The 72,089-nt window shown below is 43.6% G+C and overlaps 1 protein-coding gene across 2 annotated transcripts; it reads right to left on the bottom strand.

The window, feature by feature from the left end:
• Positions 1–28,747: 28,747 nt before the first annotated feature.
• Positions 28,748–56,145, bottom strand: LOC115122476 (cytochrome P450 3A27-like). Of its 2 annotated transcripts, none has more exons than XM_065002220.1 (13): positions 55,849–56,145; positions 55,450–55,543; positions 55,084–55,136; positions 54,080–54,179; positions 52,907–53,020; positions 44,942–45,030; positions 41,593–41,741; positions 41,118–41,245; positions 40,782–40,860; positions 40,487–40,647; positions 39,875–40,101; positions 39,298–39,460; positions 28,748–30,710 (listed from the first exon to the last, which is right to left on the bottom strand). In XM_065002220.1, exons 1-13 carry the CDS (start codon positions 55,968–55,970, stop codon positions 30,666–30,668), a joined length of 1,524 nt encoding a protein of 507 aa, XP_064858292.1. In that variant the 5' UTR covers positions 55,971–56,145; the 3' UTR covers positions 28,748–30,665. The 2 variants fall into 2 exon arrangements, with proteins under 2 accessions (XP_064858292.1, XP_064858291.1); XM_065002219.1 differs by lacking the exon at positions 28,748–30,710 and adding an exon at positions 31,787–32,262 and having other exon boundaries at positions 55,849–56,144.
• Between the last annotated feature and the right edge of the window lie 15,944 nt (positions 56,146–72,089).

The raw sequence follows: 72,089 nt of genomic DNA on the forward strand, positions 1-72,089 counted from the left end.
GAGTATACAGTAATGACTTTTGACCTTAACTTGCAGAAGTTCTGAGATCGCTGTGTGTTGTTCGTTCAAAGTCTACAAAGCCATCGTGCAGGTTTTGTGAGCCCCCATCTACTTTAGCGGGTGTTATCTGCATTCGCTATGAACGCCAGACTTTTTAGTGGCTCTCTACGAGCAGACAAATACACAGGGAAAAAAAAATCTAGCTTGTGGATAATTGTGATGTTTATGATAGGAGGGTTTGCCATGGCAGAGCCAGAGGAACACTTTTTACACATGTCACTTTTGGCTGCATCGATTTCTAGCAATCAAAGTTCTCTCATCTCTCTGTAGATCATTCACCATCAGCTCGCCCTGCTCACCTCTCACACAATCTCCCTTCTCTCTCCCTCTGCTCACCTCTCTCTCCCCTCTCTCTCTCTCTCTCTCTCTCTCTCTCTGAACCCTAACGTTTCACCTTACACCTCTGAGTCTTGATTGTAATACAAACACACACATATACATACAGTATTCACTTTCCCTTGACTTATTCCACATGATGTGTTTAAAACTGTCTAATTTACATAAGTATTCACACCCTTGAATCAAAACATGTTAGAATCACCATTGGCAGTGATTACAGAGTCTTTCTGGGTAACTCTCTAAGAGCTTTGCACACCTGGATTGTACAATATTTGCCCATTATTATTTTTTGAAATTCTTCAAAGCTCTGTCAAATTTGTTGTAGATCAGCCATTTTCAAGTCTTGCCATAGATTTTCAAGCTGATTTAAATCAAAACTGTGACTCACTCAGCCACTCAGGACCATTCAATGTCTTCTTGGTAAGCAACTCCAGTGCATATTTGGCCTTGAGTTTTAGGTTGTTGTCCTGCTGAAAGGTGGATTTGTCTGATGGAAAGCAAACTGAACCAGGTTTTTGTCTAGGATTTTGCCTGTGCTTAATTCTATTCCATTTCTTTTTATCCTTAAAAAAGTCCCTAGTCCTTGCCGATGAAGCACACCCATAACATGATGCAGCCACCACCATGCTTGAACATGTGAGAGTGGTACTCAGTGCTGTGTTGTGTTGGATTTACCCCAAACATAAGGTTTTCACGACATAAAGTTAATTTCTTTGCCATATTTTTTGCATTACAACTTCAGTGCCTTGTTGCCAAACAAAATGCATATTGTGGAATATTTGCTTTTACAGTGGTATTCATATTACATTCTTCTACAGATGCACAATCGAGGGCATCCTGTCGGGCTGTATCACCGCCTGGTACGGCAACTGCTCCGCCCTCAACCGTAAGGCTCTCCAGAGGGTAGTGAGGTCTGCACAACGCATCACCGGGGGCAAACTACCTGCCCTCCAGGACACCTACACCACCCGATGTTACAGGAAGGCCATAAAGATCATCAAGGACATCAACCACCCGAGCCACTGCCTGTTCACCCCGCTATCATCCAGAAGGCGAGGTCAGTACAGGTGCATCAAAGCTGGGACCGAGAGACTGAAAAACAGCTTCTATCTCAAGGCCATCAGACTGTTAAACAGCCACCACTAACATTGAGTGGCTGCTGCCAACACACTGACATTGACACTGACCCAACTCCAGCCACTTTAATAATGGGAATTGATGGCAAATGATGTAAATATATCACTAGCCACTTTAAACAATGCTACCTTATATAATGTTACTTACCCTACATTATTAATCTCATATGCATACGTATATACTGTACTCTATATCATCGACTGCATCCTTATGTAATACATGTACCACTAGCCACTTTAACTATGCCACTTTGTTTACTTTGTCTACATACTCATCTCATATGTATATACTGTACTCGATACCATCTACTGTATGCTGCCCTGTACCATCACTCATTCATATATCCTTATGTACATATTCTTTATCCCCTTACACTGTGTATAAGACAGTTTTGGAATTGTTAGTTAGATTACTTGTTGGTTATTACTGCATTGTCGGAACTAGAAGCACAAGCATTTCGCTACACTCACACTAACATCTGCTAACCATGTGTATGTGACAAATAAATTTTGATTTGATTTGATTTCCTCTCCGGCAACTGAGTTAGGAAGGACCCCTGTGTCTTTGTAGTGACTGGGTGTATTGATACACTATCAACTGAGTCAGGAAGGACCCCTGTGTCTTTGTAGTGACTGGGTGTATTGATACACTATCAACTGAGTCAGGAAGGAGGCCATCAACAGTGTAATTAATAACTTCACCATGTTCAAAGGGTTATTCAATGTCTGCTTTTTTTGTACCTGCCCACAGGTTCCCTTCTTTGCTTTAGAAAACCCCTGTCTTTGTGGTTGAATCTGTGTTTGAAATTCACTGCTCGACTGAGGGACCTTACAGATAATTGTATGCGTGGAGTACAGAGATGAGGCTGTCATTCAACAATCATGCTAAACACGATTATTGCGCACAGAGAGGGTCCATGCAACTTATTATGTGACTAAAATCTTTACTCCTGAACTTATTTAGGCTTGGCATAACAAAGGGATTGAATACTTATTGACTCGAGACATTTTGAGCTTTTCATTTTTAAAAAAAAATTATTTTGTAAAAGTCTCAAAAAAAACAAAAACATGATTCCACGTTTGACACACTTCACTTTGTGTGAAGGTCAATGACACTAAATCTCAATACATTTTAATTTCAGGCAATAACAAAATGACAACGTAACAGCAACAAAATGACAACGTAACAGCAACAAAATGACAACGTAACAGCAACAAAATGACAACGTAACAGCGACAAAATGACAACGTAACAATAACAAAATGACAATGTAACAGCGACAAAATGACAACGTAACAATAACAAAATGCGGAAAAAGTCAAATGATGTGAATACTTTCTGAAGGCACCATATATAGTATAATATAATGTAATATGTATATATAATATAATACTCCACCATATATAGTATAATATAATGTAATATGTGTATATATAAAATATAATATAATACTCCACCATATATAGTATAATATAATGTAATATGTATATATATAAAATATAATACTCCACCATATATAGTATAATATAATATATATAATATAGTATAATATATATATAATATAGTATAATATAATATATATAATATAGTATAATATAATATATACATAATATAGTATAATATAATGTAATATGTATATATAAAATATAATATAATACTCCACCATATATAGTATAATATAATGTAATATGTATATATATAAAATATAATACTCCACCATATATAGTATAATATAATATATATAATATAGTATCATATAATATATATATAATATAGTATAATATAATGTAATATGTATATATATATAATATAATATAATACTCCACCATATATAGTATAATATAATGTAATATGTATATATATAAAATATAATACTCCACCATATATAGTATAATATAATGTAATATGTATATATATAAAATATAGTACTCCACCATATATAGTATATATAATCAAATAATATAATGTATAATATATATATATATATAATATAATACTCCACCATATATAGTATAATATAATATATATAATATAGTATAATATAATATATATATAATATAGTATAATATAATGTAATATGTATATATATATAATATAATATAATACTCCACCATATATAGTATAATATAATGTAATATGTATATATATATATAATATAATACTCCACCATATATAGTATAATATAATGTAATATGTATACATATATAATATAATACTCCACCATATATAGTATAATATAATATATATATAATATAGTATAATATAATATATATAATATAGTATAATATAATATATACATAATATAGTATAATATAATGTAATATGTATATATATAATATAATATAATACTCCACCATATATAGTATAATATAATGTAATATGTATATATATAATATAATATAATACTCCACCATATATAGTATAATATAATGTAATATGTATATATAAAATATAATATAATACTCCACCATATATAGTATAATATAATATATATATAATATAGTATAATATAATATAATACTCCACCATATATAGTATAATATAATATATATATAATATAGTATAATATAATATGTATATATATAATATAGTATAATATAATGTAATATATATATAATATAATACTCCACCATATATAGTATAATATAATATATATATAATATAGTATAATATAATATAATATGTATATATAAAATATAATATAATACTCCACCATATATAGTATAATATAATATATATATATATATATATATAATATAGTATAATATAATATGTATATATAAAATATAATATAATATAATACTCCACCATATATAGTATAATATAATGTAATATATATATAATATAATATAATACTCCACCATATATAGTATAATATAATATATATAAAATATAGTATAATATAATGTAAAATAATATAATAATATAATACTCCACTTAACAGATGCTTTGATTTTTTTTTAAGGCTATACCTGTTTGGAGTCAGTAGTTGTGGTCAAGTAGTTGTGTGGTCAGTAGTTGTGTGGTAAGTAGTTTTGTAGTTGTGGTCAGTAGTTGTGTGGTCAGTAGTTGTGTGGTCAGTAGTTGTGTAGTTGTGGTAGGTAGTTGTGTGGTCAGTAGTTGTGTGGTCAGTACTTTTATTAATTTTTTATTTTTTATTTCACCTTTATTTAACCAGGTAGGCTAGTTGAGAACAAGTTCTCATTTACAACTGCGACCTGGCCAAGATAAAGCATAGCAGTGTGAACAGACAACACAGAGTTACACATTGAGTAAACAATTAACAAGTCAATAACAAAGTAGAAAAAAAAGAGTCTATATACAATGTGTGCAAAAGGCATGAGGTAGGCGAAAAATTACAATTTTGCAGATTAACACTAGAGTGATAAATCATCAGATGGTCATGGACAGGTAGAGATATTGGTGTGCAAAAGAGCAGAAAAGTAAATAAATAAAAACTGTGGGGATGAGGTAGGTGAAAATGGGTGGGCTATTTACCAATAGATTATGTACAGCTGCAGCGATCAGTTAGCTGCTCAGATAGCTGATGTTTAAAGTTGGTGAGGGAGATAAAATTCTCCAACTTCAGCGATTTTTGCAATTCGTTCCAGTCACAGGCAGCAGAGTACTGGAACGAAAGGCGGCCGAATGAGGTGTTGGCTTTAGGGATGATCAATGAGATACACCTGCTGGAGCGCGTGCTACGGATGGGTGTTGCCAACGTGACCAGTGAGCTGAGATAAGGCGGAGCTTTGCCTAGCATGGCCTTGTAGATGACCTGGAGCCAGTGGGTCTGGCGACGAATATGTAGCGAGGGCCAGCCGACTAGAGCATACAAGTCGCAGTGGTGGGTAGTATAAGGTGCTTTAGTGACAAAACGGATGGCACTGTGATAAACTGCATCCAGTTTGCTGAGAAGAGTGTTGGAAGCAATTTTGTAGATGACATCGCCGAAGTCGAGGATCGGTAGGATAGTCAGTTTTACTAGGGTAAGCTTGGCAGCGTGAGTGAAGGAGGCTTTGTTGCGGAATAGAAAGCCGACTCTTGATTTGATTTTCGATTGGAGATGTTTGATATGGGTCTGGAAGGAGAGTTTGCAGTCTAGCCAGACACCTAGGTACTTATAGGTGTCCACATATTCAAGGTCAGAACCATCCAGTGTGGTGATGCTAGTCGGGCATGCGGGTGCAGGCAGCGATCGGTTGAAAAGCATGCATTTGGTTTTACTAGCGTTTAAGAGCAGTTGGAGGCCTCGGAAGGAGTGTTGTATGGCATTGAAGCTCGTTTGGAGGTTAGATAGCACAGTGTCCAATGACGGGCCGAAAGTGTATAGAATGGTGTCGTCTGCGTAGAGGTGGATCAGGGAATCGCCCGCAGCAAGAGCAACATCATTGATATATACAGAGAAAAGAGTCGGCCCGAGAATTGAACCCTGTGGCACCCCCATAGAGACTGCCAGAGGACCGGACAGCATGCCCTCCGATTTGACACACTGAACTCTGTCTGCAAAGTAATTGGTGAACCAGGCAAGGCAGTCATCCGAAAAACCGAGGCTACTGAGTCTGCCGATAAGAATATGGTGATTGACAGAGTCGAAAGCCTTGGCAAGGTCGATGAAGACGGCTGCACCATACTGTCTTTTATCGATGGCGGTTATGATATCGTTTAGTACCTTGAGCGTGGCTGAGGTGCACCCGTGACCGGCTCGGAAACCAGATTGGATAGCGGAGAAGGTACGGTGGGATTCGAGATGGTCAGTGACCTGTTTGTTGACTTGGCTTTCGAAGACCTTAGATAGGCAGGGCAGGATGGATATAGGTCTGTAACAGTTTGGGTCCAGGGTGTCTCCCCCTTTGAAGAGGGGGATGACTGCGGCAGCTTTCCAATTCTTGGGGATCTCAGACGATATGAAAGAGAGGTTGAACAGGCTGGTAATAGGGGTTGCGACAATGGAGGCGGATAGTTTCAGAAATAGAGGGTCCAGATTGTCAAGCCCAGCTGATTTATACGGGTCCAGGTTTTGCAGCTCTTTCAGAACATCTGCTATCTGGATTTGGGTAAAGGAGAACCTGGAGAGGCTTGAGCGAGGAGCTGCGGGGGGGCGGAGCTGTTGGCCGAGGTAGGAGTAGCCAGGCGGGAGGCATGGCCAGCCGTTGAGAAATGCTTGTTGAAGTTTTCGATAATCATGGATTTGTCGGTGGTGACCGTGTTCCCTAGCCTCAGTGCAGTGGGCAGCTGGGAGGAGGTGCTCTTGTTCTCCATGGACTTCACAGTGTCCCAGAACTTTTGGAGTTAGAGCTACAGGATGCAAATTTCTGCCTGAAGAAGCTGGCCTTTGCTTTCCTGACTGACTGCGTGTATTGGTTCCTGACTTCCCTGAACAGTTGCATATCGCGGGGACTATTCGATACTATTGCAGTCCGCCACAGGATGTTTTTGTGCTGGTCGAGGGAAGTCAGGTCTGGAGTGAACCAAGGGCTATATCTGTTCTTAGTTCTGCATTTTCTGAACGGAGCATGCTTATCTAAAATGGTGAGGAAGTTACTTTTAAAGAATGACCAGGCATCCTCAACTGATGGGATGAGGTCAATATCCTTCCAGGATACCCAGGCCAGGTCGATTAGAAAGGCCTGCTCACAGAAGTGTTTTAGGGAGCGTTTGACAGTGATGAGGGGTGGTCGTTTGACTGCGGCTCCGTGGCGGATACAGGCAATGAGGCAGTGATCGCTGAGATCCTGGTTGAAGACAGCGGAGGTGTATTTGGAGGGCCAGTTGGTCAGGATGATGTCTATGAGGGTGCCCTTGTTTACAGATTTAGGGTTGTACCTGGTGGGTTCCTTGATGATTTGTGTGAGATTGAGGGCAACTAGCTTAGATTGTAGGACTGCCGGGGTGTTAAGCATATCCCAGTTTAGGTCACCTAACAGAACAAACTCTGAAGCTAGATGGGGGCGATCAATTCACAAATGGTGTCCAGGGCACAGCTGGGAGCTGAGGGGGGTCGGTAGCAGGCGGCAACAGTGAGAGACTTATTTCTGGAGAGAGTCATTTTTAAAATTAGTAGTTCCAACTGTTTGGGTATGGACCTGGAAAGTATGACATTACTTAGAGAGGAGGCTTCTGATGATGACATGCATGAAACCAAGGCTTTTTCGATCACAGAAGTCAACAAATGAGGGTGCCTGGGGACATGCAGTAGTTGTGTAGTTGTGGTCAGTAGTTGTGTGGCCAGTAGTTGTGTGGTCAGTAGTTGTGTAGTTGTGGTCAGTAGTTGTGTGGCCAGTATTTGTGGTCAGTAGTTGTGGTCGGTAGTTGTGTGGTCAGTAGTTGTGTAGTTGTGGTCAGTAAATGTGTGTTCACTAGTTGTGGTCAGTATTTGTAGTTAAGAGTTGTGTGGTCAGTGGTTGTGTGGTCAGTAGTTTTGTGGTCTGTAATTATGTGGTCTGTAATTGTGTGGTCCGTAGTTGTGGTCAGTAGTTGTGTGTTCTGTAATTGTGTGGTCTGTAGTTGTGATTAATAGTTGTGTGGTTGTGGTCAGTAGATGTAGCCACTTTTTGTGGTCAGTAGATGTGTGGTCACTTGTTGTGGTCAGTAGTTGTGGTTAAGAGTTGTGGGGTCAGTAGTTGAGTGGTCTGTAATCGTGTGGTCAGTAGTTGTGCGGTTGAGGTCAATAGTTGTGGTTGTGGTCAGTAGTTGTGTGGTTGTGGTCAGAAGTTGTGATCAGTAGTTGTGCGACCAGTAATTTAGGTCAGCAGTTGTGTGGTTTTGGTCAGTAATTGTGGTCAGTAGTTGCGGTCAGTAGTTGTGTGGGCAGTAGTTGTGTGGCTGTGGCCAGTAGTTGTGTGGTCAATAGTTGTGTGGTCTGGAGTTGTGGTCGGTAATTGTGTGGTTGTGGCCAGTAGTTGCGGTTGCGTGGTCAGTAGCTGTGGTCTGTTGTTGTGGTCTGTGGTTGTGTGGTCAGTAGTTGTGTGGTTGTAGTCAGTAGTTGTGGTCATTAGCTGTGGTCAGTAGGTGTGGTCAGTAGCTGTGTGGTTGCAGTCGGTAGTTGTGTGATAAGTAGTTGTTGTCTTCAGGGGAATCTGGTCCTAGATCAGTGGTTAGGTTAGTATCTCAAGGGTCAAGTTAGGACTGGGTCAGGGGAATCTGGTCCTAGATTAGGGGATAGGTTAGTATCTAAATGGTATCTAAAGTATCTAAAGGGTCAAGTTAGGACTGGGTTAGGGGAATCTGGTCCTAGATCAGTGGTTAGGTTAGCATCTAATGGTTCAGGTTAGGACTGGGGCAGGGAAATATGGTCCTAGATCAGTGGATAGGTTAGTATCTAATGGTTCAGGTTAGGACTGGGGCAGGGAAATATGGTCCTAGATCAGTGGATAGGTTAGTATCTAATGTTTCAGGTTAGGACAGGGGCTATGGGATCTGGTCCTCCTAGATCAGTGGTTAGGTTAGTATCTAATGGTTCAGGTTAGGAATGGGGGCTATGGGATCTGGTCCTCGATCTGTGGTTAGGTTAGTATCTAATGGTTCAGGTTAGGAATGGGGGCTATGGGATCTGGTCCTAGATCAGTGGTTAGGTTAGGATCTAATGGTTCAGGTTAGGAATGGGGGTTATGGGATCTGGTCCTAGAACTGTGGTTAGGTTAGTATCTAATGGTTCAGGTTAGGAATGGGGGCTATGGGATCTGGTCCTAGATCAGTGGTCAGGTTAGTATCTAACGGTTGCAGTTCGAAATGGGGGCTATGGGATCTGGTCCTAGATCTGGGCTGGGGAGGGTTATGTAACAGGAGTTATCAGATGAGATTGTAGCTGACCTGACAGGAAGTCGAAAGATCACCCCAACTCAACACACTCAACACACACACACACACACACACACACACACACACACACACATACACACCCACACACGTGCACACACACATACACAACACACACACACACACACACACACATAACACACACACACACACATGCCCACACACGCATACACACACACACACACACACACACACACACACACACACACACACACACACACACACAAACACACACACACGCCCACACACACACATACAGCTGAATCAGCAGTTTCGAACCAGCTAGTTGGAAATCATGGATACAATATTAAACCTAGTCTTGGACTAAAACACACTTTCCATGGACATTACCCATAATGCAAGTTGAGTCCAGGGCCCGTATTCACAAAGCGTCTGATGGAGATTGACATCCAGTGTTATTTCATTTAATATGTTTATTTGAACAGGGACAGTATAAAATCAAATCAAATCAAAGTTTATTTGTCACGTGCGCCGAAAACAACAGGTGTAGTAGACCTTTCAACAGTGAAATGCTTACTTACAGGCTCTAACCAATAGTGCCAGAAAAGGTATTATGTGAACAATAGGTGTCGTGGACGATCGTTACAAAATATAACACTTACAAGAACTTGTGAATTCAATATAGGCTTTTAATACAAACATATCAGAAGCCTAGATGGTCCGCGGAACACACACTTTCCCAGAGCTCTGTATTTATACACACACAGTATATGAGTCCATTCCATATGTTAATGGGGTTACTTCCCTCAGTCCATCTGCCACCATTCTATCCCAATCTGTGCATCCTGCTTGTTCAGCTCGCTAACGCCCATATTTGCTTTCAGTCAAGTTATAATGGTGACAGGACCTCTTCATGTCCCAAAAAAAATACATGCCCATCTTATCCTATGGGCCCCCTTGTGTTTATCTTGGTGTGGTATTTGGTATGTCTGTCCTTATTAGGACTAGTAGACTATGTGCCTCTTCTCTTCATGTCCTAAAAATATATGTCCTATGTCTATAGTCCATCAGTTGGTCATTTGGCTGACCCCTTCCTTTGTGTGTCCCTCTGACCTTGGTATGTCCAGCTGTCCTATGCTCTCATGGCCTTACTTTGGCTTCCTGTCCTATACAATAGACAATGCATTTTACCAGAATGGCAAATCACTCTAAGTGTATCTTTCTCTTGTGGTACAGTATTAAGTTTCTCCCTATATGTACATCTGGCTCCCACATAGGTAGATAAAGAAATAAAACAACAGTAAAAAGACAGGCTATATACAGTAAAGAGGCTAAATACAGTAGAGAGGCTATATACAGTAGAGAGGCTATATACAGTAGCGAGGCTATATACAGTAGAGAGGCTAAATAGAGTAGAGAGGCTATATACAGTAGAGAGGCTAAATACAGTAGCGAGGCTATATACAGTAAAGAGGCTAAATACAGTAGAGAGGCTAAATACAGTAGAGAGGCTATATACAGTAGCGAGGCTATATACAGTAGAGAGGCTAAATAGAGTAGAGAGGCTAAATAGAGTAGAGAGGCTAAATACAGTAGAGAGGCTAAATACAGTAGAGAGGCTATATACAGTAGAGGCTATATACAGTAGAGAGGCTAAATACAGTAGCGAGGCTATATACAGTAGAGAGGCTAAATACAGTAGAGAGGCTATATACAGTAGAGAGGCTATATACAGTAGCGAGGCTATATACAGTAGAGGTTATATACAGTAGAGGCCATATACAGTAGAGGCCATATACAGTAGAGGCCATATACAGTAGAGGCTATATACAGTAGAGAGGCTATATACAGTAGAGGTTATATACAGTAGACAGGCTATATACAGTAGAGGCCATATACAGTAGAGGCCATATACAGTAGAGGCTATATACAGTAGAGAGGTTATATACAGTAGAGAGGCTATATACAGTAGACAGGCTATATACAGTGGAGGCTATATACAGTAGAGGGGCTATATAGAGTAGAGAGGCAATATACAGTAGAGAGGCTATATACAGTAGAGAGGCTATATACAGTAGAGAGGCTATATACAGTAGAGAGGCTATATACAGTAGAGAGGCTATATACAGTAGAGGCTATATACAGTAGAGGCTATATAGAGTAGTGAGATTATATACAGTAGAGGGGCGATATACAGTAGAGAGGCTATATACAGTAGAGAGGCTATATACAGTAGAGGCTATATACAGTACAGAGGCTATATACAGTAGAGGCTATATACAGTAGAGAGGCTATATACAGTAGAGGGGCTATATACAGTAGAGAGGCTAAATACAGTAGAGAGGTTATATACAGTAGAGAGGCTATATACAGTAGAGGGGCTATATACAGTAAAGAGGCTATATACAGTAGAGGCTATATACAGTAGAGAGGCTATATACAGTAGAGAGGCTATATACAGTAGAGGCTATATACAGTAGAGAGGCTATATACAGTAGTGAGTCTATATACAGTAGAGAGGCTATATACAGTAGAGAGGCTAAATACAGTAGAGAGGCTATATACAGTAGAGGGGCTATATACAGTAGAGAGGGTATATACAGTAGAGGGGCTATATACAGTAGAGAGTTTATATACAGTAGAGAGGTTATATACAGTAGCGAGGCTATATACAGTAGGGGTTATATACAGTAGAGGCTATATACAGTAGACAGGTTATATACAGTAGAGGCTATATACAGTAGAGAGGCTATATACAGTAGAGCGGCTATATACAGTAGAGAGACTATATACAGTAGAGAGGCTATATACAGTAGAGAGGATATATACAGTAGAGAGGTTATATACAGTAGAGAGGCTATATACAGTAGAGGCTATATACAGTAGAGAGGCTATATACAGTAGAGAGGCTATATAGAGTAGTGAGATTATATACAGTAGAGGGGTGATATACAGTAGAGAGGCTATATACAGTAGAGAGGCTATATACAGTAGAGGCTATATACAGTAGAGAGGCTATATACAGTAGAGGCTATATACAGTAGAGAGGCTATATACAGTAGAGGGGCTATATACAGTAGAGAGGCTAAATACAGTAGAGAGGTTATATACAGTAGAGAGGTTATATACAGTAGAGAGGCTATATACAGTAGAGGGGCTATATACAGTAGAGAGGCTAAATACAGTAGAGAGGCTAAATACAGTAGAGAGGCTATATACAGTAGAGGGGCTATATACAGTAGAGAGGCTATATACAGTAGAGGGGCTATATACAGTAGAGAGGTTATATACAGTAGAGAGGTTATATACAGTAGCGAGGCTATATACAGTAGAGGTTATATACAGTAGAGAGGCTATATACAGTAGAGGGGCTATATACAGTAGAGAGGCTAAATACAGTAGAGAGGCTAAATACAGTAGAGAGGCTAAATACAGTAGAGAGGTTATATACAGTAGAGAGGCTATATAGAGTAGAGGGGCTATATACAGTAGAGAGGCTAAATACAGTAGAGAGGCTAAATACAGTAGAGAGGCTATATACAGTAGAGGGGCTATATACAGTAGAGAGGCTATATACAGTAGAGGGGCTATATACAGTAGAGAGGTTATATACAGTAGAGAGGTTATATACAGTAGCGAGGCTATATACAGTAGAGGGGCTATATACAGTAGAGGGGCTATATACAGTAGAGGGGCTATATACAGTAGAGAGGCTATATACAGTAGAGAGGTTATATACAGTAGAGAGGTTACGTACAGTAGACAGGCTATATACAGTAGAGAGGCTATAAGACACCGGTTTGTCAGGCTGATTGAGGTAGTATATACATGTACATGTGCTTAAAGTGACTGTGCATATATGATGAACAGAGAGTAGCAGTAGCATAAAAGAGAGGTGTACTATATATAACACAAGTGTCAGAAGTGACTGTGCATATATGATGAACAGAGAGTAGCAGAGGCATAAAAGAGAGGTATACTATATATAACACAAGTGTCAGAAGTGACTGTGCATATATGATGAACAGAGAGTAGCGGTAGCATAAAAGAGAGGTGTACTATATATAACACAAGTGTCAGAAGTGGGAAGTGATGCGTTGCACCAGATTTAGCCAATAGCTCTTTTACATCTGCAGTCCTCGACATACATAGATATATGCTATGTCATGTTATGTTATGTCATGTTATGTCATGTCATGTCATGTCATGTTATGTTATTCTCTATAGATCCTGTTGGAGATGGACAACCAGGGTTATGTTCTGTTCTGTTATTCTCTATAGAACCTGTTGGAGATGGACAACCAGGGTTATGTTCTGTTCTGTTATTCTCTATAGATCCTGTTGGAGATGGACAACCAGGGTTATGTTCTGTTCTGTTATTCCCTATAGAACCTGTTGGAGATGGACAACCAGGGTTATGTTCTGTTCTGTTATTCTCTATAGATCCAGGCTATGCTGATGCCAAAACGACCAATCAAACTGAGGCTGGAGCCCCATAGCTACACCCCTAGCAACACCACTGCTGCCTTTCTGAGGAGTCCACTAACAACATGACCAAATGCAGAAGTAACCTACCCTACAGTACCCTACCCTAGAACACCCTACCCTACCCTACAGTGCCCTTCCATACCCTAGAGAACCCTACCCTACAGTAACCTACCCTACCCTAGAACACCCTACCCTACAGTACCCTACTCTACCCTAGAACACCCTACCGTACCCTAGAGGACCCTACCCTACACTAACCTACCCTACCCTACAGTAACCCACCCTACCCTACAGTACCCTACTCTACCCTAGGACACCCTACCCTACAGTACCCTACTCTACCCTAGAACACCCTACCCTACAGTACCCTACTCTACCCTAGAACACCCTACCCTAGAGTACCCTACTCTACCCTAGAACACCCTACCCTAGTACCCTACTCTACCCTAGAACACCCTACCCTACCCTACAGTACCCTACTCTACCGTAGAACACCCTACCCTACAGCACTCTACTCAACCCAAGAACACCCTACCCTACAGTACCCTACTCTACCCTAGAACACCCTACCCTACAGTAACCTACTGGATAAGAGCGTCTGCTAAATGACTTAAATGTAAATGTACCCTAGAACACCCTACCCTACCCTACAGTACCCTACTCTACCCTAGAACACCCTACAGTACCCTACTCTACCCTAGAACACCCTACCCTACAGTACCCTACCCTACCCTAGAACACCCTACCCTACAGTACCCTACTCTACCCTAGAACACCCTACCCTACAATACCTTACTCTACCCTAGAACACCCTACCCTACAGTAACCTACTCTACCCTAGAAGAGTACCCTACTCTACCCTAGAACACCCTACAGTACCCTACCCTACCCTAGAACACCCTACCCTACCATACCCTACTCTACCCTAGAACACCCTACCCTACCCTACAGTACCCTACTCTACCCTAGAACACCCTACCCTACAGTACCCTAGAGTACCCTACTCTACCCTAGAACACCCTACCCTACCCCTACAGTACCCTACTCTACCCTAGAACACCCTACCCTACCCTACAGTACCCTACTCTACCCTAGAACACCCTACAGTACCCTACTCTACCCTAGAACACCCTACCCAACCCTAGGGTATACCACCCTACCCTGGAGGACCATACCCTAGAGTTTCCTATCCTACCCTGGAGTTACCCTACCCTACCCTAGAGTATACAACCCTACCCTACAGTAACCCACCCTACCCTACAGTACCCTACTCTACCCTACAGTACCCTAGGACACCCTAGAACACCCTACCTACCCTACTTACCCTAGAACACCCTACCCCTACCCTACTTACCCTAGAACACCCTACCCTAGAGTACCCTACTCTACCCTAGAACACCCTACCCTACCCTACAGTACCCTACTCTACCCTAGAACACCCTACCCTACAGTACCCTAGAGTACCCTTCTCTACCCTAGAACACCCTACCCTACCCCTACAGTACCCTACTCTACCCTAGAACACCCTACCCTACCCTACAGTACCCTACTCTACCCTAGAACACCCTACAGTACCCTACTCTACCCTAGAACACCCTACCCAACCCTAGGGTATACCACCCTACCCTGGAGGACCATACCCTAGAGTTTCCTATCCTACCCTGGAGTTACCCTACCCTACCCTAGAGTATACAACCCTACCCTACAGTAACCCACCCTACCCTACAGTACCCTACTCTACCCTAGAACACCCTACCCTACAGTACCCTACTCTACCCTAGAACACCCTACCCTACCCTACTTACCCTAGAACACCCTACCCTAGAGTACCCTACTCTACCCTAGAACACCCTACCCTAGTACCAACTCTACCCTAGAACACCCTACCCTACCCTACAGTACCCTACTCTACCCTAGAACACCCTACCCTACAGCACTCTACTCAACCCTAGAACACCCTACCCTACAGTAACCTACTCTACCCTAGAACACCCTACCCTACCCTACAGTACCCTACTCTACCCTAGAACACCCTACAGTACCCTACTCTACCCTAGAACACCCTACCCTACCCTACAGTACCCTACTCTACCCTAGAACACCCTACAGTACCCTACTCTACCCTAGAACACCCTACCCTACCCTACAGTACCCTACTCTACCCTAGTACAGTACCCTACTCTACCCTAGAACACCCTACCCTACAGTACCCTACTCTACCCTAGAACACCCTACCCTACCCTACAGTACCCTACTCTACCCTAGAACACCCTACAGTACCCTACTCTACCCTAGAACACCCTACCCTACCCTACAGTACCCTACTCTACCCTAGAACACCCTACAGTACCCGACTCTACCCTAGAACACCCTAACCTACCCTACAGTACCCTACTCTACCCTAGAACCCCCTACAGTACCCTACCCTACCCTAGAACACCCACCCTACCATACCCTACTCTACCCTAGAACACCCTACCCTACCCTACAATACCCTACTCTAACCTAGAACACCCTACCCTACAGTACCCTACTCTACCCTAGAACACCCTACCCTACAGCACTCTACTCAACCCTAGAACACCCTACCCTACAGTAACCTACTCTACCCTAGAACACCCTACCCTACCCTACAGTACCCTACTCTACCCTAGAACACCCTACAGTACCCTACTCTACCCTAGAACACCCTACCCTACCCTACAGTACCCTACTCTACCCTAGAACACCCTACAGTACCCTACTCTACCCTAGAACACCCTACCCTACCCTACAGTACCCTACTCTACCCTAGTACAGTACCCTACTCTACCCTAGAACACCCTACCCTACAGTACCCTACTCTACCCTAGAACACCCTACAGTACCCTACTCTACCCTAGAACACCCTACCCTACAATACCCTACTCTACCCTAGAACACCCTACCCTACAGTAACCTACTCTACCCTAGAACACCCTACCCTACCCTACAGTACCCTACTCTACCCTAGAACACCCTACAGTACCCTACTCTACCCTAGAACACCCTACCCTACAGTACCCTACTCTACCCTAGAACACCCTACAGTACCCGACTCTACCCTAGAACACCCTACCCTACAGTACCCTACTCTACCCTAGAACCCCCTACAGTACCCTACCCTACCCTAGAACACCCTACCCTACCATACCCTACTCTACCCTAGAACACCCTACCCTACCCTTCAATACCCTACTCTAACCTAGAACACCCTACCCTACAGTACCTTACTCTACCCTAGAACACGCTACCCTACAGTACCCTAGAGTACCCTACTCTACCCTAGAACACCCTACCCTACCCCTACAGTACCCTACTCTACCCTAGAACACCCTACCCTACAGTACCCTACTCTACCCTAGAACATTTAACATTAACATTTAAGTCATTTAGCAGACGCTCTTATCCAGAGCGACTTACAAATTGGTGCTTTCACCTTATGACATCCAGTGGAACAGCCACTTTACAATAGTGCATCTAGGTCTTTTAAGGGGGGGGAGGGGGAGAAGGATTACTTTATCCTATCCTAGGTATTCCTTAAAGAGGTGGGGTTTCAGGTGTCTCCGGAAGGTGGTGATTGACTCCGCTGTCCTGGCGTAGTACAGTACCCTACTCTACCCTAGAACACCTTCCCCAACCCTAGGGTATACCACCCTACCCTGGAGGACCATACCCTAGAGTTTCCTACCCTACCCTAGAGTACCCGACCCTACCCTGAAGTAACCTACCCTACCCTCGAATTACCCTACCCTACCCCAGAGTATACAACCCTACCCTAAAATATACTACCCTCCCCTTGAGTTTCCTACCCTACCCTGGAGTAGCCAACCGTACCCTGAAGCACCCTACCCTACCCTAGAGTAACCTACCCTAGAGTACACTATCCTAGAGTTTCCTACCCAACCCTACAGATTCTCACCCCACCCTGGAGGACCCTACCCTACCCTGGAGTATACCACCCTACCCTGGAGGACCCTACCCTACCCTGGAGGACCCTACCCTAGAGTTTCTTACCCTACCCTGGAGCACCCGACTCTACCCTGGAGTATACCACCCTACACGGGAGGACCTGTATACTACCCTACATTTTCCTACCCTACACTGGAAATACCCTACCCTACCCTAGAGTTTACAACTCTACCCTAAAGTATACTACCTTAGAGTATTCTACCCTACCCTACCCTAGAGTATACTACCCTACTCTGGATACACCCTACCTTAGAGTATACTACTCCACCATAGAGTACACTACCCTACCCTGGAATATACGACCCTACCCTAGAGGACCCTACCCTACCATGGAGTACCCACCCTACCCTGGAGATACATAACCTAGGGTACCCCCCAGAAATGTCCGGGACTTGCAGGTGCCTTAGTGGAAGAATGGGGTAACATCTCACAGCAAGAACTGGCAAATCTGGTGCAGTCCATGAGGAGGAGATGCACTGCAGTATTTAATGCAGCTGGTGGCCACAGCAGATACTGACTGTTACTTTTGATTTTGACCCCCTCTTTGTTCAAGGACACATTATTCAATTTCTGTTTGTCACATGTCTGTGGAACTTGTTCAGTTTATGTTTCAGTTGTTGAATCTTATGTTCATACAAATATTTACACAGTGAGAGGACGTGTCTTTATGTATTGATATATTGATTGATTGATGTTATTTATCAAGACATATTCACAATTTCATTAAACTAGGCTCCCCAGTGGCACTGTGTTTCAGTGCTAGAGGCATCACTACAGACCCTGGTTCAATTCCAGGCTGTATCACAGCATTGTCCAGTTTTGGTCAGGTTAGGCCATTATGGATGTAAATACACAGTCTTGGTAACTCGCCTGGTCCTATTCCAAACCACTGATCCACTCTCCACACTTTCCAGTTCTCTTGTACTTTCCGCGTTCATAAGCACAGTGCGGAGAATCTCTGGTCACCAAGTTCACCTCCTTCACACAGAGCGAAGTTTACCTTCATATCCTGATACAAAACAAACAGTCGAAGATAGCAGCCACCAAACAAGTAATCAGAAAACATTTCTCAATCTGGCCCAGAACCAATTCCATGTGTGAAGCAGGTGTCCTCCGGTTTCTGGAACCAAATATTAACCCTTCCCTTCCAAGGGCTTAACTCTGTTAAGTGTTTACATTTTAGGAAATAAAATAAAAATATATATATTTTTTTGATCTGAAGATAATATTTCAACTTAGAATTAGTTGGAATTGCAGGCTCACACCTTAGATCTTAGATAACTTCCCTTTTCACCTAATTTAACACTGTATATTTACAGAACCAGTCAAAAGTTTGGACACACCTACTCATTCAAGGGTTTGTCTTTATTTTTTACTATTTTCTACATTGTAGAATAATAGTAAAGACATCACAACTCTGAAATTACACATATGGAATCATGTAGTAACCAAAAAAGTGTTAAACAAATCCAAGTATATTTGAGATTCTTCAAAGTAGCCACTTCCTTGTCTTGATGACAGCTTTCCTCACTCTTGGCATTCTCTCAACCAGCTTCATGAGGTAGTCACCTGGAATGCATTTAAATGAACAGGTGGGCCTTGTTAAAAGTTCATTTGTGGAATTTATTTCCTGCGTTTGAGCCAATCAGTTGTGTTGTGACAAAGTAAGGGTTGTATACAGAAGATAGCTCTATTTGGCAAGAATAGCTCAAATAAGCAAAGTGAAATGCCAGTCCATCATTACTTTAAGACTTGAAGGTCAGTCAATGTGGAACATTTCAAGAACTTTCAAAGTTTCTTCAAGTGCAGTCGCAAAAACCATCAAGCGCTATGATGAAACTGGCTCTCATGAGGACTGCCACAGGAAATGAAGACCCAGAGTTACCTCTGCTGCAGAGAAATTGCACTAAATCAAATCAAATTTAATTTGTGATGTACTGGGCTGTATTCACTACCCTCTGTTGCCATACCAGGCAGTGATGCAACCAGTGCTCTCGATGGTGCAGCTGTAAAAACTTTTGAGGATCTGAGGACACATGCCAAATCTTTTCAGTCTCCTTAAGGGGAATAGGTTTTGTCATGCACTCTTCACGACTGTCTTGGTGTGTGTGCTTGGATCATGTTAGTTTGTTGGTGATGTGGACACCAAGGAACTTGAAGCTCTCAATCTGCTCCACTACAGCCCCATCGATGATAATGGGGGCGTGCTCGGTCCTCCTTTTCCTGTAGTCCACAATCATCTCCTTTGTCTAGATCACGTTGAGGGAGAGGTTGTTCTCCTGGGACCACATGGCCAGGTCTCTGACCTTCTCTCTATAGGCTGTCTTGTCATTGTCGTTGATCAGGCCTACCACTGTTGTGTCATCAGAAAACTTAATGATGGTGTTGGAGTCGTGCATGGATGTGCAGTCATGAGTGAACAGGGAGTACAGTAGGGGACTGAGCACGCACCCCTGAGTGGCCTCCGTGTTGAGGATCAGCGTGGCGGGTGTATAGTTACCTACCCTTACAACCTGGGGGAGGCCCGTCAGGAAGTCCAGGATCCATTTGCTTAGGGAGGTGTTTAGTTCCAGCAAACTTATTGATGAGCTTTGAGGTCACTATGGTGTTGAATGCTGAGCTGAGGTCAATTAATAGCATTCTCATATAGGTGTTCCTTTTGTCCAGGTGTGAAAGGGCAGTGTGGAGTGCAATAGAGATTGCATCATCTGTGGATATGTTGAGGCGGTATGCAAGTCGGAGTGGGTCTAGGGTTTCTGGGATAATTGTGTTGATGTGAGCCATGAAGTAGCCTTTCAAATCACTTCATGGCTACAGATGTGTGTGCTAAGGGTCGGTAGTCATTTAGGCAGGTTACCTTAGTGTTCTTGGGCACAGGGCCTATGGTGGTCTGCTTGAAACATGTTGATATTACAGACTCAGACAGGGAGAGGTTGAAAATGTCAGTGAATACACTTACCATTTGGTCAATACTTGCTCAGAGTCCTTTTATTCTGTCTGGGCCTACGGCCTTGTGAATGTTGACCTGTTTATTAAAGGTCTTATTCACATCGGATGCGGAGAGCGTGATCACACAGTCGTCCGGAAACAGCTGATGCTCTCATGCACGTGTCAGTGTTACTTGCCTCGAAGAGAGCATAGAAGTAATTTAGCTTGTCTGGTAGGCTTGTGTCACTGGGCAGCTCTTGGCTGTGCTTCTCTTTGTAGTCTGTAATAGTTTGCAAGCCCTGCCACATCTGACCAGCTCATTCAATGCGGTCTTAGTGCTCTTAGCCTCTGACTGTGGCGGTATGTAAACAGCTATATAAAGAATACAGATGAAAACTATCTCAGTAGGTAGTGTGGTCTACAGCTTATCATGAGATACTCTACCTCAGGCAAGCAATAGCTCGAGACTTCCTTACACCGTGCACCAGCTGTTATTTACAAAAATACATATACCGCCGCCCCTCTTACCTGACGCCGCTCTTCTGTCCTGCCGATACATCGTATAACCAGCCAGCTGTATGTTGACGCCGCTCTTCTGTCCTGCCGATACATCGTATAACCAGCATGTATGCTGACGCCGCTCTTCTGTCCTGCCGATACATCGTATAACCAGCATGTATGCTGACGCCGCTCTTCTGTCCTGCCGATACATCGTATAACCAGCATGTATGTTGACGCGGTTCTTCTGTCCTGCCGATACATCGTATAACCAGCCAGCTGTATGCTGACGCCGCTCTTCTGTCCTGCCGATACATCGTATAACCAGCCAGCTGTATGCTGACGCCGCTTTTCTGTCCTGCCGATACATCGTATAACCAGCATGTATGTTGACGCCACTCTTCTGTCCTGCCGATACATCGTATAACCAGCATGTATGTTGACGCCGCTCTTCTGTCCTGCCGATACATCGTATAACCAGCCAGCTGTATGTTGACGCCACTCTTCTGTCCTGCCGATACATCGTATAACCAACCAGCATGTATGTTGATGTTGTCGTCGTTCGGCCACAACTCCGTAAAACATAAGATGTTTGTTTTTAATGACGAGGTTAGAATGTTGTTTTATGAATTAAACAAAATAAAATAAGAAGTTAATTTGACACACACAAAAAAAATTGGCGGTATTAGACTTCAGAATTGCATTGGGGCAGACTTCTATTCCACTGTACAGCGTTACCTCTGGATCTTGGGTCCATGAAATGTTTAGAGTTTACACAATAATAGCGTTGTAGCTCTTATTGCAGGACTTTTAACCTTGAGAAATCACTTCACAATTCCATAGGTAATGCTGTACATTAAAATATGAATGTTCAATTGGCACTATAGGCTGAATTGTGAGGTATTTCGATGCTAGTATTTGTGTAAACTCTTTAGAATTGTAATCTGTGGGAAATCCCCTCATATATCCATAAGTTTCTTTAAAAATATCTATATATTTAACCCGGCAAGTCAGTCAAGAACAAATTCTTATTTACAATGACGACCTACCCCGGCCAAACCCAGACGATGCTGGGCCAATTGTGCACCACCCTATGAGACTCCCAATCACGACCAGATGTGATACAGCCTGCATTTGAACCAGGGACTGTAGTGACGCCTCTTGCATAGCGATGCAGTGCCTTAGACCGCTGCACCACTCTAGAGCCCTGTACATTGCAATATGAATGTTCAGTAGGCACTATAGGCTGAGTTGTGAGCTGATTTCACACCACTCTAGAGTCCTGTACATTGCAATATGAATGTTCAGTAGGCACTATAGGCTGAGTTGTGAGGTGATTTCACACCACTCTAGAGCCCTGTACATTGCAATATGAATGTTCAGTAGGCACTATAGGCTGAGTTGTGAGGTGATTTCACACCACTCTAGAGCCCTGTACATTGCAATATGAATGTTCAGTAGGCACTATAGGCTGAGTTGTGAGGTGATTTCACTCCGTTAAAGTCCTGCAATAAGATGCAGGCTGATTGTAATATTAAGGCTGATACCCCCTGTCATGAACCCAGGATCCATAAGGCTGGTACCCCCTGTCATGAACCCAGGATCCATAAGGCTGGTACCCCCTGTCATGAACCCAGGATCCATAAGGCTGGTACCTCCTGTCATGAACCCAGGATCCATAAGGCTGGTACCCCTGTCATGAACCCAGGATCCATAAGGCTGGTACCCCCTGTCATGAACCCAGGATCCATAAGGCTGGTACCTCCTGTCATGAACCCAGGATCCATAAGGCTGGTACCTCCTGTCATGAACCCAGGATCCATAAGGCTGGTACCCCATGTCATGAACCCAGGATCCATAAGGCTGGTACCTCATGTCATGAACCCAGGATCCATAAGGCTGGTACCTCATGTCATGAACCCAGGATCCATAAGGCTGGTACCTCATGTCATGAACCCAGGATCCATAAGGCTGGTACCTCATGTCATGAACCCAGGATCCATAAGGCTGGTACCTCATGTCATGAACCCAGGATCCATAAGGCTGGTACCCCCTGTCATCAACCCAGGATCCATAAGGCTGGTACCCCCTGTCATGAACCCAGGACCCATAAGGCTGGTACCTCATGTCATGAACCCAGGACCCATAAGGCTGGTACCCCCTGTCATGAACCCAGGATCCATAAGGCTGGTACCCCCTGTCATGAACCCAGGACCCATAAGGCTGGTACCCCCTGTCATGAACCCAGGACCCATAAGGCTGGTACCCCCTGTCATCAACCCAGGATCCATAAGGCTGGTACCCCCTGTCATCAACCCAGGATCCATAAGGCTGGTACCCCCTGTCATCAACCCAGGATCCATAAGGCTGGTACCCTGTCATGAACCCAAGATCCATAAGGCTGGTACCCCTGTCATGAACCCAAGATCCAAAAGGCTGGTACCCCCTGTCATGAACCCAGGACCCATAAGTCATGAACCCAGGACCCATAAGGCTGGTACCCCCTGTCATCAACCCAGGATCCATAAGGCTGGTACCCCCTGTCATCAACCCAGGATCCATAAGGCTGGTACCCCCTGTCATCAACCCAGGATCCATAAGGCTGGTACCCCCTGTCATGAACCCAAGATCCATAAGGCTGGTACCCCCTGTCATGAACCCAAGATCCAAAAGGCTGGTACCCCCTGTCATGAACCCAAGACCCATAAGGCTGGTACCCCCTGTCATGAACCCAGGATCCATAAGGCTGGTACCCCCTGTCATCAACCCAGGATCCATAAGGCTGGTACCCCCTGTCATCAACCCAGGATTCATAAGGCTGGTACCCCCTGTCATGAACCCAAGATCCATAAGGCTGGTACCCCCTGTCATGAACCCAAGATCCATAAGGCTGGTACCCCCTGTCATGAACCCAAGATCCATAAGGCTGGTACCCCCTGTCATGAACCCAAGACCCATAAGGCTGGTACCCCCTGTCATGAACCCAGGACCCATAAGGCTGGTACCCCCTGTCATGAACCCAAGACCCATAAGGCTAAGTTAAAGTCCTGATATGATGCTAATACTTGTGTAAACTCTTTAGAATTTGATTTTTCACGTTAATTTCATATGAAAGCATTAAAAAGTCATATGTGCTCAGTTTGAGGCCGATTTTAAGCAGCAACATGCTAACATGGATCACAAACAGACAAGAGTCAACGTGGATTCAGATAGAAGCCCAATCCTGTGGTTCATTGCCCTTAACGTGATGGGGATACATGATCCCCTTTGGGATCACCCCCCATCCCCCCTGAGCTGTAATGTGGCGCAGGGAACGCAAGAAATAATCCTAAAAATATTTAACCTCCACAGAATCGCTTGAAAAATGGCTCAAATGAAAGATAAAGAAGTTATTTATCTACCCAGCAAGTCAGATTTCTAAAATGTTTTACGGCAAAAACATAGCACATATTTATGTCCAACCACCACTGCATACATACCTCATTAGCTTAGCCAAGTAGGAAAAAATATGCAATCAACAAACGCAGGATTAAAAGAAAAATCATTTCACTAACCTTTTGAAATCTTCATCAGATGACAGTAATATAACATGTTACACAGTACATTCATTTTTTTTTTCAATAATATGCAATATATATCCATAAATCTCTGTTTACAATTATGCATCGTTCAAAAAATGCTACTGCAATGTCAGGAGAAATAAAATAGCTCCGGCAGATAACGTCAGCTAACAAGGAATACACATCATAAACTTTGACTAAATATGCATGTTTTACATATGTATGGCAAGATAAACTTCTTCTAAATGCAATTGCTATGTTACAATTATTTTTAACGTTACATTTGGCGTTTACTAGGCTATAATAGAGAGTCGGCGCTCTCATTTAGCATGCTGACTCCTCTATCTTGGAGTCGACAGAAACCCAAAATGAAGACATAAATATTCCCTTACCATGGCTGTTCTTCCTTCAGAAGACCTGGAAGGGTTAATACTCACCAAGTTAGCGTTCAGTTTTCAAGTCTGTGTCTTTCCGTTCTCAAACTAGACACTTTTCGGTCGAAATGTATGCAAATTTCAAGTGGATGCGCACCAAAACGTCGAAAGTATACATTATATTTCGAGTAAACTTGTCAAACTATGTTTATAATTAAGCCTTAACATGTTATAAAGGTCTACAGCAATCGTGAGGGCGAACAGAGAAGCACACGTTGTTCAGTCCATCCTGAGGGAAAGAGAGAGAAATTTCCCAGCTCCCATTGGTGAAACTTTTTTTTGCGTCACCGGGACGTTTTGGCACGCTGAACGTCTCGTGAGCGCGCGATTCTCACAGTTACACGCCTCATCGAAAGCAGGCTTCACGCTGAAGACGTAGAAACTGTTTCCATGGTTATAACTGCTTGGGAAGTGTGTATACGATGACGTTGAAGTGGTGGCAACTTTTTTCATTACAAGAGAGACTTTGGGAGAATGCATGCCCTGAGACTTCTGCTTTACATAGAGACAAAATTTAAACGGTTTTATAAGCTTTAGAGTGTTTCCTATTCGATAATAATTTTTATATGCATATATTAGCAACTTTTGACAAAAATGTATCATGGTTTATATGGGTGCCGAATTCCTCCAGAAGGGGCAGTATTCAGGGCTAGCCCCAACTTAAGCTCAATTATATTCATTAATAACTTTAGTGAAGTGGGCAACATAGCCAAAACCTTTGCGATTTACAGCACCCTACTAGCGTGGAGGGACTGTAAGAAATACCTGGGCATTTCCTCCCAAATATGTTCTCACTCGCCTATAGCAGGCAACCCAGACTTGCCAAAAGCCCTGAGGGATGCCAACTTTAATCTTTGGCATACTCTAGGAATCAGGACCTTTTCAGACCTATTTCATCAGAAAACCACTACACTGAAATCCTTTCAAGAGCTCTGCAGTGAATTCGATGTGCCAAGATCCCATTTTTTTTTTTAAATATCTTCAAATTAAACATGTAATTTCCTCATTTACCTCCAAGAGGAGGTTTAGAACTCAGTTGAATGAAGTTGAAACCCTTCTTGTCACAGCACAATCCATTAAAGGCAAAATATCTTACATCTATAGACTCCTTTCTGAGAAAGGAAGCTCCTCCTTTACTCCTTTGAAAATAATCTGGGAAAAGGACCTTGGTCTGACTATCAGTGATGAGTTATGGGCGGAGGTTTGCGACAGGGTATACTGCTCCTCTACCAGTGTAAAAATGAAAGAATCTAATTACAAATTTTTGTACAAATTTTATTATACTCCTTTGAGACTCCATAGAATGAAAACAGATATGTCTCCTAACTGTACAAGATGTACCTCTGAAAGTGGAACCTATATGCATGTATTTTGGAGCTGTAGGCAGATACTGCTGCACAGAAAATACTAGAGGTACAGTTTGATATGACCCCGTGTATCTATCTTCTTAATGCCCATCAGGACTTTGCTTATGACTATTACATACTTTGCTAAGAAATGTATTCTTCTATTGTGGGCCTCTAATACCCCCCTACATTTAAAATGTGGATTGACCAGATTGTTGACTTTCTTCCTCTTGAAAAGCTCACTTATGACCTCCACAAGAGACAGCCCAAGTTTGATAGACTCTGGTCTCCACTATTCAACTATATTTCAAACTGGACAGAGTGAACGGGGTGACTAGGGAAATGCGCAGATACATGTTGTGTAAGGTACTGTAAAACCTAAAAACGAATTATTGGCCCGTCGTCTCAGCGAATGCTTGAAATAGCTGATAAGAACCTTGATAGTGCTGTGTGCGTATGTGTGTGTGTGTGTGTATGTATATGTGTGTATGTGTGTATGTATGTATGTATATATATATATGTACCAAGGAAAATATATAGATTAAGAAAAATAAATGCTTTTATTTGACTTTATCATTCATTTTAATTGTATTTAAATTTTTTCAATTGTATTCTTATTTTTTTTTTGACTTTTTATTTTTTTTTAAAGCCTGTCACATCTGTGAATGTGTTTTGTTGGTTGATTGAAAAACAAGAAAACTTTAAAAAAAAAAAAAAGTAATATGTGCTCAGTTTGAGGCCGATTTAAATTAAGCAGAATACAGAATACAAAAACAAATTGGCCATTTTCCACGGTAACAGTGCAGGAATTGGTCAAAAGCTGCTTTTGATTGGACCCTTTTATGCACTAAAAGTGCGGGGATTGGTCAAAATTGTGAGCTCTCGCATAATATGCGCTGATTGGCTGATTTTGCATTGAATTGTGCGATCTCGGAAACCTGGAGGGACTGATGATATTGTCCAATTGTGGCAATTTATATCCGTTTGCATCCGTTTCAATGGGCAACTTTTATTTTGAACCCGAACAGCCGATTCTACTATTGTTGTAAAATGTTGTTCAACACACACGCAATAAGGAGATAGGAGGGAGACTGTGTGAGAGGTGAAAAGCGAAGCAGGGAGGGATGGTGAATGATTCACAGAGAGAGCAGAGGGCAGATTCATTACGGAAACAGTTTAACGTTTAAGAACTAATTGGAAGAACACAGAGCAAAATGAGAGTTTCTACTGGGATAAACTCAAAAAAAATATTAAACTAGACGGCAAAAAGTATGACGTAAGATGTGATCCTGGTTTTCCAACTGATTAAAAGCTGCAATATAATCTTCTGATTCAAAATGTTTTTCTGATTCCTTTCTTTCCTCAAAAGGTACTGAACAGACTCTGCCCTTGGAAGGGAGAGGGCTAATACTCGGTTCCAGGAACCGGATGGCATGTACGTGACACATGGCATTGGTTCTGGGTCAGAACCAGAAATGGTTTTTAATTTGAGCTGATCGCTGTTTGTTTAGTATCGGAATATGAAGGTGAACTTTGCTCTGTGTGGAGGAGGTGAACTTTGCTCTGTGTGGAGGAGGTGAACTTTGCTCTGTGTGGAGGAGGTGAACTTTGCTCTGTGTGGAGGAGGTGAACTTTGCTCTGTGTGGAGGAGGTGAACTTTGCTCTGTGTGGAGGAGGTGAACTTTGCTCTGTGTGGAGGAGGTGAACTTTGCTCTGTGTGGAGGAGGTGAACTTTGCTCTGTGTGGAGGAGGTGAACTTTGCTCTGTGTGGAGGAGGTGAACTTTGCTCTATGTGAAGGAGGTGAACTTTGCTCTATGTGAAGGAGGTGAACTTTGCATTATGTGAAGGAGGTGAACTTTGCGACCAGAGATTCTCTGCACTGTGTTTATAAATGCAGAAAGTACAAGAGCTGGAAAAGGTGGACAGGGGATTAATATTTTGTAATGGGACCTGGGCTGTGTAATTACATCCAACGGCCACACAGGGGCAGTATTCGGATCTGAAAAGAAACGTGTGTGGATGACCAAGGTCGTAACACTACAATTAGGCCTCGCTGAATGAAATTATACATACAGTATGTCTTGATAAATAACACAAATCAATCTATATAGATTGTTCTCATGTATATTTGTGTGTGTTTGTGTCTTATGTTTTGTCTTATGAATGTTAATAAATACACAGACGACCTTGTTCATTAGTGTGATGATTTTATTGGTTTGTGATGATTAAAGTTAAAACCAAGCAGCTGCAGGGATCATCTCAACAGACAGTAAAGATTCTATTTTGGAATGACTGGACAGCAGAACACCCAGAGGAACAGAATGAGAGTACAGTTCTAGAGAACACCAGGCAGAGTTCTACATTCTAGGAGAATTCCAGCCACCAGCCACCAGTGTGCAGGATCCAGACATGACATCATGCCATGGATTTAATACCCCCTGGTGTCTAACTTTAACAAGACATGTACCTCTAATGCATCCATAGTATTACTATCTCTCTTTTACCTGGTGGAAATGGGTTTCTGAGTCCTACTCAAACCAAGCATGAGACTGAGACCAGGATTCAATCCCAGCACTTTGTCAGCTATGTGCCATTTTAAATGTAATTTCTGATTGAACTGACTGAACTGAACATTCATCATGAATGCAGTCTTATTATCATATTATATTAAGTAGTAACTATAATCAGCTGCAGGGTCAGGACTGAATATTCAGTAGCCTATAGCAGGGTCAGGACTGAATATTCAGTGGACTATAGCAGGGTCAGGACTGAATATTCAGTAGCCTATAGGAGGGTCAGGACTAAATATTCAGTAGCCAATAGCAGGGTCAGGACTGAATATTCAGTAGTCTATAGCAGGGGCAGGACAGAACATTCAGTAGCCTATAGCAGGGTCAGGACTGAATATTCAGTAGCCTATAGCAGGGTCAGGACTGAATTTTCAGTAGCCTATAGCAGGGTTAGGACTGAATATTCAGTAGTCTATAGCAGGGTTAGGACTGAATATTCAGTAGTCTATAGCAGGGTCAGGACTGAATATTCAGTAGCCTATAGCAGGGTCAGGACTGAATATTCAGTAGTCTATAGCAGGGTCAGGCCTGAATATTCAGTAGCCTATAGCAGGGTCAGGACTGAATATTCAGTAGTCTATAGCAGGGTCAGGACTGAATATTCAGTAGCCTATAGCAGGGTCAGGACTTGAATATTCAGTAGCCTATAGCAGGGTTAGGGTAAGGACTGAATATTCAGTTGCCAATAGATAGATAGATAAAGTGATAGATAGATAGATAGATAGAGTGATAGAGCAATAGAGTGATAGAGCAATAGAGTGATAGAGTGATAGATAGAGTGATAGAGTGATAGATAGCTAGAGTGATAGAGCAATAGAGTGATAGAGTGATAGATAGAGTGATAGAGTGATAGATAGCTAGAGTGATAGAGCAATAGAGTGATAGATAGTGATATACTTAACAAAAACGTTTCATGAGCTGAAATAAAAGATCCCAGAATTTTAACATGGGCACAAAAAGCCTATTTCTCTCAAATGTTGTCCACAAATCTGTTTACATCCCTGTTAGTGAGCATCTTATCCTTTGTCAAGAGAGTCCATCAACCTGACAGGTGTGGCATATCAAGAAGCTGATTAAACAACATGATCATTACACAGGTGCACCTTGTGCTGGGGGGAAATAACAGGCCACTCTAAAATGTGCAGTTTTGTCACACAACGCAATGCCACAGTCAGCATGCTGACCAGAGCTGTTTTCAGATAATTGAATGTTCATTTCTCTACCATATGCCGTCTCCAAAGTTGTTTTAGAGAATTTGGCTCTACGTCCCAACCGGCCTCACAACCGCAGACCACTTGTAACCACGCCAGCCCAGGATCATTTGCGGGGTGAGGGGGCGTGCAGAGAAGTATTGGTCTGCGGTTGCCAGCCCAGGATCTCCACATTCGGCTTCTTCCCCTGCGGATCATCAGTGGGGGAGGGGGCGAACGGAGGAGTATTTCTATCTGTAATTAGTGTGTAAAAACTCATTCTGAGTGGCTGAGCCCAGCTCCCCAGTGGGTCGGCTTGGCTCTCAAGTGGGTGGTCCTATGCCCTCATAGGCCCAGCCATGGCTGCTCCCCTGCCCAGTCATGTGAAATCTGTAGATTAGGGCCTAATTAATTCATTTCAATTGTTACATTTCCTTAAGTGAACTGTAGCAGAGAAAAATATTTTAAATTGTTCCATGTTGCGTTTAGATTTTTGTTCAGTATAGATAGATGTATAGATAGGGTGTTCTAGGGTAGGCTCCTCTAGGGTAGGGTAGGGTGTTCTAGGGTTTGGTGCTCTAGGGGAGGGTAGGTTCCTCCAGGGTAGGGGGCTCTATGGTAGGGTCCTTTAGGGTAGGGTATGGTACTCTAGGGTAGGGTAGGGTATTCTAGGGTAGGGTAGGCTACTCTAGGGTAGGGTACTCTAGGGTAGGGTACTTTAGGGTAGGGTAGGGTACTTTAGGGTAGGGTAGGGTACTTTAGGGTAGGGTATGGTGCTGTTTATGTTCTAGGGTAGGGTAGGGTATTCTAGGTAGGGGGCTCTAGGGTAGGGTAGGGTCCTCCAGGGTAGGGTGCTCTAGGAGAGGGTAGGGTGCTGTAGTTTGGGTAGGCTACTCTAGGGTAGGGTACTCTAGGGTAGGGTACTTTAGGGTAGGGTACTTTAGGGTAGGGTAGGGTATTTTAGGGTAGGGTAGGGTGCTGTTTGTGTTCTAGGGTAGGGTCGTTAGGGTAGGGTAGGGTGCTGTTTGTGTTCTAGGGTAGGGTCGTTAGGGTAGGGTAGGGTGCTGTTTGTGTTCTAGGGTAGGGTACTTTAGGGTAGGGTAGGGTGCTGTTTGTGTTCTAGCGTAGGGTACTTTAGGGTAGGGTAGGGTAGGGTGCTGTTTGTGTTCTAGGGTAGGGTACTTTAGGGTAGGGTGCTGTTTGTGTTCTAGGGTAGGGTACTTTAGGGTAGGGTGCTGTTTGTGTTCTAGGTTAAGGTACTTTAGGGTAGGGTAGGCTGCTGTTTGTGTTCTAGGGTAGGGTACTTTAGGGTAGGGTAGGGTACTTTAGGGTAGGGTGCTGTTTGTGTTCTAGGGTAGGGTCGTTAGGGTAGGGTAGGGTGCTGTTTGTGTTCTCAGGTAGGGTACTTTAGGGTAGGGTAGGGTGCTGTTTGTGTTCTTTAGGGTAGGTTTGTGTTCTTTAGCGTAGGGTAGGTTGCTGTTTGTGTTCTAGGGTAGGGTACTTTAGGGTAGGGTAGGGTGCTGTTTGTGTTCTAGGGTAGGGTACTTTAGGGTAGGGTGCTGTTTGTGTTCTAGGGTAGGGTACTTTAGGGTAGGGTAGGGTGCTGTTTGTGTTCTAGGGTAGGGTACTTTAGGGTAGGGTAGGGTACTGTTTGTGTTCTAGGGTAGGGTCTAGTAGAAAGAGTTATAGGTATATGGTGTGATCGATCGATAGTACTCCAGGGTAGGGTACTCTAGGGTAGGGTACTCTAGGGTAGGGTACTTTAGGGTAGGGTACTCTAGGGTAGGGTACTTTAGGGTAGGGTACTCCTGCATTTGGTTCATGTTGTTGGACTGTTCAGATTGGTGGTGGTGTTGCTAGAGGTGTTGCTACGGGGCTCCAGCCTCAATTTGATTGGTCGTTTTGGAATCAGCAGAATCTGGTTGTCCAGCTCCAACGGGATCTATAGAGGATAACAGAACAGAACATAACCTTGGTTGTCCATCTCCAACAGGTTCTATAGGAAATAACAGAACAGAACATAACCTTGGTTGTCCATCTCCAACAGGTTCTATAGGAAATAACATAACAAAACATAACCCTGGTTGTCCATCTCCAACAGGTTCTATAGGAAATAACAGAACAGAACATAACCTTGGTTGTCCATCTCCAACAGGTTCTATAGGAAATAACAGAACAGAACATAACCTTGGTTGTCCATCTCCAACAGGTTCTATAGGAAATAACAGAACAGAACATAACCCTGGTTGTCCATCTCCAACAGGTTCTATAGGAAATAACAGAACAGAACATAACCTTGGTTGTCCATCTCCAACAGGTTCTATAGGAAATAACAGAACAGAACATAACCTTGGTTGTCCATCTCCAACAGGTTCTATAGGAAATAACAGAACAGAACATAACCTTGGTTGTCCATCTCCAACAGGTTCTATAGGAAATAACAGAACAGAACATAACCTTGGTTGTCCATCTCCAACAGGTTCTATAGGAAATAACAGAACAGAACATAACCCTGGTTGTCCATCTCCAACAGGTTCTATAGGAAATAACAGAACAGAACATAACCTGGTTGTCCATCTCCAACAGGTTCTATAGGAAATAACAGAACAGAACATAACCCTGGTTGTCCATCTCCAACAGGTTCTATAGGAAATAACAGAACAGAACATAACCCTGGTTGTCCATCTCCAACAGGTTCTATAGGAAATAACAGAACAGAACATAACCCTGGTTGTCCATCTCCAACAGGTTCTATAGGAAATAACAGAACAGAACATAACCTTGGTTGTCCATCTCCAACAGGTTCTATAGGAAATAACAGAACAGAACATAACCCTGGTTGTCCATCTCCAACAGGTTCTATAGGAAATAACAGAACAGAACATAACCCTGGTTGTCCATCTCCAACAGGTTCTATAGGAAATAACAGAACAGAACATAACCTTGGTTGTCCATCTCCAACAGGTTCTATAGGAAATAACAGAACAGAACATAACCTTGGTTGTCCATCTCCAACAGGTTCTATAGGAAATAACAGAACAGAACATAACCTTGGTTGTCCATCTCCAACAGGTTCTATAGGAAATAACAGAACAGAACATAACCCTGGTTGTCCATCTCCAACAGGTTCTATAGGAAATAACAGAACAGAACATAACCTTGGTTGTCCATCTCCAACAGGTTCTATAGGAAATAACAGAACAGAACATAACCTTGGTTGTCCATCTCCAACAGGTTCTATAGGAAATAACAGAACAGAACATAACCCTGGTTGTCCATCTCCAACAGGTTCTATAGGAAATAACAGAACAGAACATAACCTGGTTGTCCATCTCCAACAGGTTCTATAGGAAATAACAGAACAGAACATAACCTTGGTTGTCCATCTCCAACAGGTTCTATAGGAAATAACAGAACAGAACATAACCTTGGTTGTCCATCTCCAACAGGTTCTATAGGAAATAACAGAACAGAACATGACCATGTTCCATCTCCAACAGGAGGAAATAACAGAACAGAACATAACCCTGGTTGTCCATCTAAAACAGGTTCTGAATATGAAATAACAGAACAGGTGGTTGACCATGTTCCAACAGGTTCTATAGGAAATAACAGAACAGAACATAACCCTGGTTGTCCATCTAAAACAGGATCTATAGAGGTGAACATGAACAGAACATAACCTGGTTGTCCATCTAAACAGGTTCTATAGGAAATAACAGAACAGTTAAACCCTGGTTGTCCATGTTCCAACAGGTTCTATAGAGGACCATGTTAAAACAGAACAGAACTGACCATGGTTGTGATCATGTTAGAATAATAGACCATGTTAAAACAGATGATGACCATGTTAAAACAGGTGCTGACAATTTAAAAAAAGGCACTGACCATGTTTAAAAGGCAGTGACCATGCTAAAACAGGCAGTGACCATGTTAAACAGCTGGTGACCAGGTTGAAACAGGCAGTGACCATGTTAAAACAGGAGCTGACAATGCTAAAACAGGCAGTGACCATGTTAGTATAGGCAGAGACCATGTTAAAATGAATGGTGACCCTGTTAAAACAGGCTGTGACCATGTTAAAACAAGCTTTGACCATGAGAAAACAGAAGGTGACCATGTTGAAACAGGACCATGTTACAACAGGTGGTGATCATGTTAAAAAGGTGGTGACCATGTAACATGTGCAAACCATGCTAAAACAGGTGCTGACCATGTAAAACAGGTGGTGACCATGTAAAACAGGTGGTGAATATGTAACAGGTGGTGACCATGTTAAACAGGTGGTGACCATGTTAAAACAGGTGGTGACCATGTTAAAACAGGTGGTGACCATGCTAAAACAGGTGGTGACCATGTTAAAACAGGTGGTGACCATGTTAAAACAGGTGGTGACCATGTTAAAACAGGCTGTGACCATGTTAAAACAAGCTTTGACCATGAGAAAACAGAAGGTGACCATGTTGAAACAGGCACTGACCATGTTAAAACAGGTGCTGACCATGTTAAAACAGGTGGTGACCATGTTAAAACAGGTGGTGAACATGTAACAGGTGGTGACCATGTTAAAACAGGTGGTGACCATGCTAAAACAGGTGCTGACCATGTAAAACAGGTGGTGAATATGTAACAGGTGGTGACCATGTTAAACAGGTGGTGACCATGTTAAAACAGGTGGTGACCATGTTAAAACAGGTGGTGACCATGTTAAAACAGGTGGTGACCATGTTAAAACAGGTGGTGACCATGTTAAAACAGGTGGTGACCATGTTAAACAGGTGCTGACCATGTTAAAACAGGTGGTGACCATGTTAAAACAGGTGGTGACCATGTTAAAACAGGTGGTGACCATGTTAAAACAGGTGGTGACCATGTTGAAACAGGTGGTGACCATGTTAAAACAGGTGGTGATCATGTAACATGTGCAAACCATGCTAAAACAGGTGCTGACCATGTAAAACAGGTGGTGAATATGTAACAGGTGGTGACCATGTTAAAACAGGTGGTGACCATGTTAAAACAGGTGGTGACCATGTTAAAACAGGTGGTGACCATGTTAAAACAGGTGGTGACCATGTTAAAACAGGTGGTGACCATGTTAAAACAGGTGGTGACCATGTTAAAACAGGTGGTGACCATGTTAAAACAGGTGGTGACCATGTTAAAACAGGTGGTGACCATGTTAAAACAGGTGGTGACCATGTTAAAACAGGTGGTGACCATGTTAAAACAGGTGGTGACCATGTTAAAACAGGTGGTGACCATGTTAAAACAGGTGGTGACCATGTTAAAACAGGTGGTGACCATGTAAAACAGGTGGTGACCATGTTAAAACAGGTGGTGACCATGTTAAAACAGGTGATGACCATGTTAAAACAGGTGGTGACCATGTTGAAACAGGTGGTGACCATGTTAAAACAGGTGGTGACCATGTTAAAACAGGTCCATGTTAAAACAGGTCCATGTTAAAACAGGTGGTGACCATGTTAAAACAGGTGGTGACCATGTTAAAACAGGTGGTGACCATGTTAAAACAGGTGGTGACCATGTTAAAACAGGTGGTGACCATGTTAAAACAGGTGGTGACCATGTTAAAACAGGTGGTGACCATGTTAAAACAGGTGGTGACCATGTTAAAACAGGTGCTGACCATGTTAAAACCATGACCATGTTAAAACAGGTGGTGACCATGTTAAAACAGGTGGTGACCATGTTAAAAATCCATTTTCTTAACAGGTGGTGACCATGTTAAAACAGGTGGTGACCATGTTAAAACAGGTGGTGACCATGTTAAAACAGCGTTGACCATGTTTGGTGACCATGTTAAAAACAGGTGGTGACCATGTTAAAACAGGTGGTGACCATGTTAAAACAGGTGGTGACCATCAGTTACAAACAGGTGTTTTTCCTGAAAACTTGGTGGTGACCATGTTTCTGACCTTTTGTTAAAACAGGTGGCTGACCATGTTAAAACAGGTGGTGACCATGTTAACAGGTGGTGACCATGTTGAAAACAGGTGGTGACCATGTTAAAACAGGTGGTGACCATGTTCCAAAACAGGTGGTGACCATGTAAAACTGAGAAGTGACTGGAAAAATACTGGGAGTTAAAACAGGTGGTGACCATGTTAAAAGACACCAAGAGGGACACCTGGGTGTAAAACAGGTGACCATGTTAAAACAGGTGGTGACCATGTTAAAACAGGTGGTGAAATGTCCGTGGTGACCATTCCTGTCGCATTTAAAACAGGTGGTGACCATGGAAAAAAACAGGTGGTGACCATGTTAAAACAGGTGGTGACCATGAAAATCAGGTGGTGACCATGTAAAACAGGTGGTTCATGTTAAAACAGGTGGTGACCATGTTAAGCATCCATGGACAAAATGGTGACCATGTTAAAACAGGTTTATCCAAAATGTGACCAACATAAACAGGTCCATGTTAAACAGGTGGTGACCATGTTAAAACAGGTGGTGACCATGTTAAAACAGGTGGTGACCATGTTAAAACAGGTGGTGACCATGTTAAAACAGGTGGTGACCATGTTAAACAGGTGGTGACCATGTTAAAACAGGTGGTGACCATGTTAAAACAGGTGGTGACCATGTTAAACAGGTGGTGACCATGTTAAAACAGGTGGTGACCATGTTAAAACAGGTGGTGACCATGTTAAAACAGGTGGTGACCATTTAACATGTGCAAACCATGCTAAAACAGGTGGTGACCATGCTAAAACAGGTGGTGACCATGTTAAAACAGGTGGTGACCATGTTAAAACAGGTGGTGACCATGTTAAAACAGGTGGTGACCATGTTAAAACAGGTGGTGACCATGTTAAAACAGGTGGTGACCATGTTAAAACAGGTGGTGACCATGTTAAAACAGGTGGTGACCATGTTAAAACAGGTGGTGACCATGTTAAAACAGGTGGTGACCATGTTAAAACAGGTGGTGACCATGTTAAAACAGGTGGTGACCATGTTAAAACAGGTGGTGACCATGTTAAAACAGGTGGTGACCATGTTAAAACAGGTGGTGACCATGTTAAAACAGGTGGTGACCATGTTAAAACAGGTGGTGACCATGTTAAAACAGGTGGTGACCATGTTAAAACAGGTGGTGACCATGTTAAAACAGGTGGTGACCATGTTAAACAGGTGGTGACCATGTTAAAACAGGTGGTGACCATGTTAAAACAGGTGGTGACCATGTTAAAACAGGTCCATGTTAAAACAGGTGGTGACCATGTTAAAACAGGTGGTGACCATGTTAAAACAGGTCCATGTTAAAACAGGTGGTGACCATGTTAAACAGGTCCATGTTAAAACAGGTGGTGACCATGTTAAAACAGGTGGTGACCATGTTAAAACAGGTCCATGTTCCAGAAACAAAGGTCACTGTGAGTCCTAGAACAAATGTTAAAACAGTGGTGACCATGTTAAACAGGTCCATTTAAAACAGGTGGTGACCATGTTAAAACAGGTCCATGTTAAGGTCTTTGCAGGTGACCATGTTAAACAGAAGTGGTGACCATGTTAAACAGGTGTGGTAAACCATGTTAAAACAGGTGGTGACCATGTTAAAATGGTCCATGAACAAACAGTGGTGACCATGTTAAAACAGGTGCGTGACCATGTTAACAGGGTCCATGTTAAACAGGTGGTGACCATGTTAAAAAGTGGTGACCATGTAAAGGTGAAAACAGGTGGTGCCATATGCATGTAAAAAAGGTGACCATGTGACCATGTTAAACAGGTGCTTTCAGGAAAAACTGGACATCTGCTATGTAACTGAGACCATGTTAAAACAGTTCATGTTAAAACAGGTGGTAAATTATTTAAAACAGGTGTTTTTGTGACCATGTTAAAACAGGTGGTGACCATGTTAAAAAGGTAGTGTGTTCTAAACCATGAAAATCTAAAACAGGTGGTGACCATGTTAAAACAGGTGGTGACCATGTTAAAACAGGTTGACCATGCTAATGAGCTTGAGGGTGGTGACCATGTTAAACATACAAAACGGGTTTGGTGGACCATGACCATGTTAAAACAGGTGGTCCATGTTAAAACAGATTTTTGGTGACCATGTTAAACAGGTGGTGACCATGTTAAACAGGTGACCACCAAAAAATGTTAAAACAGGTGGTGACCATGTAAACAAAATCATTAGGGCTGACCATGTTAAACAGGTCCATGTTAAAACAGGTGGTGACCATGTTAAACAGGTCCATGTTAAAACAGGTGGTGACCATGTTAAAACAGGTCCATGTTAAAACAGGTGGTGTTAAACCAGGTCCATGTTAAAACAGGTGGTGACCATGTTAAAACAGGTCCATGTTAAAACAGGTCCATGTTAAACAGGTGATGACCATGTTAAAACAGGTCCATGTTAAAACAGGTGGTGACCATGTTAAAACAGGCAAATGACCATGTTAAAACATGTAAAGTGTAGGTCCATGTTAAAACTTAGCCTCATTAAGGTGGTGACCTTTAAACAGGTGATTTTTCCATTTTCAAAACAGGTGGTGACCATGTTAAAACAGGTCCATGTTAAAACAGGTGGTGACCATGTTAGAACAGGTCCATGTTAAAACAGGTGGTGACCATGTTAAAACAGGAGCTGACTATGTTAAAACAGGTGCTGACCATGTTAAAACAGGTGGTGACCATGTTAAAACAGGTCCATGTTAAAACAGGTGGTGACCATGTTAAAACAGGTGGTGACCATGTTAAAACAGGTGGTGACCATGTTAAAACAGGTGGTGACCATGCAAAAAACAGGTGGTGACCATGTTAAAACAGGTGGTGACCATGTTAAAACAGGTGGTGACCATGTTAAAACAGGTGGTGACCATGCAAAAAACAGGTGGTGACCATGTTAAAACAGGTGGTGACCATGTTAAAACAGGTGGTGACCATGCTGAAACAGGTACTGATGTTTGATGTCATATTCTGTCTGCTCAGGTGAGCGTCTCACCTCGGTCTCGTCGCAGACGGAGAAAGTGAAACTCTGGAGGATCTCGACAATGGCCAGTTTGATCATGATCAGGGCGAAGCGCATCCCGATACAGTTCCTGGGCCCCGCCCCAAATGGCATGTACGTGTACGGATCAATAGGCTCCTTGTTCTCCTTACTGAACCTGGACAGGTGGAGGGCAGACACATTACACATTGTATTGTAGTTGATTTGTGGTTGTGGTTCAGTCAATATTACACATTGTATTGTAGTTGATTTGTGGTTGTGTTTCAAACACATTAAACATTGTGTTGTAGTTGATTTGTGGTTGTGGTTCAGACACATTAAACATTGTTTTGTAGTTGATTTGTGGTTGTGGTTCAGACACATTAAACATTGTGTTGTAGTTGATTTGTGGTTGTGGTTCAGACACAACACATTGCACTACAGTATTATAATGCACTGTAGTTGTGGTTAGCAAAATGAAAAAAATGCTATTGTTTTTGTATTGTGGTTATGTTATGGTTGAATTGTGGTTGTACTGTGGTTGTATTAAGGTTGTGTCATGGTTAGATTGTGGTTACGGTGCAGTCAGTACCTCTCTGGTTTGAACTCCTCAGGGTCGGACCAGATCTCTGGGTCACGGTGGAGGGTCCACGTGGGAACCAGGACAACGCAGTCTTTGGGAATGATGATGCCGTTAATCTCCACAGTCTTCTTGGCAACCCTCTCCAGTCGCGGGGAGATGGGGTACAGTCTCAGACACTCGTTCAACACACAGTCCAAATAGTCCATCTGCATCAGAGCTTCGTACTGGATTGGAGCCTGCACCATGGTTACATACAAATCAGTACCTCACCTCATCTGACACCGGGGATACACACACATCAGTACCTCACCCCATCTGACACCGGGGATACACACACATCACTACCTCACCCCATCTGACACCGGTGATACACACACAAATCACAATATCTATCACCACACAGTATCTATCTCCTCCTGCAGTTTGGTCATGGTGTGGGGGTTACCTTGTTGGGGAACACAGTATCTATTTCCCCTGCAGTTTGGTCATGGTGTGGGGGTTACCTTGTTGGGGATCACAGTATCTATCTCCTCCTGCAGTTTGGTCATGGTGTGGGGGTTACCTTGTTGGGGAACACAGTATCTATCTCCCCCTGCAGTTTGGTCATGGTGTGGGGGTTACCTTGTTGGGGAACACAGTATCTATCTCCCCCTGCAGTTTGGTCATGACATGGGGGTTGGTTGCCAGGTTATAGGCCAGGAAACTCATAGTACTGCTGCTGGTCTCGTAGCCAGCGAAGATGAAGATCATGGCCTGAGACAAGATCTCATGATCAGTCAGTCCTTTGGAGGGAGAGAGAGAGAGAGAGAGAGAGAGAGAGAGAGAGAGAAGAATAGTTTCCAGGTGTGTGTTTGTAACAATAGTTTACAGGTGTTTGTTTGTAACAATAGTTAACAGGTGTTTGTTCGGCAGGTACCTTTAGTCTGTTCCTCTCCTGTCTTTGTGTCGCTGCCTTTCTGAGAGTCGATCATCAGCTGTAAGAAATCCACCCGACTCTGGAAGCAGAAAGACATGAGGTCAAATCCATCCAATCACATCCAACACAAACAGATTCTACTGGATCTGGTCCAATCACAACCAACACAAACATATTCTTATGGATCTGGTCCAATCACAACCAACACAAACATATTCTTTTGGATCTGGTCCAATCACAACCAACACAAACATATTCTTTTGGATCTGGTCCAATCACAACCATCACAAACATAAACAAACAACACAATCAAATATAAATATAAAACATGTTTACGGTTGAGATCCCAGTGTCACGTCCAGATTTGATCTTAATCAGCGAGGCGTAAAAGAAGTCTGTCACCGCAGTCGGGAAGATAGAAAACTTCATCTTCTCCAAGATAGGACCAGTGAAGGGAAACAAACCTGGAGAAGGAGAGGAGGGGAGGAGAAGAGGAGAGGAGAGGAGGACAGGAGAGGAGAGGAGAGGAGAGGAGAGGAGAGGAGAGGAGAGGAGAGGAGAGGAGAGGAGAGGAGAGCAGAGGGGAGAGGAGAGGGAGAGGAGAGGGAGCAGAGGGAGAAGAGAGGAGAGGAGAGGAGAGAGGAGAGGAGAGAGGAGGAGAGGGAGAGGAGAGGAGAGGAGAGGAGAGGAGAGGAGAGGAGGGGCAGGAGAGGAGAACAGGAGAGCAACTATTTATTGAAAGGTGTACATCTTCATATGATTAAAAAGTACAATTCTGCATCCGTGTGTGTCTGTGCGTGTGTTGTCTCACAGACTAGGAGGAACAGTGGGTTTAAAAGGTCAAACTTGGTCATTTTCTTGACGTTGGAGACGAAGGGGTCTGAAGGGTTGTTCAGAGAGTCAATGTCCACACTGAAGGCTGTGCTGGTGACCACGTCCATACTGTAGGGCCCAAAGAACCTGCAACACAACCACAATTACACAACTACTGATCACAACTACACAACTACTGACCCATTTCTGCTCTCCTGTGCCTGACTTCCCTGCAGCTGTTATACACTACCTTACATATAAAAGGGCACACTTTTCGGCATTTGCTGTATAATCGATGAGAAACTCCATATTGCTAATGTTCGGTCCCTTACTAGACGTTCGCAAATATTTGTAAAATTTGCAAACGGCGGTGGGCCGTGCACCGGGGCCAGATCTTCCGTGAAGTCATCGAACGAAGTCTCTCGGAAATTCCACCAGATGGCGAATGGACTCTTTATTGCAAATGTACAAAACATCACCAATCACTACATGACCATTTCTCCTAAACGGAAAAGACTTCGAAGACGAAACTTGGTGAGCATAGGTTTGGCATAATGGGCTGTTAGCACCGAAACAAGATGGCGTCGAGGCCTCAACGCTTTTTGAGTTAAGGCCCTTTTTCTGGGATTAAAAGTCAAAAATGAAAATTGAGCGCTAATTTGACCGCTTCACGTCAAAGTACATGAACCTACGGTGTCAGGAAAAAATAACCATCATATCATAATTTAAGAGAGATTGTACAATGTACAATTGGTGATGTTCAAATATATATATATTTTTAACGTTTTTGATCCAGTTGCGGAATGTTCAGACGAATCCATTAAGGTGGGTTTCGGAATTCGTGATTTCTGATATTTTATGTTATTTTCTGAAATAACACTCAATCATTCAACCCTTTGTAAATAAGTCAGTTCTTAACGTAAAGACTTAAAACTCAAAATTCTGTAAGAGCCTACCCCAAGGGGGATATGTGTTTACTTTCAGCTTCCTGTGTCAACCGGAAGAGCCTGAAATTGGAGTCATAAGGGATGTTTCAAAGGGTTAAAAAGGTCACATCTTTCCAAAACTTCATATGTGTGATTAGGCAAACCTGTAAATCAGTAATTTCTCCCAACAGATCCCCCATAGGGGATGTTTCGAAGGGTTGAAAGAGTCAGATCTTTCCAAAACTTCATAAGTGTAATTAGGCAACCCTCATGAACTGTAAATCAGTAATTTCTCCCATCAGATTTGCAAGAAAAACTCACACACACACACACACAGCAAGGATGGAGTGACACAGGGTGGGGCTTACAGCCACACAGAGTCTGCAATAGTTACCTTCGTTCGAACAATCAAAGAACCGTCAGACCTAGAGCTCTGAAAGTTAGAGCTCTGGAAACCTGTTCTAGAGCTAAAGTCAATAGTGCACGGTGAGTTATGTGGCTCTAGAAGGTTATCAGACCGAGAAACAGCCTCATACATTTGCAATAACTTCGATTAATTTTGACCATCACGAAAATGACAACATTTAGAAAAGTCCCAGAGTTGCAAGACTAGGTGCATTGACACCGCCTCGGCCCATAGAGATGGATCCTTATGTTTCTGTCCGATAGCTCATTCAAGGACCCCGTAGCAATGCCTGGAAAATGTGGATTTTCAGCACCAATTAAGGTTGCTGCTCATGCTTCAAATGACATATCAAGCCAAAACTTGGGATTCGGGGTCGCCTCAGCTGGAACGTAACTACGTGTTTTACGTTTTTATTATGGTGTAAACTGAAGGTGCTGTGAATATTGGGTCTGCTCTGAAATATGTGATAGTTGGCTTTTAAATTAGTTGGAAACAGTGGGTTTGGTGTCAGTTGGTATCAGTTTGGTGTCAGAATTATGTCTAATTGACTGATGGACGGTGACTTGCTAGCTGACTTTTGTCCATTTGCAATATGTCTAAACAGTGATAGACATTTAGGTACCATCACCAAATTGACAATCTGACATCAACACCAACGAGCGATGGAGAGTAACCAGAATCACTGCCCGGCCATCCCGAGTTCACCGGGCCAGTCAATTTAGCATTTCTGCAGTATTTTTGAGCATTTAACATTCGTGATGGTAATTGCCCATTGAAACATATTGCAAATGGACAGCCGCACGCATGGTGATTGGAATTGGTTACCAGGAGCACATTTTTAAAATGGTCTCTAAAGCCTTTAGGAGGGTGCAAAGGGTCTACGGTTGGGTAGGGAGCACCCCCCACCCGTGCCCATCCAATAGGGGGTGCCACTATTCAGTTTGGATGTTTTTCAAAAAATAATCCCACTTCTCCCTCATCATACATGACAAATATACCATCTAGGTTGATTCATGGCTTAACATAGTGCTATATACAATTTGGCAGTACAAATGCCATTTGGACAAGATTCACAGACTTTTGGGTTTGGAAACCGACTTCCTATGATCGTACATGGCAAATGGACATAATATCCTGAATTGGCACTTTCAATACTTTCATATTGCATTTGGACATTTCTTATGGCATTTGGCAATGGTTCACTGACTTTTTACTTCAACTTTTGACTTCCTATTACTATTTAATAAAGCTGCCAGTTGAGGACTTGTGAGGCGTCTGTTTATCAAACTAGACACTCTAATGTCCTCTTGCTCAGTTGTGCACCGGGGCCTCCCACTCCTCTTTCTATTCTGGTTAGGGCCAGTTTGCGCTGTTCTGTGAAGGGAGTAGTACACATCGTTGTACGAGCTTCAGTTTCTTTGGCAATTTCTTGCATGGAATAGCCTTCATTTCTCAGAACAAGAGTAGACTGACTAGTTTCAGGAGAAAGTTATTTGTTTCTGGACATTTTGAGCCTGTAATTGAACCCACAAATGCGGATGCTCCAGATACTCAACTAGTCTAAAGAAGGCCAGTTTTATTGCTTCTTTAATCAGAGCCATAGTTTCCAGCTGTGCTAACATAATTGCAGAAGGGTTTTCTAAGGATCAATTAGCCTTTTAAAATGATAAACTTGGATTAGCTAACACAACGTGCCATTGGAACACAGGAGTGATGGTTGCTGATACTGAGCCTCTGTACGCCTATGTAGATATTCCATAAAAAATCATCCGTTTTCAGCTACAATTTACAACATTAACAATGTCTACACTGATCAATTTGACGTTATTTAGATGGTGAAAAAAATGTGCATTTCTTTCAAAAACAAGGACATTTCTAAGTGACCCCAAACTTTTGAACGGCACTGTATATGATATATATATTTATATGTTATAATATTTAAATATCTATGTATGTGTATTACAATGAAGACTCAGGGGTGTTGTAGAGGTTAGAGGTCAGAGGTCAGGACTCACTCCTTCACTTCAATGGTCTGGTCTTTATCTGCCTGCTTCTTCATTCCGTTCAGCAGGTTAGCAGAGTGCTGCTTCATGATACCAAACATCTATATGTATAGAGAGAGACAGAGACAGAGAGACAGAGACAGAGAGAAACAGAGACAGAGACAGAGACAGAGAGAGACAGAGACAGAGACAGAGATAAAAAATTAAGGAAAGCTTTGACTATGTACAGACTCAGTGAGCATAGCCTTGCTATTGAGAAAGGCCGCCGTAGGCAGACATGGCTCTCAAGAGAAGACAGGCTATGTGCTCACTGCCCACAAAATGAGGTGGAAACTGAGCTGCACTTCCTAACCTCCTGCCCAATGTATGACCATATTAGAGAGACATATTTCCCTCAGATTACACAGATCCACAAAGAATTCGAAAACAAATCCAATTTTGATAAACTCCCATATCTACTGGGTGAAATTCCACAGTGTGCCATCACAGCAGCAAGATTTGTGACCTGTTGCCACGAGTAAAGGGCAACCAGTGAAGAACAAACACCATTGTAAATACAACCCATATTTATGCGTATTTATTTTATCTTGTGTCCTTTAACCATTTGTACATTGTTAACCTCATAGTCCGACCAAACCCGTATGCGGTAGCGTAACTACAGCCTCAAGCTCATTAGCATAACGCAACGTTAGCGATTTCTAAAAATCACAAATGAAATGAAATAAATATGCCTGTTCTCAAGCTTATCCTTTTCTTAACAATCCCGTCGTCTCAGATTTTCAAAATATGCTTTAGAACCAGAGAAAATCACTAATTTGTGTAAGAGTGGTGATAGCTAGCTTAGCATTAGCGTTAGCATTTAGCACGCAACATATTCACAAAAACCAGCCAAGGAATCAAATAAAATAATTTACCTTTGAAGAACTTCAGATGTTTCAATGAGGAGACTCTCAGTTACATAGCAGATGTCCAGTTTTTCCTGAAAGATTCTTGTGTAGGACACATCGTTACCTTTTGTTACTATGCATATGGCTACCGAAACTAACCGAAAATTCAGTCACCTACATGTCAAACTTTTTTCCGAATTAACTCCATAATATCGACTGAAACATGGAAAACGTTGTTTGAATCAATCCTGAAGGTGGTTTGTCATATTTCTCTCCATTGAAAGCACCGTCCTTGTAGCCTGGTTTGTTCTGAGATTTGAATGGAAAAATACCGGGACCTGACTTTTGCGCACCGATTGCCACGCAGACACCAAGCGGGACACCTGGTAAATGTAGTCCCTTATGGTCAATCTTCCAATGATATCCCTACAAATACGTCACAATGCTGCAAAGACCTTGGGGAAACAAGAGAAAGAGTCCGTTCATTCCTGTCGCATTCACAGCCATATAAGGCGATCATGGAAAACGTAGCCTCAGAAATCCTGTGCATTTCCTGGTCGGTCATACATCTTGGTTTTGCCCGAAGCATTTGTTCTAAGGGACTCACAGTGAAAATCTTTGCATTTCTGGAAACGTAAGACTGTCTTCTTTCCAAAACTATCAATTCCAAGCATATTCGAGCATCTTTTCGTGACAAAATATTGCGCTTAAAACGGGCACGTCTTTTTATCCAAAAATGAAATACTGCCCCTAGAGTCTTAACAGGTTAAAACACTGTATATATATAATATGACATTTGTAATGTCTTTATTGTTTTGAAACTTCTCTATGTGTAATGTTTACTGTTCATTTTTATTGTTTATTTCACTTTATATATTATCTACCTATTATCTACCTCACTTGCTATCACATGTTTCCCATGCCAATAAAGCCCTTGAATTGAATTGAATTGAGAAACAGAGACAGAGACAGAGACAGAGACAGAGAGAGAGAGAGAGAGGTTAACAGAGTGCTGCTTTATGATACCAAACATATATATATATATATTATGGAGAATGCGGGCATTAGGTGGAGACTGCAAGGAAGGTGTACAGTCAGGGCAGGGAAAGTACCCCAGCTGAAGGTGCCATTATTGATTGGGAGAGACTGCCCCCTATATAAGGAGCTTCGGCAGATGACGTTACACACAGGAAAAAGGGGATCAGGTGTCTCTATCACACGGCAAGAGCCGGGCCACCGAAGGGGGACAGGAACGCTAAAACAAATCCAAGCCCGAGGTAGTAGCCCTACAAGGAAACGTAGCCTCGACCTCGTCCTCTGGAGCAGAGGAAGAAATAGCGATCCAATGTCTCCGACAGCTATTCCAGGAAACCACCGGTGAAGACACGTGCGAAGGGTTATATACGACGCAGGAAGGAACCAGGGGCTAAGCGATAAATTTGAAGCCCCATCCGAGGAGGGAACATGGAAGGGATTCTCCTCGGGCAGCCCTGGCGGGGATGGGGAACAACCTCCACACTCCTCTACCGAGGTCGACCTGTCCCAAGAATTAATGGGACAGTTCGGCACCTCTCAGCATAGAGACCCAGACCTACGGGATGCCATGAGGAAGGTGAAGGTGATCGACGGGAGAAACGTTGACGGATCAGGTGAGCCCTCTCTTCCCTACTATGCAATCAGGCAACGAAGGGGGAAAAACAACAAAAAACAGGAATTATTAATGGTGTCTAGACCATACAGGGATACTGTCCTACAGCTGGCACATTCCCACGTCTTAGGAGGACACCTGGCACGGGACAAAACTATCGACAGAATCATGCAGAGGTTCTATTGGCTCCGTGTCACCTGGGATGAGGCCAGGTATTGTAGGACGTGTGATCAATGTCAGCGTACCGCCCCACGGCAACACCTGAGGTTCTATTGGCCCCGTGTCACCTGGGATGAGGCCAGGTATTGTAGGACGTGTGATCAATGTCAGCGTACAGCCCCACGGCAACACCTGCGTGCTTTGATTCCTCCCCCCATTATAGAGACCCCCTTTGAACGCATAGCTATGGACCTCGTGGGACCCCTCCCAAAATCTGCCAGAGGACACGAGTACATCCTAGTTGTCGTAGATTACGCTACCAAGTTCCCAGAGACATACCCTTTCGTAACATGTCTTCAAAGGGAATCTCCAAGGAATTGTTCATGATGTTCTCTCGAATGGGACTTCCCAAGACAATCCTAACCGATCAGGGAAGCCCGTTCATGTCCCGGTTGATGAAGGACTTGTGATGTTCTCTCGGATGGGCCTTCCCAAGACAATCTTAACCGATCAGGGAACCCCGTTCATGTCCCGGTTGATGAAGGACTTGTGATGTTCTCTCGGATGGGCCTTCCCAAGACAATCCTAACCGATCAGGGCACCCCGTTCATGTCCCGGTTGATGAAGGACTTGTGATGTTCTCTCGGATGGGCCTTCCCAATCCTAACCGATCAGGGAACCCCGTTCATGTCCCGGTTGATGAAGGACTTGTGTCGGTTATACCAGGTTCAACAGACAACGCACAAGCATATTCCACCCTCAAACAGACAGGTTGTGTGAATGCCTGAACAAAACAATTAAAAGCATGTTGAGAAGAGTGGTGTCCCGAGACGGGAAAAACTGGGACATGCTTCTCCCCCACTTAATGTTCGCCCTGCGAGAAGTACCCCAAGCGTCCACTGGGTTATACCAGGTTCAACAGATACATACAGTGCCTTGCGAAAGTATTCGGCCCCCTTGAACTTTGCGACCTTTTGCCACATTTCAGGCTTCAAACATAAAGATATAAAACTGTATTTTTTTGTGAAGAATCAACAACAAGTGGGACACAATCATGAAGTGGAACGACATTTATTGGATATTTCAAACTTTTTTAACAAATCAAAAACTGAAAAATTGGGCGTGCAAAATTATTCAGCCCCCTTAAGTTAATACTTTGTAGCGTCACCTTTTGCTGCGATTACAGCTGTAAGTCGCTTGGGGTATGTCTCTATCAGTTTTGCACATCGAGAGACTGAAATCCAAATCCGGCTTTAAACTTCTTCACAACAGTATCTCGGACCTGCCTGGTGTGTTCCTTGTTCTTCATGATGCTCTCTGCGCTTTTAACGGACCTCTGAGACTATCACAGTGCAGGTGCATTTATACAGAGACTTGATTACACACAGGTGGATTGTATTTATCATCATTAGTCATTTAGGTCAACATTGGATCATTCAGAGATCCTCACTGAACTTCTGGAGAGAGTTTGCTGCACTGAAAGTAAACGGGCTGAATAATTTTGCACGCCCAATTTTTCAGTTTTTGATTTGTTAAAAAAGTTTGAAATATCCAATAAATGTCGTTCCACTTCATGATTGTGTCCCACTTGTTGTTGATTCTTCACAAAAAAATACAGTTTTATATCTTTATGTTTGAAGCCTGAAATGTGGCAAAAGGTCGCAAAGTTCAAGGGGGCCGAATACTTTCGCAAGGCACTGTATATATATATATATATATATATATATATATATCCAGAGAGAAAGAGAGAGAGAGAGAGACGTAGAGATAGAGAGAGAGAGAGACGTAGAGATAGAGAGAGAGAGAGAGACGAGAGAGAGAGAGAGAGAGAGAGAGAGAGAGACATAGAGATAGAGAGAGAGAGACGTAGAGAGAGAGAGCGAGACAGTGGTTAACAGAGTGCTGCTTCATGATACCGAACATCTATATATATATATATATATATATATATATATAGCAGTTATTAATTCAGACCCATAACCATTCAGATGGCAGTAGACTATAGCAGTTATTAATTCAGACCCATAACCATTCAGATGGCGGTAGACTATAGCAGTTATTAATTCAGACCCATAACTATTCAGATGGTGGTAGACTATAGCAGTTATTAATTCAGACCCATAACCATTCAGATGGTGGTAGACTATAGCAGTTATTAATTCAGACCCATAACCATGAAATCTTTGTGAAGAGAAGTGAAAGCCATCAGCATGTAATTCTAGTCCTATATGAAGAAGATCTGGGTCCTGGGTGGTGCAGCGGTCAATAGCACTGCAGAGCGACAATACAGCCTGGTGTTCAATCCCAGCGCCACATCCGTGACCGGGAACCCCATAGGATGGCACACAATTGTCCCAGCGCCGTCCGGGACCTTGTCTTATCGTGCTCTAGCGACTCCTTGTGACAGGACAGAGCGCCTGGAAGCTGTCTTTCACATTAGTGCTGCTGACATCTGGGTCTAGCAGGAAGTAGGTGGTCATGTCTCACATAAGTGCTGCTGACATCCGGGTCAAGCAGGAAGTAGGTGGTCATGTCTCACATAAGTGCTGCTGACATCCGGGTCAAGCAGGAAGTAGGTGGTCAAACGGGTCATGTTTCAGAGGACGCATGACTCCACCTTTGAATAGTTATGTTAATAAGGTATCTGTTTTTTGTTTCTTAATAAATTTGCTAAAAAATGTTATTTTTGCTTTGTCATCGTGGGGTAGATAGATGAGGAAAAATTATAATTTAATACATTTTAGAATAAGGCTTTAATGTAATTTCATACTCCAGACGTCGACGTTGCTCATCCTAATATTTCTATATTTCTTAATTCCATTGTTTTACTTTTAGACTTGTGTGTATTGTTGTGTCTTGTTAGAAATTACTGTTGGAGCACAACCATTTACACAGTGGTGGGCCATCAGGGCCAGCAAGGCCTTGTTTACTGCTGTAGGAGCCAGGAGCACAACCATTTACACAGTGGTGGGCCATCAGGGCCAGCAAGGCCTTGTTTACTGCTGTAGGAGCCAGGAGCACAACCATTTACACAGTGGTGGGCCATCAGGGCCAGCAAGGCCTTGTTTACTGCTGTAGGAGCCAGGAGCACAACCATTCACACAGTGGTGGGCCATCAGGGCCAGCAAGGCCTTGTTTACTGCTGTAGGAGCCAGGAGCACAACCATTTACACAGTGGTGGGCCATCAGGGCCAGCAAGGCCTTGTTTACTGCTGTAGGAGCCAGGAGCACAACCATTTACACAGTGGTGGGCCATCAGGGCCAGCAAGGCCTTCTCTGCTGGCCTAAACATCATCAGAATTTTTTTAATTTTTAAAATATATTTTCCCACAAATACGTATTAAATTATTCCTCAGAGTAAGAGTTATACTCTTCATTTCATAGAGTTCCTCTTGGTTGCACTGCTTCCAGGCCCAGGTTGAGATTTGGAGGGCTGGTCTTTATGTTAGATCTTTTATCCAATCATATTCAGCCATCATATGTTGCCAGGGGTCTAAAATCTGCCCTCAGGCCTTCAGAATCAACAGTGTGGGCACTTGTAGCTTAAAGTGAATGGAAATTAAAATTTAGTGTCAACCAATCAGCTTTAGAGTTGGCTATTGTACGCCTGCTGGCTGGCTAGATAGCAGGCGTAGTGCGTGCACGTCTTTTGATTGGATTACCAATATTGAGAGACAGGTCCTATGGGCAGGTCTATGCAGAACCTCCGAACTGGGAAACTGAATTTGATAAACAAATTAATTTGCGTACTACTAAGCTGTTTTTTCAACCCACAATGGCGGAAGGAGGATATAATCATAACGCCATTCTCAAGATGAACTTTTCAAGAAAAGTTAGACATTGTAAGGAGAGGTCGCCCGACGCGGACGCTACAAAGCCTGTCACAGGCGGGAAAGGGGTTCGTTCGCCACTTTCAAAGTTCCAACTACGAGCGCTATCAATGGCTCACAGGCTCCGAGAAGCACTGCAAACTGTACTGCTGGGAATGCCTATTATTTGAAAGTGATCGATTTGGTGTTTGGAGCCACACTGGCTTTGCAAACTTGAGTTGTCTAACCAAGGCAGCAACGAGACACCAAAGTACGGCTGGGCACTTACAAGTAATGGTGCTTTTGAAAACTTTTGGGGACACCCGAGTGGATCTACAGCTCAACGAACAAGCGTGCAATGGAGCTGCACAATGAAAAGGTGAAGAAAAATAGGAAAATATTGAAAAGACTCATTGATTGTGTTTTTGGGGAAACAGGAACATTCATTTAGAGGACACGATGAAAGTGCTGACTCTTTTTTTTTTTTACTTAAAGCTCAAAGTTTGTGGACCAGAAATGGATAGAAGAAGAATATTAATATAGCTCTGTTGCACTCGACTATGTTCTTGCCTATTAGTTGAACTGTACTGTACTCTTCCCCTGCAATTCTCTAAATAAAAATGTCAATTTCAAGGTGACGCAACGCCTGGTTATACTGCGTTTCTGTCTAAATGTATAGTGTCTAGAGCCATGGCATCATAATGATGGTAATAAGAGGTGGATTAATTTGGGTGGGACTGTGTAGGACCTCACTGAAGCCCCAGGCCCCAGGCCCACGGCCCCAGGCCCCAGTCCCCAGGCCCCAGGCCCACGGCCCCAGGCCCCAGGCTCCAGGACCCAGGCCCCAGGACCCAGGCCCCAGGCCCACGGCCCCAGTCCCCAGGCCCCAGGCCCCAGGATCCAGGCCCCAGGACCCAGGCCCCAGGACCCAGGCCCCGGGCCCACAGCACGCCACTGCATTTCACTACACCCATAACTGCTAAATATGTGTTTGCGACTAATACAATTTGATTTGACTTAGGTTTGAGTTCATAACAAGCTATAAAGAGTTAATAAACAGTTTACAACAAGCTAGAATGAGTTAGGAAATAGTTTATAACAAGCTATAATGAGTTAGGAAATAGTTTATAACAAGCTATAATGAGTTAGTAAAGAGTGTATAACAAGTTATAATGAGTTAATTAAGTGTTTATAACGAGCTATAATGAGTTAATGAAGTGTTTATAACAAGCTATAATGAGTTAATGAAGTGTTTATAACAAGCTATAATGAGTTTATGAAGTGTTTATAACAAGCTATAATGAGTTAATGAAGTGTTTATAACAAGCTATAATGAGTTTATAGAGTTTATAACAAGCTATAATGATTTAATAAAGAGTTTTTAAGTAGTATTGGTAAAGAGTTCATAACAAGCTATAGAGTTTATAACAAGTTGATAAAACATAGAAAGGGAGAGATGGAGGGATGGTTCTACCTCTTTCAGTCGTCCAGAGGTAAAGGAAGGTGAGAGGACACTGCGGATCCGTCTCCACGTATCGTCCTCGGCAACGGACAACGCGTCAAACATCTCACCGTTCAGATGGAAGTCCTAAAACATGGAGGACAGTTGTATTAATTATCAAACAGATCACCATTCAGATGGAAGTTCTAGAACATGGAGGGCAGTTGTATTAATTACCAAACAGATATTCAAACAGATGGAGGACAGTTGTATTAATTATCAAACATCTCACCATTCAGACAGACGTTCTAGAACATGGAGGACAGTTGTATTAATTATCAAACAGATCACCATTCAGATGGAAGTTCTAGAACATGGAGGACAGTTGTATTAATTATCAAACAGATCACCATTCAGATGGAAGTTCTAGAACATGGAGGACAGTTGTATTAATTATCAAACATCTCACCATTCAGACAGACGTCCTAAAACATGGAGGACAGTTGTATTAATTATCAAACAGATCACCATTCAGATGGAAGTTCTAGAACATGGAGGACAGTTGATTAATTATCAAACAGATCACCATTCAGATGGAAGTTCTAGAACATGGAGGACAGTTGTATTAATTATCAAACAGATCACCATTCAGATGGAAGTTCTAGAACATGGAGGACAGTTGTATTAATTATCAAACAGATCACCATTCAGATGGAAGTTCTAGAACATGGAGGACAGTTGTATTAATTATCAAACAGATCACCATTCAGATGGAAGTTCTAGAACATGGAGGACAGTTGAGTAATTATCAAACAGATCACCATTCAGACAGACGTTCTAAAACATGGAGGACAGTTGTATTAATTATCAAACAGATCACCATTCAGATGGAAGTTCTAGAACATGGAGGACAGTTGTATTAATTATCAAACAGATCACCATTCAGATGGAAGTTCTAGAACATGGAGGACAGTTGTATTAATTATCAAACAGATCACCATTCAGATGGAAGTTCTAGAACATGGAGGACAGTTGTATTAATTACCAAACAGATCACCATTCAGATGGAAGTTCTAGAACATGGAGGACAGTTGTATTAATTATATGATTTAATGATCATAGTATTTATATAATATTCACACTGTGTGTGTGTGTGTGTGTGTGTGTGTGTGTGTGTGTGTGTGTGTGTGTGTGTGTGTGTCTCACCCTGCGGTTGATGAAGATGTTGTAACACTCTTTAATCAGGACGGTCTTGATTATACTTTTGTCCATGACACACAGAACAGGCTGCCTCCCATCATAGATCCTTCACAGAGGAGAAACACACACCTGGCTTTAACCACTATATATACACCTACATGGTACAGACTGCCTCCCATCATAGATCCTTCACAGAGGAGAAACACACCTGGCTTTAACCACTATATATACACCTACATGGTACAGACTGCCTCCCATCATAGATCCTTCACAGAGGAGAAACACACCTGGCTTTAACCACTATATACACAAACCTACATGGTACAGACTGTAACTGAATGGAATCAGATTACGGTACTGAGTTTTGGGGTAATGTTGGACAGGTAAAACTAGTAACTGAATGTAATCAGATTACGGTACTGAGGTTGGGGTAATGTTGGACAGGTAAAACTAGTAACTGAATGAAATCAGATTACGGTACTGAGGTTGGGGTAATGTAGGACAGGTAAAACTAGTAACTGAATGTAATCAGATTACGGTACTGAGGTTGGGGTAATGTAGGACAGGTAAAACTAGTAACTGAATGTAATCAGATTACAGTACTGAGTTTGGGGTAATGTTGGACAGGTAAAACTAGTAACTGAATGTAATCAGATTACAGTACTGAGTTTGGGGTAATGTTGGACAGGTAAACTAGTAACTGAATGTAATCAGATTACGGTACTGAGTTTGGGGTAATGTTGGACAGGTAAACTAGTAACTGAATGTAATCAGATTACAGTACTGAGTTTGGGGTAATCTTGGACAGGTAAAACTAGTAACGGATTACATTTAGAAAGAAACCATGGAAACCCACACATTTAACCACCTCATATAAAACTACATTGAAAACATTATTCTGGTCGTATTATTACTATTTTTCATGGTCACATCAGCAGGTGATGAACTGAAAGGAAAAAGCATAGTACAGTTGTGAGTCATCCTAGTACGGTACAGCCAACTGAACTCACCCCCAGATTCTCCCGTACTTCTGAAAGCACTCTGTGTCAAAGTTAGTGATGCCCTGTAGAGAGAGAGACAGAGAGAAAGAGAGAGAGAGAGAGAGAAGAAACAGCTGATTCATGCCATAGGAGGACACTTAGGTGTGTCTTACAACTGAGAGTTGAGGTGAGAGTTGAGGAGGGTTTGTTATTTTCTATGGTCCCCCAAGGAACACAACTTCTAGACTAATCAAGTCTCATATTACCTTGTATTTATCTATTGTTAAAACAACCGTCTAGTCCTCTTTTTCCTTCTCAACGTATTGTTTTACATGGGGGGAAATAACACTGTTGTTTAAAAGATGAGAGAGATGTTTATTCTGAATGTGTACTAACCTTTCTGTACTCCATCATTGTGCCAAAGTAAGGTAGGGGTTTGGGACCAGGGATACCCATCTTAGTGAATACACCATAGGGCCAGTACCCATACCTGTACACACACACACACACACACACACACACACACACACACACACACACACACACACACACACACACACACACACACACACACACACACACACACACACACACACACACACACACACACACACACAGTGTGAATATGATGTAATATGTAATATATAATATGATCTAGAGAAGTATATAAAAAACATATATATCATATCTTGCATTGTTGGAAAATGACCCCTAACTAAGCATTTCACTGTTAGTCTACACCGGTTAACTACGATAAATGTGACAAATAACATTTGATTTGATGTAAGTCCTTACACTACAATGAGGGTGATGAGGAGGGCCAGGAGGGTCCAGGTCTCAGCGGAGAAGTATGGTAGAAAACTCATCATCTTTCCTCCGGTTCGGCTCCCTGCTGCTTCTGAAAACAAAGGCTCCATTTCCTCTCAGGTTCTTTGGAGTTGGACTTCTCCGATGGTCTGACAGGTTTTGAGTTGTTTTTTCTGTCCGGTTCTAGTGTCGTTCTTCTGCGACGAGGCCGATCTCGCCTACCGACCGTTGCTCTTCTCTGTACTCTGTTTGAGACCGTGCAGGTTGGAAGTTACTCTTTTACCCCGTGTGATGTGTGATGCTTGCTAGAATAATGATGAACCACAATGTTATTTGCGGTTCAACTTCAAAATAAGAGTCCCATACTGGAACTGATGCAAACAGATACAAATCATGTAATAATGCCATATTTGGATTAGATAATGCTGAACAGGGTTGGAATGTTGTTACATGAATTAAACAAAAGACAATAAGTAGTTCATTTGACACACAAAAAATAGTTGAAGTCCCACTGTGGCTGTATTAGAATTGCATTGAGGCAGACTTCTATTAAACTGTACAGCGTTACCTCTGGATCTTGAGTCCATGAAATGTGAAGAGTTTACAGAAATATTAGCGTTTTAGCTCTTATTACAGGACTTTACAGGACTTTAACTGTGGAAATATTTTTAGAACGAGCACACCACGACGGACCGGAAATACAATAAACAATCACTCACAAATACAACACGGGGAACAGAGGGTTAAATCATAAACAAGTAATTGATTGAGTGAAGCCAGGTGTGATAAGACAAAGACAGAACAAATGGAAAATGAAAAGTGGATCGGCGGTGGCTAGAAAGCCGGTAACGTCGACCGGCGAATGCCGCCCGAACAAGGAGAGGGACCATCTTTGGCGGATGTCGTGTAAAGATCAGTGTATACAACATTATCCTCACACAGAAGATCAAAGAAACTGATCTGACGTGTATCAGATTACATTACATTACATCTCAGATGCTCAGAACTGTGGGTGTCAATGAGTAGGCTGGTACCCCATGTCAAGATCCATAAGGCTGGTACGATATGTCATGAACCCAAGATCCATAAGGCTGGTACGATATGTCATGAACCCTGACCCATAAGGCTGGTACGATATGTCATGAACCCAGGATCCATAAGGCTGGTACGATATGTCATGAACCCAGACCTATAAGGCTGGTATGATATGTCATGAACCCAGGATCCATAAGGCTGGTACGATATGTCATGAACCCTGACCCATAAGGCTGGTACGATATGTCATGAACCCAAGATCCATAAGGCTGGTACGATCTGTCATGAACCCAGGATCCATAAGGCTGGTACCCCATGTCATGAACCCAGGACCCATAAGGCTGGTACGATATGTCATGAACCCAGGACCCATAAGGCTGGTACTATATGTCATGAACCCAGACCCATAAGGCTGGTACGATATGTCATGAATCCAGACCCATAAGGCTGGTACGATATGTCATGAACCCAGGAGCCATAAGGCTGGTATGATATGTCATGAACCCAGACCCATAAGGCTGGTACGATATGTCATGAATCCAGACCCATAAGGCTGGTACGATATGTCATGAACCCAGGAGCCATAAGGCTGGTACGATATGTCATGAACACTGACCCATAAGGCTGGTACGATATGTCATGAATCCAGACCCATAAGGCTGGTACGATATGTCATGAATCCAGACCCATAAGGCTGGTAGTATATGTCATGAACCCAGACCCATAAGGCTGGTACGATATGTCATGAACCCAGGACCCATAAGGCTGGTAACCCATGTCATGAACCCAGGACCCATAAGGCTGGTACGATATGTCATGAACCCAGGATCCATAAGGCTGGTACGATATGTCATGAACCCAGGATCCATAAGGCTGGTACGATATGTCATGAACCCAGACCCATAAGGCTGGAACGATATGTCATGAACCCAGGATCCATAAGGCTGGTACCCCATGTCATGAACCCAGGACCCATAAGGCTGGTACGATATGTCATGAACCCAGGATCCATAAGGCTGGTACGATATGTCATGAACCCAGGATCCATAAGGCTGGTACGATATGTCATGAACCCAGGATCCATAAGGCTGGTAAGATATGTCATGAACCCAGGATCCATAAGGCTGGTACCTCATGTCATGAACCCAGGACCCATAAGGCTGGTACCTCATGAACCCAGGATCCATAAGGCTGGTACGATATGTCATGAACCCAGACCTATAAGGCTGGTATGATATGTCATGAACCCAGGATCCATAAGGCTGGTACGATATGTCATGAACCCAGACCCATAAGGCTGGAACGATATGTCATGAACCCAGGATCCATAAGGCTGGTACGATATGTCATGAACCCAGATCCATAAGGCTGGTACGATATGTCATGAACCCAGGATCCATAAGGCTGGTACGATATGTCATGAACCCAGGATCCATAAGGCTGGTACGATATGTCATGAACCCAGGATCCATAAGGCTGGTAAGATATGTCATGAACCCAGGATCCATAAGGCTGGTACCTCATGTCATGAACCCAGGACCCATAAGGCTGGTACCTCATGAACCCAGGATCCATAAGGCTGGTACGATATGTCATGAACCCAGACCTATAAGGCTGGTATGATATGTCATGAACCCAGGATCCATAAGGCTGGTACGATATGTCATGAACCCTGACCCATAAGGCTGGTACGATATGTCATGAACCCAAGATCCATAAGGCTGGTACGATCTGTCATGAACCCAGGATCCATAAGACTGGTACCCCATGTCATGAACCCAGGACCCATAAGGCTGGTACGATATGTCATGAACCCAGGATCCATAAGGCTGGTACTATATGTCATGAACCCAGACCCATAAGGCTGGTACGATATGTCATGAATCCAGACCCATAAGGCTGGTACGATATGTCATGAACCCAGGAGCCATAAGGCTGGTATGATATGTCATGAACCCAGACCCATAAGGCTGGTACGATATGTCATGAATCCAGACCCATAAGGCTGGTACGATATGTCATGAATCCAGACCCATAAGGCTGGTAGTATATGTCATGAACCCAGACCCATAAGGCTGGTACGATATGTCATGAACCCAGGACCCATAAGGCTGGTAACCCATGTCATGAACCCAGGACCCATAAGGCTGGTACGATATGTCATGAACCCAGGATCCATAAGGCTGGTACGATATGTCATGAACCCAGACCCATAAGGCTGGAACGATATGTCATGAACCCAGGATCCATAAGGCTGGTACCCCATGTCATGAACCCAGGACCCATAAGGCTGGTACGATATGTCATGAACCCAGGATCCATAAGGCTGGTACGATATGTCATGAACCCAGATCCATAAGGCTGGTACGATATGTCATGAACCCTGACCCATAAGGCTGGTACGATATGTCATGAACCCAGGATCCATAAGGCTGGTACGATATGTCATGAACCCAGACCTATAAGGCTGGTATGATATGTCATGAACCCAGGATCCATAAGGCTGGTACGATATGTCATGAACCCTGACCCATAAGGCTGGTACGATATGTCATGAACCCAAGATCCATAAGGCTGGTACGATCTGTCATGAACCCAGGATCCATAAGGCTGGTACCCCATGTCATGAACCCAGGACCCATAAGGCTGGTACGATATGTCATGAACCCAGGATCCATAAGGCTGGTACTATATGTCATGAACCCAGACCCATAAGGCTGGTACGATATGTCATGAATCCAGACCCATAAGGCTGGTACGATATGTCATGAACCCAGGAGCCATAAGGCTGGTATGATATGTCATGAACCCAGACCCATAAGGCTGGTACGATATGTCATGAATCCAGACCCATAAGGCTGGTACGATATGTCATGAACCCAGGAGCCATAAGGCTGGTACGATATGTCATGAACACTGACCCATAAGGCTGGTACGATATGTCATGAATCCAGACCCATAAGGCTGGTACGATATGTCATGAATCCAGACCCATAAGGCTGGTAGTATATGTCATGAACCCAGACCCATAAGGCTGGTACGATATGTCATGAACCCAGGACCCATAAGGCTGGTAACCCATGTCATGAACCCAGGACCCATAAGGCTGGTACGATATGTCATGAACCCAGGATCCATAAGGCTGGTACGATATGTCATGAACCCAGACCCATAAGGCTGGAACGATATGTCATGAACCCAGGATCCATAAGGCTGGTACCCCATGTCATGAACCCAGGACCCATAAGGCTGGTACGATATGTCATGAACCCAGGATCCATAAGGCTGGTACGATATGTCATGAACCCAGGATCCATAAGGCTGGTACGATATGTCATGAACCCAGGATCCATAAGGCTGGTAAGATATGTCATGAACCCAGGATCCATAAGGCTGGTACCTCATGTCATGAACCCAGGACCCATAAGGCTGGTACCTCATGAACCCAGCATCCATAAGGCTGGTACGATATGTCATGAACCCAGACCTATAAGGCTGGTATGATATGTCATGAACCCAGGATCCATAAGGCTGGTACGATATGTCATGAACCCAGACCCATAAGGCTGGTACGATATGTCATGAACCCAGGATCCATAAGGCTGGTACGATATGTCATGAACCCAGATCCATAAGGCTGGTACGATATGTCATGAACCCAGGATCCATAAGGCTGGTACGATATGTCATGAACCCAGGATCCATAAGGCTGGTACGATATGTCATGAACCCAGGATCCATAAGGCTGGTAAGATATGTCATGAACCCAGGATCCATAAGGCTGGTACCTCATGTCATGAACCCAGGACCCATAAGGCTGGTACGATATGTCATGAACCCAGGATCCATAAGGCTGGTACGATATGTCATGAACCCAGACCTATAAGGCTGGTATGATATGTCATGAACCCAGGATCCATAAGGCTGGTACGATATGTCATGAACCCTGACCCATAAGGCTGGTACGATATGTCATGAACCCAAGATCCATAAGGCTGGTACGATCTGTCATGAACCCAGGATCCATAAGGCTGGTACGATATGTCATGAACCCAGGACCCATAAGGCTGGTACGATATGTCATGAACCCAGGATCCATAAGGCTGGTACTATATGTCATGAACCCAGACCCATAAGGCTGGTACGATATGTCATGAACCCAGACCCATAAGGCTGGTACGATATGTCATGAACCCAGGAGCCATAAGGCTGGTATGATATGTCATGAACCCAGACCCATAAGGCTGGTACGATATGTCATGAATCCAGACCCATAAGGCTGGTACGATATGTCATGAATCCAGACCCATAAGGCTGGTAGTATATGTCATGAACCCAGACCCATAAGGCTGGTACGATATGTCATGAACCCAGGACCCATAAGGCTGGTAACGATATGTCATGAACCCAGGACCCATAAGGCTGGTACGATATGTCATGAACCCAGGATCCATAAGGCTGGTACGATATGTCATGAACCCAGACCCATAAGGCTGGAACGATATGTCATGAACCCAGGATCCATAAGGCTGGTACCCCATGTCATGAACCCAGGACCCATAAGGCTGGTACGATATGTCATGAACCCAGGATCCATAAGGCTGGTACGATATGTCATGAACCCAGGATCCATAAGGCTGGTACGATATGTCATGAACCCAGGATCCATAAGGCTGGTACGATATGTCATGAACCCAGATCCATAAGGCTGGTGAACGATATGTCATGAACCCAGGATCCATAAGGCTGGTACGATATGTCATGAACCCAGGATCCATAAGGCTGGTACGATATGTCATGAACCCAGGATCCATAAGGCTGGTAAGATATGTCATGAACCCAGGATCCATAAGGCTGGTACCTCATGTCATGAACCCAGGATCCATAAGGCTGGTACGATATGTCATGAACCCAGATCCATAAGGCTGGTACGATATGTCATGAACCCAGGATCCATAAGGCTGGTACGATATGTCATGAACCCAGGATCCATAAGGCTGGTATGATATGTCATGAACCCAGGATCCATAAGGCTGGTACGATATGTCATGAACCCAGGATCCATAAGGCTGGTACTATATGTCATGAACCCAGACCCATAAGGCTGGTACGATATGTCATGAACCCAGACCCATAAGGCTGGTACGATATGTCATGAACCCAGACCCATAAGGCTGGTACGATATGTCATGAACCCAGGACCCATAAGGCTGGTACGATATGTCATGAACCCAGGACCCATAAGGCTGGTAGGATATGTCATGAACCCAGTATCCATAAGGCTGGTGAACCCGATATGTCATGAACCCAGGACCCATAAGGCTGGTACGATATGTCATGAACCCAGGATCCATAAGGCTGGTACGATATGTCATGAACCCAGGATCCATAAGGCTGGTACGATATGTCATGAACCCAGGATCCATAAGGCTGGTACGATATGTCATGAACACTGACCCATAAGGCTGGTATGATATGTCATGAACCCAGACCCATAAGGCTGGAACGATATGTCATGAACCCAGGATCCATAAGGCTGGTATGATATGTCATGAATCCAGACCCATAAGGCTGGTAGTATATGTCATGAACCCAGACCCATAAGGCTGGTACGATATGTCATGAACCCAGGACCCATAAGGCTGGTAACCCATGTCATGAACCCAGGACCCATAAGGCTGGTACGATATGTCATGAACCCAGGATCCATAAGGCTGGTACGATATGTCATGAACCCAGACCCATAAGGCTGAACGATATGTCATGAACCCAGGATCCATAAGGCTGGTACCCCATGTCATGAACCCAGGACCCATAAGGCTGGTACGATATGTCATGAACCCAGGATCCATAAGGCTGGTACGATATGTCATGAACCCAGGATCCATAAGGCTGGTACGATATGTCATGAACCCAGGATCCATAAGGCTGGTACGATATGTCATGAACCCAGATCCATAAGGCTGGTACGATATGTCATGAACCCAGGATCCATAAGGCTGGTACTATATGTCATGAACCCAGACCCATAAGGCTGGTACGATATGTCATGAACCCAGACCCATAAGGCTGGTACGATATGTCATGAATCCAGACCCATAAGGCTGGTACGATATGTCATGAACCCAGGATCCATAAGGCTGGTACGATATGTCATGAACCCAGGATCCATAAGGCTGGTACGATATGTCATGAACCCAGGATCCATAAGGCTGGTAAGATATGTCATGAACCCAGGATCCATAAGGCTGGTACGATCATGTCATGAACCCAGGATCCATAAGGCTGGTACGATATGTCATGAACCCAGATCCATAAGGCTGGTACGATATGTCATGAACCCAGGATCCATAAGGCTGGTACGATATGTCATGAACCCAGGATCCATAAGGCTGGTATGATATGTCATGAACCCAGGATCCATAAGGCTGGTACGATATGTCATGAACCCAGGATCCATAAGGCTGGTACTATATGTCATGAACCCAGACCCATAAGGCTGGTACGATATGTCATGAATCCAGACCCATAAGGCTGGTACGATATGTCATGAATCCAGACCCATAAGGCTGGTACGATATGTCATGAACCCAGACCCATAAGGCTGGTACGATATGTCATGAACCCAGGACCCATAAGGCTGGTAGGATATGTCATGAACCCAGTATCCATAAGGCTGGTACGATATGTCATGAACCCAAGACCCATAAGGCTGGTACGATATGTCATGAACCCAGGATCCATAAGGCTGGTACGATATGTCATGAACCCAGGATCCATAAGGCTGGTACGATATGTCATGAACCCAGGATCCATAAGGCTGGTACGATATGTCATGAACACTGACCCATAAGGCTGGTATGATATGTCATGAATCCAGACCCATAAGGCTGGTACGATATGTCATGAATCCAGACCCATAAGGCTGGTACGATATGTCATGAATCCAGACCCATAAGGCTGGTAGTATATGTCATGAACCCAGACCCATAAGGCTGGTACGATATGTCATGAACCCAGGACCCATAAGGCTGGTAACCCATGTCATGAACCCAGGACCCATAAGGCTGGTACGATATGTCATGAACCCAGGATCCATAAGGCTGGTACGATATGTCATGAACCCAGACCCATAAGGCTGGAACGATATGTCATGAACCCAGGATCCATAAGGCTGGTACCCCATGTCATGAACCCAGGACCCATAAGGCTGGTACGATATGTCATGAACCCAGGATCCATAAGGCTGGTACGATATGTCATGAACCCAGGATCCATAAGGCTGGTACGATATGTCATGAACCCAGGATCCATAAGGCTGGCGATATGTCATGAACCCAGGTACGATATGTCATGAACCCAGGATCCATAAGGCTGGTACGATATGTCATGAACCCAGACCCATAAGGCTGGTACGATATGTCATGAACCCAGGATCCATAAGGCTGGTACCCCATGTCATGAACCCAGGACCCATAAGGCTGGTACGATATGTCATGAACCCAGGATCCATAAGGCTGGTACGATATGTCATGAACCCAGGATCCATAAGGCTGGTACGATATGTCATGAACCCAGGATCCATAAGGCTGGTACGATATGTCATGAACCCAGGATCCATAAGGCTGGTACGATATGTCATGAACCCAGACCCATAAGGCTGGTACGATATGTCATGAACCCAGACCCATAAGGCTGGTACGATATGTCATGAACCCAGGATCCATAAGGCTGGTACGATATGTCATGAACCCAGGATCCATAAGGCTGGTATGATATGTCATGAACCCAGGATCCATAAGGCTGGTACGATATGTCATGAACCCAGGATCCATAAGGCTGGTACGATATGTCATGAACCCAGACCCCATAAGGTCATGAATCCAGACCCATAAGGCTGGTACGATATGTCATGAATCCAGACCCATAAGGCTGGTACGATATGTCATGAATCCAGACCCATAAGGCTGGTCCAGACCCATAAGGCTGGTAGTATATGTCATGAACCCAGACCCATAAGGCTGGTACGATATGTCATGAACCCAGGACCCATAAGGCTGGTAACCCATGTCATGAACCCAGGACCCATAAGGCTGGTACGATATGTCATGAACCCAGGATCCATAAGGCTGGTACGATATGTCATGAACCCAGACCCATAAGGCTGGAACGATATGTCATGAACCCAGGATCCATAAGGCTGGTACCCCATGTCATGAACCCAGGACCCATAAGGCTGGTACGATATGTCATGAACCCAGGATCCATAAGGCTGGTACGATATGTCATGAACCCAGGATCCATAAGGCTGGTACGATATGTCATGAACCCAGGATCCATAAGGCTGGTACGATATGTCATGAACCCAGATCCATAAGGCTGGTACGATATGTCATGAACCCAGGATCCATAAGGCTGGTACTATATGTCATGAACCCAGACCCATAAGGCTGGTACGATATGTCATGAATCCAGACCCATAAGGCTGGTACGATATGTCATGAATCCAGACCCATAAGGCTGGTACGATATGTCATGAACCCAGACTCATAAGGCTGGTACGATATGTCATGAACCCAGGACCCATAAGGCTGGTACGATATGTCATGAACCCAGTATCCATAAGGCTGGTACGATATGTCATGAACCCAAGACCCATAAGGCTGGTACGATATGTCATGAACCCAGGATCCATAAGGCTGGTACGATATGTCATGAACCCAGGATCCATAAGGCTGGTACGATATGTCATGAACCCAGGATCCATAAGGCTGGTACGATATGTCATGAACCCAAGACCCATAAGGCTGGTACAATATGTCATGAACCCAAGACCCATAAGGCTGGTATGATATGTCATGAACCCAGGACCCATAAGGCTGGTACGATATGTCATGAACCCAGGATCCATAAAGATCGTCATGAACCCAGGATCCTTGAGGCTGGTACGATATGTCATGAACCCAGGACCCATAAGGCTGGTACGATATGTCATGAACCCAGATCCATAAGGCTGGTACGATACATCATGAACCCAGGATCCATAAGGCTGGTACGATATGTCATGAACCCAGGACCCATAAGGCTGGTACGATATGTCAGGAACCCAGGATCCATAAGGCTGGTACGATATGTCATGAACCCAGGACCCATAAGGCTGGTACGATATGTCATGAACCCAGAATCCATAAGGCTGGTACGATACGTCATGAACCCAGGATCCATAAGGCTGTTACAATATGTCATGAACCCAGGATCCATGAGGCTGGTACGATATGTCATGAACCCAGGATCCATAAGGCTGGTACGATATGTCATGAACCCAAGACCCATAAGGCTGGTACGATATGTCATGAACCCAAGACCCATAAGGCTGGTACGATATGTCATGAACCCAAGACCCATAAGGCTGGTATGATATGTCATGAACCCAGGATCCATAAGGCTGGTACGATATGTCATGAACCCAGGATCCATAAGGCTGGTACGATATGTCATGAACCCAGGATCCATAAGGCTGGTACGATATGTCATGAACCCAGGACCCATAAGGCTGGTACGATATGTCATGAACCCAGGATCCATAAGGCTGGTACGATATGTCATGAACCCAGACCCATAAGGCTGGTACGATATGTCATGAATCCAGACCCATAAGGCTGGTACGATATGTCATGAACCCAGGAGCCATAAGGCTGGTATGATATGTCATGAACCCAGACCCATAAGGCTGGTACGATATGTCATGAATCCAGACCATAAGGCAGATATGTCATGAATCCAGACCCATAAGGCTGGTAGTATATGTCATGAACCCAGACCCATAAGGCTGGTACGATATGTCATGAACCCAGGACCCATAAGGCTGGTAACCCATGTCATGAACCCAGGACCCATAAGGCTGGTACGATATGTCATGAACCCAGGATCCATAAGGCTGGTACGATATGTCATGAACCCAGACCCATAAGGCTGGAACGATATGTCATGAACCCAGGATCCATAAGGCTGGTACCCCATGTCATGAACCCAGGACCCATAAGGCTGGTACGATATGTCATGAACCCAGGATCCATAAGGCTGGTACGATATGTCATGAACCCAGGATCCATAAGGCTGGTACGATATGTCATGAACCCAGGATCCATAAGGCTGGTACGATATGTCATGAACCCAGATCCATAAGGCTGGTACGATATGTCATGAACCCAGGATCCATAAGGCTGGTACGATATGTCATGAACCCAGGATCCATAAGGCTGGTACGATATGTCATGAACCCAGGATCCATAAGGCTGGTAAGATATGTCATGAACCCAGGATCCATAAGGCTGGTACCTCATGTCATGAACCCAGGATCCATAAGGCTGGTACGATATGTCATGAACCCAGATCCATAAGGCTGGTACGATATGTCATGAACCCAGGATCCATAAGGCTGGTACGATATGTCATGAACCCAGGATCCATAAGGCTGGTATGATATGTCATGAACCCAGGATCCATAAGGCTGGTACGATATGTCATGAACCCAGGATCCATAAGGCTGGTACTATATGTCATGAACCCAGACCCATAAGGCTGGTACGATATGTCATGAATCCAGACCCATAAGGCTGGTACGATATGTCATGAATCCAGACCCATAAGGCTGGTACGATATGTCATGAACCCAGACCCATAAGGCTGGTACGATATGTCATGAACCCAGGACCCATAAGGCTGGTAGGATATGTCATGAACCCAGTATCCATAAGGCTGGTACGATATGTCATGAACCCAAGACCCATAAGGCTGGTACGATATGTCATGAACCCAGGATCCATAAGGCTGGTACGATATGTCATGAACCCAGGATCCATAAGGCTGGTACGATATGTCATGAACCCAGGATCCATAAGGCTGGTACGATATGTCATGAACACTGACCCATAAGGCTGGTATGATATGTCATGAATCCAGACCCATAAGGCTGGTACGATATGTCATGAATCCAGACCCATAAGGCTGGTACGATATGTCATGAATCCAGACCCATAAGGCTGGTAGTATATGTCATGAACCCAGACCCATAAGGCTGGTACGATATGTCATGAACCCAGGACCCATAAGGCTGGTAACCCATGTCATGAACCCAGGACCCATAAGGCTGGTACGATATGTCATGAACCCAGGATCCATAAGGCTGGTACGATATGTCATGAACCCAGACCCATAAGGCTGGAACGATATGTCATGAACCCAGGATCCATAAGGCTGGTACCCCATGTCATGAACCCAGGACCCATAAGGCTGGTACGATATGTCATGAACCCAGGATCCATAAGGCTGGTACGATATGTCATGAACCCAGGATCCATAAGGCTGGTACGATATGTCATGAACCCAGGATCCATAAGGCTGGTACGATATGTCATGAAGCCAGATCCATAAGGCTGGTACGATATGTCATGAACCCAGGATCCATAAGGCTGGTACTATATGTCATGAACCCAGACCCATAAGGCTGGTACGATATGTCATGAATCCAGACCCATAAGGCTGGTACGATATGTCATGAATCCAGACCCATAAGGCTGGTACGATATGTCATGAACCCAGGATCCATAAGGCTGGTACGATATGTCATGAACCCAGGATCCATAAGGCTGGTACGATATGTCATGAACCCAGGATCCATAAGGCTGGTAAGATATGTCATGAACCCAGGATCCATAAGGCTGGTGATATGTCATGAACCCAGGATCCATAAGGCTGGTACGATATGTCATGAACCCAGGATCCATAAGGCTGGTACGATATGTCATGAACCCAGGATCCATAAGGCTGGTACGATATGTCATGAACCCAGGATCCATAAGGCTGGTACGATATGTCATGAACCCAGGATCCATAAGGCTGGTATGATATGTCATGAACCCAGGATCCATAAGGCTGGTAGATATGTCATGAACCCAGGATCCATAAGGCTGGTACTATATGTCATGAACCCAGACCCATAAGGCTGGTACGATATGTCATGAATCCAGACCCATAAGGCTGGTACGATATGTCATGAATCCAGACCCATAAGGCTGGTACGATATGTCATGAACCCAGACCCATAAGGCTGGTACGATATGTCATGAACCCAGGACCCATAAGGCTGGTAGGATATGTCATGAACCCAGTATCCATAAGGCTGGTACGATATGTCATGAACCCAAGACCCATAAGGCTGGTACGATATGTCATGAACCCAGGATCCATAAGGCTGGTACGATATGTCATGAACCCAGGATCCATAAGGCTGGTACGATATGTCATGAACCCAGGATCCATAAGGCTGGTACGATATGTCATGAACCCAGGACCCATAAGGCTGGTATGATATGTCATGAACCCAGACCCATAAGGCTGGTACGATATGTCATGAATCCAGACCCATAAGGCTGGTACGATATGTCATGAATCCAGACCCATAAGGCTGGTAGTATATGTCATGAACCCAGACCCATAAGGCTGGTATGTCGATATGTCATGAACCCAGGACCCATAAGGCTGGTAACCCATGTCATGAACCCAGGACCCATAAGGCTGGTACGATATGTCATGAACCCAGGATCCATAAGGCTGGTACGATATGTCATGAACCCAGACCCATAAGGCTGGAACGATATGTCATGAACCCAGGATCCATAAGGCGATATGTCATGAACCCAGGACCCATAAGGCTGGTACGATATGTCATGAACCCAGGATCCATAAGGCTGGTACGATATGTCATGAACCCAGGATCCATAAGGCTGGTACGATATGTCATGAACCCAGGATCCATAAGGCTGGTACGATATGTCATGAACCCAGATCCATAAGGCTGGTACGATATGTCATGAACCCAGGATCCATAAGGCTGGTACTATATGTCATGAACCCAGACCCATAAGGCTGGTACGATATGTCATGAATCCAGACCCATAAGGCTGGTACGATATGTCATGAATCCAGACCCATAAGGCTGGTACGATATGTCATGAACCCAGGATCCATAAGGCTGGTACGATATGTCATGAACCCAGGATCCATAAGGCTGGTACGATATGTCATGAACCCAGGATCCATAAGGCTGGTAAGATATGTCATGAACCCAGGATCCATAAGGCTGGTACCTCATGTCATGAACCCAGGATCCATAAGGCTGGTACGATATGTCATGAACCCAGATCCATAAGGCTGGTACGATATGTCATGAACCCAGGATCCATAAGGCTGGTACGATATGTCATGAACCCAGGATCCATAAGGCTGGTATGATATGTCATGAACCCAGGATCCATAAGGCTGGTACGATATGTCATGAACCCAGGATCCATAAGGCTGGTACTATATGTCATGAACCCAGACCCATAAGGCTGGTACGATATGTCATGAATCCAGACCCATAAGGCTGGTACGATATGTCATGAATCCAGACCCATAAGGCTGGTACGATATGTCATGAACCCAGACCCATAAGGCTGGTACGATATGTCATGAACCCAGGACCCATAAGGCTGGTAGGATATGTCATGAACCCAGTATCCATAAGGCTGGTACGATATGTCATGAACCCAAGACCCATAAGGCTGGTACGATATGTCATGAACCCAGGATCCATAAGGCTGGTACGATATGTCATGAACCCAGGATCCATAAGGCTGGTACGATATGTCATGAACCCAGGATCCATAAGGCTGGTACGATATGTCATGAACACTGACCCATAAGGCTGGTATGATATGTCATGAATCCAGACCCATAAGGCTGGTACGATATGTCATGAATCCAGACCCATAAGGCTGGTACGATATGTCATGAATCCAGACCCATAAGGCTGGTAGTATATGTCATGAACCCAGACCCATAAGGCTGGTACGATATGTCATGAACCCAGGACCCATAAGGCTGGTAACCCATGTCATGAACCCAGGACCCATAAGGCTGGTACGATATGTCATGAACCCAGGATCCATAAGGCTGGTACGATATGTCATGAACCCAGACCCATAAGGCTGGAACGATATGTCATGAACCCAGGATCCATAAGGCTGGTACCCCATGTCATGAACCCAGGACCCATAAGGCTGGTACGATATGTCATGAACCCAGGATCCATAAGGCTGGTACGATATGTCATGAACCCAGGATCCATAAGGCTGGTACGATATGTCATGAACCCAGGATCCATAAGGCTGGTACGATATGTCATGAACCCAGATCCATAAGGCTGGTACGATATGTCATGAACCCAGGATCCATAAGGCTGGTACTATATGTCATGAACCCAGACCCATAAGGCTGGTACGATATGTCATGAATCCAGACCCATAAGGCTGGTACGATATGTCATGAATCCAGACCCATAAGGCTGGTACGATATGTCATGAACCCAGACTCATAAGGCTGGTACGATATGTCATGAACCCAGGACCCATAAGGCTGGTACGATATGTCATGAACCCAGTATCCATAAGGCTGGTACGATATGTCATGAACCCAAGACCCATAAGGCTGGTACGATATGTCATGAACCCAGGATCCATAAGGCTGGTACGATATGTCATGAACACAGGATCCATAAGGCTGGTACGATATGTCATGAACCCAAGACCCATAAGGCTGGTACAATATGTCATGAACCCAAGACCCATAAGGCTGGTATGATATGTCATGAACCCAGGACCCATAAGGCTGGTACGATATGTCATGAACCCAGGATCCATAAGGCTGGTAAGATATGTCATGAACCCAGGATCCATAAGGCTGGTACCTCATGTCATGAACCCAGGATCCATAAGGCTGGTACGATATGTCATGAACCCAGATCCATAAGGCTGGTACGATATGTCATGAACCCAGGATCCATAAGGCTGGTACGATATGTCATGAACCCAGGATCCATAAGGCTGGTATGATATGTCATGAACCCAGGATCCATAAGGCTGGTACGATATGTCATGAACCCAGGATCCATAAGGCTGGTACTATATGTCATGAACCCAGACCCATAAGGCTGGTACGATATGTCATGAATCCAGACCCATAAGGCTGGTACGATATGTCATGAATCCAGACCCATAAGGCTGGTACGATATGTCATGAACCCAGACCCATAAGGCTGGTACGATATGTCATGAACCCAGGACCCATAAGGCTGGTAGGATATGTCATGAACC

This window comes from Oncorhynchus nerka, linkage group LG15 (genome assembly GCF_034236695.1).
Source record: "Oncorhynchus nerka isolate Pitt River linkage group LG15, Oner_Uvic_2.0, whole genome shotgun sequence".
Lineage (NCBI taxonomy): Eukaryota > Metazoa > Chordata > Actinopteri > Salmoniformes > Salmonidae > Oncorhynchus > Oncorhynchus nerka.

What these genes read in the sequence shown, in the direction of transcription:
- LOC115122476 (XM_065002219.1), bottom strand. Translation starts at nt 55,970, where the DNA reads ATGGAGCCTTTGTTTTCAGAAGCAGCAGGGAGCCGAACCGGAGGAAAG. An exon ending in CAATGATGGAGTACAGAAAG is followed by an intron (nt 55,137 to 55,449) that starts GTTAGTACACAT and finishes CTCTCTCTACAG; the next exon opens with GGCATCACTAACTTTGACAC. An exon ending in AGGAGAGGAACAGACTAAAG is followed by an intron (nt 40,648 to 40,781) that starts GTACCTGCCGAA and finishes CTCCCTCCAAAG; the next exon opens with GACTGACTGATCATGAGATC.